Genomic DNA, 72,089 nt, shown 5'->3' with positions numbered 1-72,089 from the left:
AATTGGATTTTATTTAATTCTTCAGGGATCTGTGGGATTGCCATCCCATGCTTTTACGGCTAGAAGTGCAGCATGAGGCCGAGGTGAAACCTAATATTTGCTTTCATGTCTCTTTGAAGCGGTAGAGCACACGGCCTGGGCAGGTGTGCTGGGTGTCCCTCTTGCAGGGGGTGCCCGCTGGACTTGGTGAGAGACTGAAATGTTATTTTCTTTCAGCATGCAGACAGTTATTGCAGCATAAAGGAAATGAGGCCAAACCCCCCAAAGTTCTTTGCCTTACTCTAAGTGATTTCAAGGGCATTCAGGCATTCAGCATATTTCCAGGGCTTGAGGCCAGTGTGATTTTGTGTGGTGCCACAGGCTGTGCCACAGGCAGAGCCAGGATTTCTAGGTTCCAGGCTATTGGCTTAACTGCTGGACCAGACTGCCTTTCCTAATCTTTTGTTCAGATCTGTGCCTTTAACCTGTCTGTTCCCATGAGGAAAACCACTGTGGTTTTTATGCTGAAGCTGTGCCTTTGAGCTGAAAAGTCTACGTGTTTCTTGGTGTGGGAGGTCTGTGGTGTTGGACTTGTGCACTGTGGGACTAAAAAGCCCAAGTTACAGTGTTGGGTGAGCACCAATATCTGGCACCCTCTCAGCTCAGACCTCTTCACTGATTAAATCCTGCGCTGTGAGATCATAGCAAAGTAATAGCACGAATCACCAGAAAATCAGGAGAAAATCAGAATCACCAGAAAACACAAGCTTAGCTTGTGTTTAGCAGGAAGAGCTCCAGGACAGAGTCCACACAGTAAACAAAGAGTGAAGTGGAAAGAAGAGTGTTTTTATAAACTCTTTGATCATGAGTACGTGTATTACATCTTTGTGTGCGTAAAAACAGAGTTTAATAAAAGCACGGATGAATTCCAGGTAATTAGGACACTGAATTTTGCCGTGGTTAGAGAATTCTGCTGAAATGTACTTCTTTAAAAAAAAAAAAAATCTGCTTGATGTCATGCACCTGGCTTAAAAAGTAAGTAAAGCTACTCTTCACTTGCTTTGAGTTTGCACGTCAGAGCAGACAGCCAGTAGATACTGTTGATGGTGATTTAGGGAAGGGGAGGGGAATATCCAGCTGGGCACAGAGTATCTGTGTTCACTCCCTCTGCAAGGTCTATTGATGCAGTCTGCAGATTTGTGTTTGCTTTGCTGCTGGTAGTCAGAACTGGTGATCAAAGGGGAGTATAGCCGTAGCCATGAAGGGACATAATTGGTTGTGCTCTCTGAGTCCTCTGTAACAATGCTGGGTTTGTTGTGTTGGGCAGCGCTCCACCAAGTATAAAACATTGCATGATTGCTGGGGCAGTCGGTCAAATGTTTTTTTCTCGTCTCCATTCCTTTTATACAGGAAACCAATATAGCTCAGAGCTCAGGGATGAAAGCTTTAAACCTGGAGGGTGCCTGGTGTTTCCTGAGAATCTCATGGGGGAAACATTCAGTCTCAAAACAGCTTCGCTGACAGATATATTTTTACAGCTTATTATTTTTTTCTCCTCATTCTTTGCTTCATTTGAATATAATAGGCTCTTTATTTTTAAATGCTCATCTGTTCCTGCTGTTTATATCCTCACCCAAAAATCATAATTCTCTGGGTTATTTTCTTTTCTGACATCACATTTTGGTTACTGTTGAACATATGTGCTACAAGGCTTGTATAGGAGGGACATTGTTTGTTTTTGAGTAATAAATTTTCCATTTTCTTTTCTGTCTTTTGAAAAGAATCCCATATTCCAATTTGAAGCAAAAGGTTATAGACCTATTTATAGTTTTTGAATTTTGGCAGTGATGTAAGCATGTTGTGTGGTTTTGTGACTTCATGAGACAAAAAGCTGGAGTTGCAGATGAATGTGTAAAAGTGCTATTTTCTTATTCTTTTTTCTTTATTACATGAAGTGAAGTGGAAATACTTCTGATGCAACTCCACCTGTGTATAGCTCGTATATTTTGAGGACCACTTTTTGGCCCTAGCAGATAAGCTGTCCATGTCTTTAAGCTACTGAGGCAAGTTTCCCAGTGGACTCAAAAATGCTAAAACTCAATGAAACAAAATGTACAGAATGGCTTCACTGCCTGGCAATGTTTAAATGTGGAATATAAGCCACATGCTACTAATGGGGTTATTTTTCTCTTCCATGCTTTTCAAGATTGAGTTTTTTTAGTCATTGAAAAAGAATAAATACACAACTTACTGGTGAGATACTTTCTAATGCAGACAAAGAAGCAGCACAGGGTAGAAAAAAAGATTTTAGGAAGCATGACTTTGCTTACATCCCATCGGTTCTAGAAGTGGGCCTCCAAAAAAGCAGTATTACCAGGAGCTTAAAGGCTGCGGCACACAGAAGACCGTGTCCCACAAAAGTGACACAGCTACCTAGGTCATATTAGTAAGGACACTCACCAAGCAAAAGAGTTCAAAAGGGAATTGAAAACTGCCTAAGCGGCAGGCAGTGTGCCTTAATCTTGCATTCTGCATGTGAAATCTGTTTTAGTGTGGTGTCTGTGAGGAGCAGCCTCTGGCCCCATGCCCCCACAGCGCTGGGCGCAGAGCGCGGTGCTGGCCCCGCTGCCCTCGGTGCGCCAGGGACTGCACGGTGCCAGCCCGGGTGACACCAGCACGGCACCTCTGGCACCAGGCAGCAGCTCATCCTGAGCTCCTGCACCTTGAGAGCAAAGCAGGCTGGAGAGCCAGAGGCAGACTTTGCTCTCCATGCTGCCACTGGCTCTGAATGACTTTTGGACAGTCCTTAAATCTGCTTCCTAACTACCTGTCTACAACTAGCAGCTACAGCGTCTGCCCTTGAGAATAGAACTGGAGGGAAAAAAGACTTTTTTGCCCCAGAAAAAATCTAGAGGATAAAGTGTTATATATATTTGTGTATTTCTGTATATAATTATTTAATATAGAACACCACTTTATGCATCTATAAATAAATACACTTAATGTCCAGTTTAACAAGTACCCAGATGAACAATGAAAACCCAAGTAATGAAAATCTTCATTACAGAATATTTCCTCTTCTTCAGATTTGTTAAGGTTTAGTCATAATGCATCTTATTGAGACAGTTAAATACGTTGTTGGAATTTTGATATTCTGTGGAAAGAAATACTTTTGCTAAAGTGGGATTTGCTACTCCAAAGCTGTTTCAGGAATGCCTTCCTGTTGCTTAACCTAATGTAGCGCCTGGAAATTATTTTAAGCTCCTTGCAAAAGAACACCCAGAGGTCTCTTACATTATAATTAATAATTATGAGGTAATTAATAGCTACTACGATGATTACTTAACCCTTTGAAGTACTCATGTTCTTTTTATGTGCTTTCCTCCTTGCAGACTGATCATCTTAATTATTTCTGTTTGCATGCACTTAGCACCTATTAAAATGGAATTTAAAATACATTCTCAAGCAGATTAGAAATGATTTTGTATATTCGGAGGCCATGTCAGTGGGAATGAACTAGCTTTTTTCACCTTCCTGTGCTGTTGGGCTTGGACTTTGTGTTGTGTCTTTTTCCCAGACCTTTGACAAAAAACTGACTCTCTCTCTGCTTTGAGCATTTTGAGCCTTACTGATAATGGCCTAATGATTAACTCTTGGAGCAATGGGGAGCCAACTGTTTGCAGTCATCCCAATATAGTCAATTCTGCCAGCTCTTAAAAGAAAGAAACTTGTGGAAGTTTGTAGATTTGACACTTTTTAAACTGGATAATGAATGGCTTTTCATGTTTCAGTCAGTATTAGAGGTTACAGACTCTTTGTCACTGTTCACAAGCCCCTTGGCAATAAGGATATCTTAAAATCCTCAGTGGATGGAGGTCAAGTATGCAAGTCTGCCCAGGAACTGTCTGCAAGACTGAACAAGTTACAGATACAGTTTTAAAGAGACCTAGAAAGCCATATTTTCCACCTTCAAAACAAATAATGACATCAAAGAATTAACCCATCTGCATTGAGTGGCCTCAAAAGACATGAGGTTGGGCTTAAACTTGAACGTCACTGTGCTGAGGCTCTGGACTGTTTGTGAAGCCCTGCCTACACAGCTTTGTGTTTGTTTCTCTCCTGGCTGTGATGGGATCATTGCCTGCAGCTCCTGCTCTCACTCCCACAGAGGAATGGTGCAGCAGTGCTCTGTCTCTCACTGCCCCAGCTCTCTGAGCTGAGTCGGTGTGCCTGCAAAAGCAGCTCACACCTGCCCAGCTGCTGAATCATCCTGGATGTGCTGGGAAACCTGGGGCTCTAAAGTGTTCTGTAGCTCTTCCTTGTCTTCAGATAAGCCCTTGCTAACTGGGTTTATATGGTATCTCCTGGGCAGTTTTCCTGTTCTGCTTCATCTGTTTCCCTCAGCACAGCCTGTTATGGGTAGGTGTCAGAACTTTTCCTTTTGCTCTCAGATCCAGATCTCTACAACACTGCTGAAGTACTGCTGAGACTTTGGGATTCAGGAGAACTGAGTGTTATGGGTTTTTTAGGCTTAATTCTGAGATGGTCTTTCTTCCTGTCTGATTAAAGAGGAGTGATAAAATTTTCCTGCCTCATTGGTTCCTGTGAAGATGTCTGTGAATAGTTTGGAGAAAGTAGGAAAAACTGAAGTGCTACTGGTGGTGGTAGTGTAATGCTATAATCTTGTCTGAATCTTCCATGATTTAAACACAAGATTAAAAGTTTTCTGTACCTCAGCTTGGAATCTGTTATATCACCATCCCTGGAATCCAGGGCACTCTGTACACCAGTAACACACCAGGCCAAGGGACATGGCTTTATAAGCAATGGGTGAAGGCTTCTTTCATTGATTGGAGCTGATATTGACCAGACATTGCTCTTCTCCCTTCAGCTCGATAAGCTTTTTCAGTTTCTTCAGCCTGGTTGCTTTTTTGCTGCCATATTTATTGTTATATGGTTGTTGCCTTTTTTATTGCAGATGATAGCTAATTGAAACTTGAGGAACTTTATTTGTTTAACCTTGGATCTCTGGACAAGAAGCTGGTTACTTTGAACCTTTCAGCCTTCTGCTCTTGAATGCATTGAGAGAAGCACCTCGAATTTGGTGTTTTTATTGCAATTTTAAGGACACAAATAGATGCCTTCATTCTTACAAGCAACATCAAAAGGCCAGAGAGTCTGGAATGTATCAGTCATACACTGGTCATTCACCATTAATCAACCTACACATGCCTGTATCTCTATCAGGATCTCCTCTCCTTCCAATGTGTTCACTCTGCCACACTGCTGGAGAAATACAGTCAGGAGGAAACCCAATAGGGCCCAGTTGTCATGTGCTGTAAGTAATCCTGACATACTTTGGTATGAGTGCAGTGTTTGTCACATGAGTGGGTCTATGCTTATTTATATGCAATGCCATTACTGATCAGCCATGGAGTTTGGATTTTCTGTTTGCTCTTCACATGAAGATTGGTTAAAATAACAGATCCTAACTGTTGCAGACTGATTACTTTGTTTTATAACTGATAAAACCAATAAAGTAATAAACATCAAAGTGCTTGGGTGCAAAGTCCAAAAAATATAAATTTAAGAACAAACATGGGAATGCTTGATGGTTATTCCCAGTGTCCAGGTACAAGTGTATTTGTGTGTTATGGCCCTCCCCTTTTTTGGGTTGTGCAGTCTGTGCGTCATCATTGCTTAACTCTGCTCTCCACCTTGTGCAATTTGTTTGGGCTTGCATCTCTCTAGTCAATATATTGGCTTTTGTTAGTGCTCTGCTTCCATCAACTGAATTATCTCTTTGGATGGGAAATACAGTAAAGGAACAGATTGTGTTGCTTTAGAAGGACAGTGTTCCTGTTTGTGTGCATAGGTATTACTTAACAGAGGTTGTATATACTAGACTGCATGCTTTTTGGGGTTAGCTAAAATTATACTGGATTGCATGTGTAATACATGGAATAAAATGTTAAAAGATCATTTCTACCTAAAGCAATGGAGTTAAAACCTACTTCCTTATTCTTTCCCTTCTGATGTTTCCTCTCAACCCTGTTATTATTACTTTTATGCACCAAAGATAAGCTCACTTGCCTTTAAATCAAGTGACAGGAAGACTCTGCCCTGGAAAGTTTATATTAACACACAAGAGCTCATATGGTTGCTAGACAAGAAAATCATGCAGAAAAAAGTTCTTGAATCACATGCAATCTGAAGTGCTGTAGGAAGTGTGTAAGAAATACAGAATTTAGCTCAAATGTCCCAAATTCTAGTCAGTACATCAATGAAAGAGCTCCTGTCTGCTGTTGATTCCTTCTCTCTTGGTCATCCACTTCTCAGGTACCTGCTTTGTGGTGGTAGTCCTGATAAACACAACATGAAGACAATGAATGGAATATCTGGTGGGGAAATATAAACCCCTTGTTGGTTTGTTGGGGTTGTTTTTTGGTTTTGGTTTTTTTCTTCAGCTGTGAAGGTGTGTTGTGCACAGAGGGCAGAAGCTGCTGGGTGCCATGGCTCAGGATTACAGCTGAGCTGACCTGCTGGCTCACCTTAGAGAAAAGGAGCCCATCTCTCCCTTTCCCTGCTGCTCTGGTGGATGTAGGACAGCAGGCTACACTCATTCCATCCCCTGGTATGGCACAAGATGGATCCTGGGAGTTTTGGTGGATTGCTGAACCACCACGTTAAGTAAGGGGTCTACAAGTGCCAAGACCAGTTCAAGAAATACCTACAGAATTTCCCTTCTGTTAACATCTCCAGTTTTCTGATTTGCTACCTAAATTTCTGTCTGCAAGCAATAAGGAACTCTTTGAGAGAAATTATTCCATGGTGATAAATATGGCACAACTGTTCTGTAATTTTATTTTTATTCACTAGAAACAGATCAATGTTTTTCTTTTCTCTTAAAGTCTGCTTTATGTTATGGGATTGTCTAAGGACAAGCTTTTCAAAGGAGAGAAACAATATTCTTATATACATGGTAGCCATCACTGTTTCCCCTGTTGCTCCTTTGGCTTGATGCTGTATTACAAGAAGTAATTGTGGGAAGTGAGTGCTCCTCTTCCTAAACATAAACTAGGCTGAACTGCACTCTTCCTGTCTGCTATTGTTAGATTGTTAGCCAGAGCATTAGAAAATTGCTGTGTACCCAGTCAGTCATGGAGAAGAAAAAGCAGGATAATTAGCATTTTTTTTCACAGCTTAATGCAATGCCCACTTTTTCACCTGCCCTACATAGGATTGTTTGCAGTGGGAAATGTCAAATAGTCTTGATGAAAGGGATGATTTCATTCCCTTCAATGAAATTATATGGGCAAATAAAGCAAACAGATTCCCTTTTCTTTCTCTCAGCAATACTGTTCTCTTTCAGACAAATGTTAGCACGTGAAGGGAGCAGATGTGTGTTTGTTCAGCAAGCATGGTGAGAGCTTTTTCAAATTCATATAGTCTCTTTAAGTAAGATCATTATGAAATAATTCATCCTTAACTTCCTCTGTGTATCCACAAGAGAAGTCTGTGAAATTCTGTCAAACATAGAACCAGATAAGCAACTAGTTTCTATATGCCTTAGCACTTTTCTACTTCAGATTTAGATTGTTAGGTGAAAAAAATTAAAAATCAAAGTTTGCATTTCTGGATTTATTCATTTGCAGCAAAAAAGAAGTATAAAATGAGCTGTGAACATGACACAGCTTCACACTACTAAGGAGGATCTTGCTATCAATTTGTACTTTTAAAACCTAGAGAGATGGAATTAAATTCTTTCTGCTGCTAAAATGTTCTCTATCTATATGTCCTGGTGATTTTATTATTCACAGTCTCCTTTCAAGGAATGTTCCCTGAGGTGAGAAAAGAACCGTGGCTTACAGCAAGTGTGAAATATCATATGGAAATTTCTAGTACAGAGGAACAAATTTAGGTCTGTGCTTGGAATTGGGTTCTAGCTTTTGTTTCTGTTGTTAAAAGATACTGCAACTTTCTGAGCAACACATCTAGATGCCAGCTGTTTTAAAGACCATGATTTTCAAAACATTTGAGACATAATGGTATATTTTCAACTTTTGAATATGGCTGATTTGGGCCTGAGAAATAAGTCAACTTGATCTAATTTAACATTTTTATTTCTTTTGTTCCTGTTTTTTATAAATAAGTAGATTTACAAGGCATCCGTATAAGATGGTGGCATATGTAATTTAATAACATGATTCAGAGAATAATTTCATCCCTTTGGTTGGGGTGAGAAAATTTTCTTTTTTAAAATCACAAACACAGTGAATTATGAAAAGCATGCTCAAAGGATTTTTAAGATAATAAGACACAAATAAGTATTGTCTTTCCACAAAGAGATGAATAAAGTGATTGTATTTACTATGGCTGAACAATGTATTTAAGGATATCTAGTACTGCTATTTAGAAATGCTCTTCTAATAACCTTTTGGTGCAGATAACTGTAGGCCCATGTGAATGTCACAGTCAAAAGTAAGGAGTCTTTTTCTGCATTGACTCGCCCAGTTTAAGAGCTGAATTTGAAATTGCAAGTTCTTCTCCAATAGAAATGGAAAGACAAGGATGCTTTTGCCAGAAAAAGTGAAAATTGTAGGCTTTGAAATATGAAATGAGACCTAGTATCTTGTGCTGCTATGAATTTTACTGACCTGCACTATCAGTTGAGAAAGCTGCCTGGATTTTGGGATAGCCAGCTGTCTTAAATATATATGTTTGCATATTTTGTGTTGCACGGGCTGAACATGGCTTAAAAAGTTGAAACCTGTTACAATTTTCTGTCCAAAGTAAATCTTGGCAGGATTCAGTCTAGGGAAATCAAGGCCTTGTTCAAACTGAAACATTTAAATTTATTTAGATTTGTTGAAGCAGAGTCTATGTAAAGCCTCATACATGACAGCCAGAAACAAGGAATAATTGACTATAATTGTGCTTGAGAGTGTGCTTTTCAAGGAATTATTTGAAATAGTCTAGTAGCAAAACAATGCTATCTCCCTTATCACTTGTGCTCTGGGACATCATTGGTCTTTGCATTTTAGGGACTAAAATGAATATTCAGCAGTTCTCTAGGGGTGAGGAAGAAATCCCGACCCAACTGAAGTCAGTGGTTTCATGCTGAGGTCATGGATATTGGTTTTGTGTCACAAGGTGTTACATTCCTTCCCAGGTTTGGTTAAATTGTGCTGAGCTGGAGGAGCATTTCTTGGCATAGGATGAGTGATTTTGAAGATGTTTGTCCCATCTGGACTTCCTGGCCAAAGAAGGGACCTGGTAGGGCAGAGAGAGGGTTGAGGAATGCCACCAGCCACCATAGCCTGCTGTAGACATCCCCTGTGCTTCCTGTAGGGATCAGGTACTGCCACTTCTACAGCTATGGGACCCACGGGATGACTGATGAAATCTTCCTGACACTGGGAGAGAAGAGTTCACCATTCTGTGCATGAGAGATTTGCATGAGAGCATGGCTTATGCATAGGGCCTGTTGTTTTAAAGAGGGGTGTAATGACTTCCCCATTGTCTGCCGGAGCACTCCTTTTTAATGGTAAACATCCATGGAACTGGAGTGGAAGCAGCCTCAGTTGGCCACATTTCTGAGAAAAGTGCATCACAATAGCACATTAGTCATCCTCACTTGATAAAAACAAGAAAGATGAATGAAAAGCTGTAGCACAATGTAGAGTTGCAAGAGCAGCTTATCCTGAAAGAGCTGGGGTTTTTCCTTGTTGTTTTTAAAGTGTGAAGACACCAATGCTCCTTGAAAGCCACTCTGTTTTAGGTTTGAAAAACTGCAGACTCGGGATTTCAGGACTTGTACCAATGGTTGATTCAGGTTGATTTTGTCCTTTGGAAGAAGAGAAACAAAATTCTGGCTTCTGCCGTGGCATGAGGCCCTCTGATGTGTCCCTGGAAACAGCCAAGTAGAAAAGGTTTGCCTGCTCTGCGAAAACATTCCAGAGCACACAGCATTTCCTGGGAGAGCTGGCTTTCTCTCCTGAGTCACTGCATTCCTTCTCCACAGCTGAGCAGTTAGCTGCTGCCTTCCAGCATGTGCACAGAGCAGTGAACAGGGCTTGGGGCACATGAGTACTCTTTAAGTGAGTTATAGTGACCAATGGCACGAAACTGAAAGAGCACTGTTAGTCTTCCTCTGTTTCAGTGTGCAGCAATGAGCAGTTTTCTAGGATTGAGTAAATGGTGCAGAGCCAGATGTGAGGATCTGTTGAGCTGTATGTCGATCACAGAGAGAAAAAAGCATTGAATGACTTCTGCTTGTAAAAGAGAAACATAGAAGTGGTCTCTTAGTTGCTGGCAGAAAATAATAGATGGAACTTTGGATGCAAAAACATGATTTGAGCTGTGGGTATGTTAGCTGGGCAATCAGGATGAGAATGATTTCTCTTTCTCCTTGTAAAATAATATATCAGTCAGATGTTAGTCACCATTGCAGGAAAGTGGCAAAAGCACAGCAGTAAAGAGACCCCAATATACCTAGCAGATGATGCTCAGACTGCTGATGGCACCCAGCTCACATCTGTAAGTTCAAAGACTTAACACTTGGTCCTTCATTCCCACGTTTGTTCATCCAGCTGCTTTGGTTCTGTGGGCAAAATTTCATCGTGGGAGTCACTTGAAACTGGCTCATGAGTTCACTGGCAAATGAGGAGTACTTTAAAAATATGAAGCATTTTTACATGCAGTGTGATTTATAAGTTTGCTTTTTTTCTGTATGACTGATTTCATTGTAATTTCAAGCTGTGATGTTACACAACAGAGAGAATCACCCTCTGCTGTTATATTCCCTTTTATTCTTTGCCTCTTATTTGGTTTGCCATTGAAATATTGGGACAAATGCCTCAAGAAATGGTGCAAGAGTCTCTCTGAGGCTTTGGAGGCCTGGACAAAGCAATGGAAGGAACATGCAATGTGCAAGTTATGCACTAGGGAATCGTGAAGACATTCAGTTATTGTTTTTTGTGTTCTGAGTAAAATGACTTTAGTAATTTAATTAAAATGCAGAACCCAGGCTGGCTTGCAAGGTGTTCAGCACTCTCTGCTCCTTGTGCAGCCAGTTTGTCTGAAGAGTGACAGATGTTTTTTTTTTTCTCTCCCATTCTGTGCCTATGTACCACAGTGACATTTGCTCCAATTCTGACATTTAGGTTAAACATTTGGCACTGAAGTCCCTAACTTTGCTTAAAAAACTAACTCCAAAGCAGAGACTAAGACTATGAGGATAAGCTCCTACTTCAAATGAGTGGAAATATTATTTTAAATGTGTTTAAATATGTTTGTGTCATAGGAATTCAGGACTAGATTTGGGGCTTTTTTAAACTTCCTTTTATTAATGTTGGGTTATTACTGGACATAGCATGTGTTTGTGTTTAAGCTAAAATATAATTGACTATAAAACAGTCTTGGCATGTCATGATTTTTAGGAGGTCACTACTCCTATTTGCTTTAAAAAGTTACAAGTGATGTATCCTAAAATATAAATTTCCAAATATGGATTAGATCTTACAATATAAAATAATGCTGCTCATGCCCAAGCAAATAATAAGGTCACTTGTCTGGTATTAGGTCTTAAAGTATGACTAGCTAAAGATTTCTTAAAAAATAAAAAGAGGGAAATGAAGACAACTTCAAAAGGACAAAGCTTTCTGCTTTGTGCATGCTCTCTGTTCATGTGGCTTTGGACAGAATGTCAGTGCAAGATCAGATTTTGAGAATGTCCAGGGGGAAACACCAAAATTCCATTTACTAAAGTCTGAGAAGATGTGAAGCTTAGCTGCACGTCTTCAGTATGCCAGAGTTAAACGCAGTTACCTCTGGAATGAAGCCGACAACAAAGAGTGATTAGGCAGTGTCTGTGACCGATTATTTATGCATCTCACCTCAAAACTCTACAAGGACCAAGACTGGCCTCACCAAGAGTCTGGGCTAAGGCATCCACCTAGGAGAAATGCCATCAAGGTAATTTCTGCTTCGAGGAGTGGAAGGTGTGACTAAGCCTGAACTTAACTGTAAGGGAACTCAGTAGGTTCCATAGACACATCCTGCGCTGCTCCCAGTGCCTCTGGTCAGATCCTGTTGCTGCTTTTTATTCCTCTGTCACTGAAAGTGAAAAAGGAGAAAGTGGAGCAGGAAAGAAAAAAAAAAAAAAAAGGTTTGTCTTCACTGTTCTCACTGCTCTTAGTGTGGTCTTACCTTTCAATCCTGATGCCCAAGGAGTTGCAGAATGACAATATTTCTCAAAACTGACACAGTTTTGGAGGAAACGACTACAACAATTATTTCTTCTGCTAAAAATTAGTGAACTTCAGTTAATTGAGGGTGCAGGCAAAACTACAGAAATACTTAATGGAATGCATCTGAGTTTCCACATCCTGTGCTGAAATGAGAAACCAAGAAAAAAATGTAGATGTAAAGCTATAGTGATTTGAATGCTGGAAATTAATTTCAGAGGATGACTGGTGTTTTTGGTGAGAAAAGACTTTCTTTGGTTTTTATTGTTAATCTGAGTCAAAATATAAACTCACAAAGCGAGCTTAAATGCCATGAAATGTGGAATCAAGTTATGGTAGTCAGCAATGAAAGTGAAAATTACTTCCAAATTATTTCTGTTAAAAAAACTTGAGGCTGTTGGATGAATCTTCTCCTGTTTGAAAAGATAAGGTCTTATATGTCTCTGCAAAATGCACAGAATTCGGCTTCTAGAATTTCAGTACTTTGACAAAGCTTTAAAAAGAGCTGAAAATGAGGGAGTCCTTGCTGGAAACGTCAGCAGCTTGGCAAGGCTTTGGGCAGTTGGCATTAACATCAATGCTGGTATTCAGCTGACACCCTTGTTCAATGTATCTTTCTTACTGCAACTGGCAAGGGACAAGGGCTATTGTGACTGCAACTTTGAAAGCAATATTTAATTAAGTAAATTGATGTGTTCATTGGGAAAGTGCAAATCATTTTTATGTGGCCTTTTTTTCCCCCCCTTTATTAAAGGCTCTTGAAGGGGTGCTCTTTGCATTCAATAAAGTTTCATCTTTACAGTGGGTGCTTAGTGGTTTGCATGCTTCAGCTTGCTACTCAGTGGGCATCAAGGGCAGACTTTTTCCTTTAAATATCTTCATTCTCTACCTACACTTTCAGGAAGAACTAAATTTGATGGTGTTTGACTTGTGCTGAACATGCAAACCATCCTTTTTATTAAAGGATGTTGTTCAGTTCTGCTAAAGGAGCAAAAAGGGAAAAAAAATAGTATTTCAGTGAGTTGCTTCCCCCTGCTCCCAAGAATAATTTCACATACACTGTGCCCATGGAAGTAAAAAGGAAACATTTGCTAATGTTTTGGAGGGGAAAGCAGCTTGTGAAGGGCAATGTAATCATTATCCTCTGCTTCGGCCTCCCAGAGAGGAGGGGGAAACCAAGATGTGAACACTAAAGGGTTAAGCACGACACTGAGAGCAATTTGTCTATTGTTTCTCTACTAATATCTTTCACCAGCTCACCACTCATCACCTTTTCCAAGTAGTCTCCATATAGCAACAAATGGCGCCACAGACAAACCAGATGCAATCTCACATTTTCTTTTCATAAGCATTTTGTAAATTTGTTAAAAGGAAAAGTAAGGGAAATGGGAGAAAAATGCTTATTTTGTAGAAGCTATACCAAGGAGCATTGAGAACAGGGGACTCTTTTTGCTGCAACCCCCTGTGCTACCTGATGGACCTCTACAGTTCTGCATGTAATTTTGTTTTCTTAAAGGAGTTGTTCTGTGCCATTGAAATGAACATATTCTGTTCTCTTCACAGTACTCCTGAGGATCCTGAGCTTGTATTCTGAATATTTAGAGCATGTTGACAGAAGCCTAGGTGCAAAACTGGGCTCCTGTGTTCCACCTTTAGTTTGCTGATAATTTTCATCTCTCTGTTTAATGTCATAACACAGTTTTCCTCAATGACATATCTGCATATAATTGCTATGTGTATGTTTTTCTGTCTTCAGCACAATGGCATGAATGCACAGAATGTTGTTTTTTTTTTCCCAGAAATGTTGCTCAAAGTCCTTAAATTTAAATCTTTCCTTTACTAGGTGATTTCATTACTTTTCCTTAAAAAGAAATCTATTGCTTTTCTCTTTTTTTTTTTTTTTTGACTCTAAGTTTCTTTCAGCTGACTTTAAAAGATGGAAAGCATTTATCTTTCTTTACATAGAAATCAACCATGTGCTTTGTTTGAACATATATTATTTCTGTTAAAAAAAAAAACCAAAAAAAAAAACCAACAATCAAATACCAAGTAAAAAAAAAAAAGCCATCCCAACCCCCAAACTTACAAAAACAAAAAGTCTCTGCAAGAGTAGATAGTTTGTATCTCTTTCTTGCTGTTGAATGTACGATAAACATCAAATGCCAACTGTCCTTATTGTAATAGAAGATTTCTAGGTTTTTACAGGCCTGAAGCATTGTTGTAAGAGTTACTTATTTTCCCTTGATGAGTTTTGTAACTTGTGAAATTTTCACTGAGATGCACAGGGTAGGCTTTCACATTATGGCTGAGCGCTTGTCAGCAGTCCAGGCAGAACTTCTGGAGGCTGGTCAAAGGAAAAGGTCATCCACCACCATTCAACCTTCCCAGCTGTAGCAAAGGCTGGCCAAAATGCATTTAAAACAGCTGCTCTTTTGTAGCAGCAATTACTGTAGTTGTTACAAGGAAGTTAGATGGTCACAAATGGGAGGAAGATCACTTTAAGGGTTGTAAATCCTTGCTGCCACTCATTTCTGAGCACAGGAGCCTTGAATGAACGGAATTAAGTTTTGTTTCTCTAGAAAATACAATTGATGGCATGTTTTACCACCAAGATGCAGAAGATCTTGTTAGTAAAAAAGAAAATCAACATAAATTCCTTCCTGTCAATTGCACACCAGTTATATTCCAAGTTTTTCCCATCTCGCTTGATGGTTTGCATATAAGTGCTGTGCATAAAGGCTGGCTGGCCAATTTAAATGGTAATGGCAAGATCTGGGAAGTTTATTGCCTTACATATAAGATTTTTCGAGAAATTCTGTCACCTCTTTGGCCAGTAGTGAGCTTTGCCATCTGATGTTAGCGGACCAAGAAAAGTCAGCATGACTTTCTGGCTGAAGTTGGTTTGAGGTATCTGTGGCCCTTGGTCGAACAGGAGAATAAAAGCTTATGCTCAGACAGAATTCCCTGAGACTTCTGAAGAGCATCTTGCCTCCTTATCTCTTGCAAACCGTGCTGTAAACACTTCTGTAAGTGCTTCCAGAGCTCATTTCCCCAGGCGTAGCGTTTGGCCGGCAGCGCGGAGGGAAGGAAGGGGTCCCGCGGCGCTCCGAGCGCTCCGGGCTCTATCGCGGCGCACCCGCGGCTCGCAGGGTGCCACGGCTAACGCTGCCCAGATGCTCTATCTGGGGAAGCCCGGGAGCCAGGGCCGATGTTTTCCAAGCCCTTATCCTCATCCTTATCCTTATCCCGGCGCGTTGGTGCGAGCGGGGTCACGGCGCGGCCCCCGCAGCAGATAGCGCTGCCCAAGATGTTGAAGTTTGTGCTGTTTAGGGCACTTACGGCTTTTCAGCGAACTTCTGAGACAAAGTGATGGGATTCCTCTGGCAGCTTGTGGACCTAAGAGTGGTTTTTAACATAAGACTTCGCTAGGAATTCTGCCTGTAATTGCAGGATCATTTTATGTAGGTGCTAATAAAGCCTATGGACTTTGCAGGAGCTGCATGGTTTCAGGCTGTGTTTTGCTCTGATCATTACTTTTTATGTTTAGGTGTAGATCTTTTCCAATTTTTCCATTCCCGACATGTGTTGATGATTACTGAAGTCGGTCATATCATCTTTTATGCGATCAGCTTTCTTAGGACAGCTTGCTCTTCATGGAACACACAAAATAAGATTTTTATGTTTGTTTTTGTGGCAGATTTTAGGTTGTGCCTATCACATGCATATGTCAAGTAATCCTAGGAACTGAAGAAGTAAAACTATTTTCAGCCATGCTGAGGGGATACTTGAAGCAAAATATACAATCTAACTACATAGTGTCATTATAGAATAAGGCAATAATATATTCTGAAAAGAGTCAATATTTTTCATAAAATAAACACTTCAGAAACTGTCACATTCCTCCATGTGCATATCTGGAATGTAAGAAAATACGAATCATTTGTAGCAACTTTTTTGTCTTCCACTAACTGTATGCAAGGCACAGAAATCTCTGGCCTATGCAACCATTTAAAATTAAGTACCTCTTATTATGGGTCTAAAAAAGTATTTAAATTTCATAACGTGTCTTTTGAAACTTTTTTTTTAAATGGGTTATTTGGTGTTGCATATTTCTATTTAAGAATTTTTTGTGTGTTTTTTTGTTTGATTTCTGAGGAACTAATTTTTTTTTCCTGAATATTTTTACCTTCTTATACAAGGAGCTTTTGCATACAGCACACGAATGACCCTGTTACCTGAGGTTCTACTACGATTTTCAAGTGTGTGACTAAAGGTTTTTTTTTCCTTTAAGAGCTGGAGGTAGGGTTCTTTAACTGCTTCATATCCACATTCCAAAACCTATTTAAAAACCTGAGTCTAAAGTCCAGCTGACAATGAACTCTATTTTCAGCCAAAACTCCCTCCTCCCCCACTTCGCCACACACTGTTTCTGCTGCTGGTCCACTTGTGATAAAGAGCAAAACTGTTGTTTGGCTGACATGCAGAAGGAGTTGTTTATCAAAAGGAGGCTATTCTAGGAGGATATGCTCTTTAAACAGAACAATGGGGATTTTGAAGATAACCAAATCAGTACTACATAGGTGTTAGATCTGTTTTAAATTGTTTCTGTGTTGGAAAGTAGGAGGGGGCCCTGGTATTTGGCTTTGAATCCCTGGCTTGCAAGTGTGAAATGGCTAAATCCAAATTAGCTGCCAACTGTGCTTTGTACTGCAGTTCAGGCTTGTCTGTAGGGCCCGGGTACAGAGCCTGAGGAGCACAGGCTGGGGGTGCAGGGAAAGAGGCCCCAGAAAATCCAATTTCATTTTGTGGTCCGGGTGTACCTTGCACTTCACCCAGGCTGGTCTGTTTTGGGTTTTTTTGGCCCACTCTTGGTGCTGCCTAGTTGAAGCAGCAGTACCTGAAAGCAAACCTACAGGCAGACTCATCTTTGGCTAGTTAGGTCAGGTTACAGACATCCCCATCCTGCTGACATAAATTAATTGGTTTCTGGACATGAGAGGGTTATCAATAGCTGATAAGTGGGAAGAGAAACAAGGGAACTTCATGGGAAACTCAGTTTGGGACAGAAGCTCAGCAGACACATGTGAAGTGTTTTTGTCTGCTCACGCCTTCTGCAGAGAGAGAATCTCATCAAGAATAAAGGTGACCTTCAAAGGCAAGGGAGAGGAACATTGCATGTTCTGTCAAGCTCGTGGATGACTGTTTCTATTCTTTCTGAGTTATGACAATCCCTAATTTTCTCTAATGAAAGCTTTTCTTCGAGTATTTTCTCATATATTTTTGTTATTTTGGAATGTCACCAGGTACAACTGAAAATCCCCCTCTCTCCCTCACTTACTTGTGGTGATACTTTTGTGGTACATTTAAAAATCTCTTCCCAAAATTAAAAAAGTGAAGATTCCCTGTAAATAACGCGATGTGAACTCCGTTCCCTGCCCCCCTGCAATGCCTCCATAAATGAAAAGAAAAGGAGCAGAAAACTTTCTTCTCTAGTGCTGACCATGTGCAAGTGATTTATTTAAGGTCACACAGTGAATTGTTTGCAAGAGAGGGATGATTTTCTCTGCTGGCCATCTGATTAAAGCTCAGCCTAAATATGTTTGGAAATTTGCAAGTGGCTCAGGAGAACATCTGGGAGTGCCTGCTCTTCCTGAAATATCTATTTTGATTGATTACAGAAGGGGAGAGGTCTTTTTTATTCACCTGCTAGGCATCTCTTGCCCTCAAAAGTCAGAATTAAACTCTTTTTTTTCAGCCGTAAGGTTTTCTACCCTCTTCCTTCAATACAAATGCAAGCTTAAATTCTTTTAAGTGTGAAAAGGGCACCTCGGTGACCCCTGCCTAACATCACTGACACTGTTTGGCATTCTCACCTGAAGCCTGGATTTATTTTCTTAAAGATTCCCACTAGGCAAACCCCATGGAAAAACTAACCCTTGACAGCTCTTGCTGTTTTAACTGTCACCTTTTAGAGGCAAGTGTGATGCTGTGGAGATGAGGAGGAGCAGTTTGTTTATGCCAGAGCCAGCCTTGCTGTTTGTTTTCTATTCTGTCCCGAAGTGATGCATTTTCAGAAGCTTTATCACACAGCCAGGAAGAAGAGGTGACTCCGTGGTTATTCAGGCAGAGTAGGGATGTGCTTTGTGCAGCAAGGTGAGGGGTGAAGCCTGATTATGGCACTAAGTTTGGACAGTCGTGACACTGTCCAGAGTGGCAAATAATGAGCCCTTTCCTGAGCTTGCTCAAGGTAATTGCATTGCAGGGGGACACAAGGATATCTCGGCCAACAGTGACAACCCTGGAGTTTCCTGTGTTCAGTCCTCTTGGAAGTACGTGCTGTGCCCTGCTGTTAAGTTTGCAGACTGCTTCATAGGTATGTTGCCTGAGACTTAAAATGATCCTCTTGAACCGAGATGGATTCCTAAAGAGGGTTGGGGTTTAAATTAGAGTATCCCAGTACAGACTTAGAAGCCTATTGTTTGCTTTTATGTTTGAAAATGCTGCCCTTGACTTTTTATTTTTTTTAAATCTTATCTAAGCCAAGAAGCCGTGCTTCCATTTGGCAGCGTGTTTTTTTGGTTTTGTTCTAATAACTCTTGACCTGCCCATGTAGATTTAACTGACTGGGAATCAGGGTTGCTCCTGGTTATCACAGTAGCTCATACACAATGACAGAAGTCTTGGAAACCAGGTTTTATGACAACATAAAGGGTAGAACTTTCCAGCTTAAGAGGAAATACACTCCTATAATTGAAACACAAAAAAAAAAATTAGTGGAGGAAACTAAACTTGCAGTTTAAAACTAACTAAAACTCAAACTAAACTACAACTTGCAGTGCTGCTGCAGTCCAGTGAACAATTCTGTTTCGTGTGTACTCACATCTGAAATTTTCTCAGTGTTGAGCTCCAAGCATCAACTGCTGCTGCTTGAACTCTGATCTTGCTTTAATGATGGGTTCTTTGCTCTCACCGCTGTGCTGGACGGAGTCTTTGGAGATTATCACAATGTAAATAAATACAATCAGTTTGTTTCTAGCCTGTTAAAAAAAGAGTGAGATGTATGTGTCAAAGAAGGGAAAAACTCTTAAGGATTCATTTGCATGCCTTTGAGATGCAGGAGGTACAGGAAGCAATGGGTTTAGGGGAGGGCTAGCAAAGTCATTCCATAGGGGTATAACAATAGGGAAACATGTAGAGTGGTTAGATGCTGTTAGATTAGATTAGTGCAGATTTATTTGGCAAGTGGTGTTTATTTTTCTATTAATCATATAGAGGTACTTAAAGCTTGCAGAAAAGGTCTTCCACAAATCATTATGGAGAATGGTTCATGGTTCATTTCATGTGTGGGTGGTGTTTTTTCTTTTTCTTTTGTTTTAATCATTCATAGGAAAAAATTCCTTTTTTTTTTTTTTTAAAATTAGAAATGCTAGACTAGAACTAGAAAATGGAAATGGCATTAAAGTAGTGCAGTAGTTCAGGTACACTGAATTTCTCTGCTGCCATGATTGTCCCTAGGCTGGATTTTTCTTCATCTGCTACATTTGTAATATTTTCTTCCAGCCTTTGCCCGTGTTATTATAATCTTAAATGTGGTGAAATGTGCTGACTCATACAAAATTTTATGTTTCAGCAAAGGAGAGCAAATAGAGCAAATGAATTCACAATTGGTTAGAGCTAATTTTGTGTAGTTACTAGCTTACATCACAGGTTTCTCTGTCAGTTAGATGTTTGAAAGTAAAATAGGAGGTGTAGCATGGGCTGAAAGAAAGGTTGGAGTTTCAGAGGGACAGCCTCCTCACACCATTGCCAAATCACCTCTCTCTTTACTTTGCATTTGCAATTATAAACTAGGACACTGGTCTGATGGCTGCTGACAACCCTCCTCAAGATTTGTGCTTTCCCTCCAAAGGTTTGGTTGGCTGTAAACATTTTCTCGGTGGAATTTGCAGTGAGGGAGAAAGCTGGTGTAAGACGTGGCCGTGGAGCACCACGGAGCTGGAGCAAGCAGCCTGTGGCAAGGCTCCCCAGCTCTGCAGTGCCCCTCCTGCTGCGGCCAGGGCTCCCAGGAGAGCCTGGCTCTCAGCAGCCCCCCTGGCTGTAGGAAGCAATGCTTGTAGCCACTGAGAGCCTTAGGCACTTGCCTGGACTGGGCAATGGCTGCTCTGCACCCTTGGCCCCCTTCCCCTGCTTCCTTCTGGTACCACACTCTTACTCCTCTTTTCTCCTGGTTTAGCTGCTTTTTTCTCTCTGAAGACTATGCAAATGCATAATTCCCTGTTGTTTACAATCTCTCTTAATCCTTCCATGAGGGAGAGCTTCTTCCAGTGCTTTTCTCCCTTGTCATGCAGCTAGAGCCACCATTAACCTTACCTAAGAGCTGATGGTTGGTCACTGGAGCTTCTCCTGAGCTCCAGCCCCCTCCTCCCCTATACTGTCTGTCAGGTACCATTCTTTACCATGCAGTGGATAAACAGAAACAGCTCTCTGCTCAAAATGGGTGAAAGAGGACTTGTAGGATCTGTGGCAAATACATCTGTTTGCCACTACATAGTTTTGTTAGCACAGCCTTTTCCTGAGTCCCAAATGCTGGCCTGTTTGCCCATGCTGGGTGACTGTTCTACTTTCTATCAATTTCCAGGGCAAATTTGAGCTATCTACTAAGTGCTGCAATGACTGTGTGTAGACTAGTACTTTCTGTACTTTCTGACTTGGGTTAAACTGTAGGATGGATTTGTGTCTTTCAGTATTTCCTTTGACCCACTTTTCTGAATTAGTTTCCACTGTCCCTGAAAAATACTGTCCTGCCTCCCTTCTGGTTTTGCTATTTCCTTTTGTTTGCTGAAATATTTAATGAAAACTTGCAGCAAATACAAACTGTGTAAGTGGAGGAAATTTCATTGGCTGCACAATACAGAGATTTGGTGACCTTGGGTTTTCAGATGTATTTTCCTTAATTCTTAACTGAATGCAGTTGTCAAAATTTATTTTTCTTTCCTTGATGGAACTATTTGCTTCAGGCTAGCTGAATCTAAGTCCTTTTCTCGTTCAGTTTTCACTTTCTTGATGCTTCTGATGCTGTCATTCACAGAGTGTTCTGTGGTAGAATCAAAACTAGTGGACTCTCTCTCTCTGAATTATTTTTTGAGGGCAGAAATGGTACGCTCTAAATTATTTTAGAGAAAGAAGAAAGGAAAATGAGATGAATACTCTCCCTGTCCCTCCATAATTATCTCTTAAACATGTGGTACAGTGTTGGAAACAGTGAGTAATCCTCACCTTCACAGCTCTGCCAGCCAGAGTGTTTCATGTGAGAGATGGTGTTTTGCTGACGCAGGGCTCTGCTTACTCCAGTGGGTTTCTCTTTGTGCTTATTCAGATGCCAGAAAATCTACTGCATAGGTCATGCAGAGGGAAATTCATTTGGTGCCATCTTGTTTCAGCTCCTGCTTATCCTTATCATGTGCCTGTGCCCTCCTCCAGAGGCTGGCAGGGCTCTGCAGAGTGGCCACCCTGGGAGGGTGGCTTCAGGAGTGGCCTGTGACACAAATAGCCAGCAGAGTGGCTTCCAGCATGCTGTGAGCAGGGCTGCCTCCCCTGCCCTGAGGGAGCTGGCTGGCTCCATGCCTGCCCTTGCCAGCGTGCCAGCCTTGTTCTACTCCCTCTTCTCTCATGCTCTCGGCGCTCATTTAAATAAGATAGTCTTGAAAATGCATCATGGAAGGTTTGGAGGATGACTTTAGGGGGGATTTACATGACAGACACCAGATCCTGCTTGTCTCTGTACAGATACACCTGTACAGAGTTTCCCTTAGCTGCAGGGAAGTGCCCAGAATTACAAATGTGACCGAGAGGAGCAGGGCTTGCCTGTGGTGTTTAGAAGGGTGCACAGGATGGTTGTGTCAGGTTTGATGTCTCGGGGCTACCTGGAGCTGTGTCAGTGCAAACCATACGTAGGAGGCTGGGACAAGTGTGGTGAAAGCCACAAGAGAAGATCTTCCCTTCTCAGTGAGATGCACCTACACCAGGACTTTGTGGTATTGCAGCAGCTACAGTGCAGTAAATGTGGTTCAAGCATTGTAAAACAAAACCCCTCCAGATATCACAAATCATTCTTCTTTTGAAAGATCTTCCTTGCTCTAGTCTTCCCACACCTCCCAACCTCAAATGCCTTACCTAATGCTCTAGAAAAAGCCTAATAAGTCTTGCCCTCATTTTTAAATCTGCTGTTGCATACACTCCCTGCACTATGGAGACCATGGCATTCCTTATGTATTATTTTCCTGCTTTCAAGGTATATCTACTGTTTAGCACTCTCTTCATTCACACCACTGCTCAAAACTGACATCTTTCTCTGTTTTGTGTGAATCTGACTGTGTGAAATCTGCACCAGGAACTCAACTGTAACCACCTGCTCTTTTCTCTATAATTACCAGTAAGCAAGTCCACTGTAAGTATGTGTGTCTCCACTTTGGATGCCAAAAAGACATTGATAGCTTCTGAGTCAATCATCTGTTGGTCTGATGTGAAAAAAATACCTCTCACTTGAGTCAGAACCTCGTCCTTCTCTCGTCTCTTTACTGTTTGAGATGATTTCTTGTGGTAGCAATGATAGCTCGGATCTAGCAACACTCTTGGGGGCCATATGGAGATACCCAAACTTGTCCTAGTCCTAGGGTTGAAAATAGCTTAATTTCATAGAGCTAGCTAGCTTTGAAAATGTTCAAAGCCTACACATGCCTGGATAAACTTTAGAGGACCTCTCTTAGCTCTTATATTAGCTGTGTAGTTCAATGGTTATGTCAGTGACCTTTGTCAGTACAAGAATTCATGTTAATTCATGGCAACCTAGAGCATTATTATAAACTTGACTGTTCTGTTTTTTGGGGCTTTGAAATGTAATCAAAGGTGGATTTTTCTGATACTAAGAGATGAAACAGTTACCAGGCTTAGGTTTCTTCCCTTATTTTTGTAGGAGGTTACTGCCAGAGTAAACTGAAATTGGAGGTGGTTTATGATCATGCTGGAGCCTGTACACTACACTTGCTCAGGAGTTTATCCAGGAGGATCAGCTGATCCTGCTACAGGATGGTGACCTCTGGCAGAGACACAGGACAGAGACAGCTGCTTCTGCTCTCCCAGCTAAACCTGCTTAAGGCGGTGGGTGGGAGTTGTTAATGCCATTATTTGTTTAATTGTAGGGCTAATAGGTTTGTGTGTGTGTGTGTGCACTTTATTACAATAGAATACATTAAATAGAAGCAGAGGAAAGATTGAGTGTGCCACTTTGGGAGCTGGTTTCCAATTGTTATTCCTCTTTATTAAAGAGACACTAAGAGGAAAAGTAACCAGAAGCAAACTCTGCTTTAAACTCTCCACTAAAAACACAGCTCACCCTGAAGTGTCTGGTGCCATGGGGCTGTGCAGTGCTTTTAGGAATACAGGGCAAAGGTGAATTTTTAATTAGCCTGGTCTTCTTATTTTCCTCCAAGTATAGATAGGCTTAGCTTTCTCAGCCTCAGTACTTGAAAATAGTCAGTCAAGAGTGCTCTGGGAATTACTTGCTCTGGAAGTCTGTTAGAAAAATGGAAATCCAAAAGTTTTTTCTATTTTAATAAAGAGAGGATAAAGTTTTTAATGATGATAGCCTTATTGAAGTGCAGCTTTTCCCCTTTCCCACCCCCCTCCATAATACCCTTTATAAGCAAAATAGGTAAAGAACAGATACTTCACAAGCCACTGCAGGGACCACAGTGGTATTTTGTGAGGTGCTGTGGGAACTATCTTCTATGCTCAAGCCCACTGTGACTCTGCAAGTGATGGTCCTCTCAGGAAAGAAGCTGAGGGCACTTGGCAGTGGAAAGTATCTTGTCCATAGTGGAGATGGTGAGAGAATTGGCAATGAGGAGGTGGCTGGTCATTCTGCAAGGCCTGGTCTGGGGCCAGTTTTCATTTTCATCTTGTTCTCTTTCTGTTTTTCTTTCTCTCTCGCTTTTGTTATTTATACCAATGAGCAAATGTTGCTTATTTTTAGCAGCCTTTCCATTTTGCTCAGGCACTGATCCTAAGTAATGGAATGCCTATGGCCCTCCCTCAGGCACCATTCCACCTCTAATAAGAGCAAACAAATGCAAGCTTTGGTGTAGGGAGTTATTGATTTGCTTCCAGGCAAGTAGGTGTTTGTGATATATATAAAAGGTGCCCATGCATACCATGTGTTAGCACTCCAACATCTTTTGGAATGGCCTGGCATAATGTCTGGCATTGGGCTCTTAGTGAGAAATTGAGTTGTGCATCTCCATAAAGAAGCCTTGCAACTTGCTTATTTTAGAGGATATAAACCTCCCCCTAAGACCACAAACACCCCCAAATATGCACACCCATTTCCACTACCAGAGCAAAAGCAAGGCCCTCCCTCGAGTGCAGACAGTTCCAGGTCTGGGAAGCAGATGCATCAATTCATAGAACCAGAGATAAGAGTTGCATAGACGGGGTAGATGCTGTAAGCCCCATTTTTTTCCTTTTCTAATTTGGATCTTATATCAGATCTTAATTTTATTGCAGAGATGCTAACACTGGGGATAATGGAATCCTGAGAGAAAGAGTTATGGGAGAGCTTCCACTGAGGTGTGGATGTCCAGGGAGCCCCTGCCATACAGATTAGCAGCTGGCAAGCCCCATCTTCCATTGAGTCTCCTAGGAGGGTGTATCCAATCTGAGACAACAAAGCTGATCCTTTCCTAGCCCTACTCAAAGCATATCCAAAAGAACTTCAGAATGAAAGAGAAGCATCTACATATTTACACTGCAAGGCAGGAGATGCAGAGTTTTAGGTCTTGCCCATCCATGCTAGTCCTGCATTCCCCTCAGGTAAAAGGGATGTGCTGGGAGAACAAGAGCCCTTGGTCATCGCTGTTGCCTACTTTGCATCCACAGCGCTCGTCTCTCCTAGACACGTTTGTGTTGCTGTCTCTGGAGTGATTTCTAGCTCGTGCCCATTTCAGTTCCAGTTGGAAGGAAAGCAGGTGGGGAGATTGTCCCACACCCTCCGTGTTCCTGAGATCCCACCCAGCCTATAGGTATAGCTGCATAATGCTTGGTTCTCTCAGTGGGGTCTGGCTTAATTTAAACACTTCCTCGAGGTTTTTGTCTTCCCAGTTTTCAGCCCTGACTCCTTTTCATAGGGTTAGGAGCCTACTTATGTACATGCTTACGCTGGCAGAGGAGACTAATTTTCTACTGATAGAAGAGGAGTGACTGTGGAAACATTACTCAGGCACAGCTAGAGCAACCAGTGGACCTGTGCTTAATTTGCTAATTCCATCTCTGTGCAAGTATTGTTGTTTTTGTCACTGCTTGGGAGTTACCATTGACTGCAATTGAAATATATTGGAGATGGGGAGAAGAAGGAATCTTGTTTAGGTAACAAAGTGATGCTGCCTTTGAGAGGGACCTAAATACCTTTTTTACCATAGATCTTTGTAGTATTTCCACCCTTTCCACTGTTCCAGTTGCTGATGGTTTTATCTGTACTCTGGCACATCTCTCAGCTGAAGCAAGTTCTCTCTGTGCCAAGTCCCTGTTTTGGTACTGTCATTCAAGACCCAGCTCTTATTAACTATCCTGAACCTGGTGGAAGGGGGGAAGGTGTCTACTCTGAAGCTACTCTTTTAAATTTAGCTGTATTTGTGTGCTATGATCTGCATGCCTCTGCCCCCAAATTACTAAAACTGCAGCACAGTTGTCCAGGGCTTTTTTTCATTAAGTGACTCTTATAACTGGTATTCCCATTAATGACTATCTTAGTCTGAAATGCAGCAAGACATTTAACATGAGGTGGATATGATACCCACCTCAAATAAATACAGTGCTGCATCAGTAGATGTTTTCATATTTTCAGGTAAGCAGGCTGGTGTTGGGGAAAAAGGTTAGTCTATTAACACCTCTGCTCAAAGCAAGCCAACTTCCTTTCTACATGAAATAATTATTTTTTCACATAAGCCCTTAGTGCCTCTGCTATGTTTGCACTTGTAAGTCTCAAACATTGCAATACAGATAGCCCTTTATGAGAGGAATCTGAGGTCATGTGTCTGCATTTCAAATTTAAAAGTGCTCTGCACGGGCTACCATGTACTGGCTTGTGAATGCTGTAGGTATAAAGGCTGTGGACCCATATTTCAGGTGTGAAGAGAGTAGGGCCTTTTTTAGCACTTAAAGCACCCATGTGTGCAACTCTCAGTTATGAGTGCCTTTGGCAAAACTTTGCAGATTCTGTTGATTCATAGCTGGCATCTCACCATCTGTATGGTCAGGATTACAGATAAATATGTATCTGCCCTCCACGTAACAGAACCATTTAGAGCATCCCTACAGCATAAAGAGGAAGCGAACTTGGGCACAAAATTCACTCCACCTTTGTGAAGCACTTGCTGGGGAGAATACTGAAGGGCCTTTTGTTTGTCACAGTCCAGGGCTCACCGGAGATTTTAGGTGGCTGGCAATCCATGTTTCTGTTTATACAATTCCAGCAAAGATTAAGGGTCTTTAACCGATCACAGTTCAGACATAGGTGGTGGTGGGAGCAGAGATTGTAACCAGCATGCCAAGGAAGTAGAGAGACAGAAGGCTTCTATCCTGGATCTTGGATCCTGGGGCTTTCACGGATAAAATGTTGCAGCTGGAGTTGTAGAGGGTGTAATGACACACAAATTTTTGGTTTAATCATCTTCTAAAGTCATGCCCAGGGCTGGTTTAGAGAAGATGAAAAAGCTAATGAACCCTGAGGAGGACTGATCTGCAGCTGTCTTCAATAGCTTCCTTGAAGGAGGTCTTTTTTCATTGCATATATAACCTTTTTCATTGCACGTTGCTGTTTTGAGCAGCTGTGTCTTTGCTGCTCTGATATGCTCATGGCTGGAACTATCTCTTAAAACTCTGGCCAGCACCTGAAAAAATATTATTATTTAAGGTGACATTAACATCCAGGTTCCAGCCACAATTTTGAGCTGGGTACACCACAGTTGAAATAGGAGAGGCTGTCTGTGCCCTAGAAAGCTTATTTTTCTATCTGCAGACACTTAACTTTGAAAGAGGAAATGGGTGAAGGCAAGGTAGCTTTTTTTAATCCAATGTGAGCTGGCTAGACAAGTCAGGGAGATCCTTAACAGGTGTGAGATTGCAGTAAGATTGGAACAATCTGGCAGAACCACAAAAAAATCTGATTTAAAATTCCCAGACTTTTGTCATTCCACACTCAGTAGCAGAGCTAGGAAAAGTAGTTTGGGAATGGAGCATAAAACTGAATTTCAGCTTCTGTTGGTGCTGTTGCCACAAATTCTTGAGTACTTGTGTGTACTGCATACTATATTTCACTGCTGTGGTTGACACAGGATTTGTCCATTGTGCTGCTGCATTCTGGAAACTGTTGGTCTTGCACCAATAGCACGATTTGCAAGGGACATGCCCAAGTGATCTAGAGTGATTGTAACTGTGCTGGTGCAAGAATTTGAATTCAGACATTGGAGGGGCACATTCACAAAGCAAAAATTGCATTGCCAACATTTGTTAACCAAAATATGATGACTAGCTTGGGGTAAGTGCTTAAGGCTGTCCTCTGTGCTAACAGGCCCATGCAGAGAAACTGGGTGAGCCCTGGGGGTGAAAATTGCAAGCTGCTGAATGCAAGGTTCAATACTATGGCTATGTTTTTAAACTACTCCAAGTAAGGAGTCCTTTCGTCCTACCAAGTATGAGGTATTGAGATGTTTTGCAAATATTACATATTTGTTTCTGTTAATATATTATTGGCTAGTTGGTATTTTGAATAAAAATAATAATTGTGAGACGCTTTAAAAAAGAACCCTTTCCAACTGATCATTTAATAACAATTAAGGCAGTGAAGGAAACTTGAAGCATTCAGAAGTTTGAGCAGTGAAGCCGAGGAGGATATCTTCTGAAATTCTCTAATCTTTGTATTGCAAAAACTGAGGCAGGGAATTTATCTCAAGCAATTGCTTTTGGAAAATCATTTTTACTAGTAATTTCTTTTTTATTCACAGAATATCCAAAAGAAGGGGAAAGTTTGTGAAGAAAAAGAAAAGAATATTGCAACTCACTGCTAGAGGCGTTAATACGACGCTAACGAACCGTAGCCTTTCCAGAGCATAGCTGGCACCATTAGCACCCATCTGTGCCGAGTGGGATGTGCAAGCAGAAGTCAGGGCTGAGCAGCCTCCACCTGTTTGCAGAGAGTAAGTGAGCACCCTCTGAAGTTACTCAGCGTATTCGCTCTGTCTTGGGCAGGCTGGGCGATGTTGTTACTCCTGCTTTTCTGCTGTCTCATATCTCCTACTGCCATGTGCCAGCTGATAGGGGAACTGTGACACACCACACCCCCGCGGCCAGGAAGGGGGTCACATGGACTGGTCTCATCCAGAGCACTTTAAAGAAACCGATAAGCTCTATCTCATTTAACTTGGCCTTTGGAAGACGCTTGTGGAAATTTCTGCAAAGGAGGTGACATCAGTTGTTGTCACAGCTGCTGTGTAAGTCTGCAAGGCAGCGTCTGTTCAGTATCTGCCCGGGGTGTGTATGCGTGTGCAAGTAGATATTGTTCATAGATTGCATTTAAATCAAAACCAGTCCATGTGAAGCTGGCAAGAACGTTCACTTGCTCAGAAGAGGTGCATTACCATCGAGACTTGAGGCAAGGATGGAGGACGTAAACTTAATAAAGCACAAAGACAACCAGCTTTGGAGGGCTGGCGTGTACATTTGAAACAAACCTTCTCCCTGGGGAATTCCAAGTGTTAGCATGTGGGACATACTCCAGCTGCTAGCTGCTCAGACTTAAAATAAACCAGGCAAAATCCCATATTCAGGTTCTACCAACTGAGGCAAGCTGCTATTGCAAATGTTTCGTCTCCCTTTTTCTTCCAGTTGGGTCAGGATGGCAACAAATATTTTTGAAAGGACATTTAAACCCTTAGTATTTCACACAGCTTTCCTTGTGCTTCTCTGTAGTGACGTGTTTCTCAACACAGCCGTAAATTTAGCAAAGAATCTGGTTTGTACAGGTTGAAACACTGTCCCAGGAAGGCTGGAATCAAAAAAACAGGGTGAGAAGGAGTATTTCTAGCTTGTGTGACAATGACATTGCTACCAATACTGCTTTCCTAATCCTAGGTGCTTTAAAAATCTCAGCATGACTTCATTTACAGAGAACTATTTGCCTTGTTGAACTGTGGAGACCGTTTTTCTTAAAGAGAAACACATGTGACTTAAGGATGGTTGTTTCTTGCTTCTTTCTTAACATATTGAAGAGGAAATAATTTAATGTGTCTGTGGAAGACTCCATAACAGGATTTCAGGGAAAAAAAAAGATGTCTGGGAGTCGTATGATTGTTTGACAACTAGAATATGAATAACTTTGAGGAGGTCTGAAAATAGACTAGAGTACTCTTTGCTTTGTCTTGTGGTTTGAAATTTACTTCAGGACTTTAAAAAAAAATTATTTTAATAACTCTCTGACTATAATCTATTTCCAAGGTATGAGGTACTTGGGAGGGGTGGGAAACAATCAACTTAATGCAATCTATGCAAATAATGTCTAATTTTTTTTTCAACAGTAACCTATGTGAAACTTCATTCATCAAGACTACTCAGTTTTTCTGTGATAAAACCTGTTGTGCAACATAATACACAACATTTAGGAATTCAATGCTCTTATTACTGTCAAAGCCTAGATAATAAACTCTACCAGTCAGCTTGAAAAATTTACACAAGTGACTGACATGACCAACTTTCCTGCTTCTTCTCTTCTTCCTTTAGACACAGACACACAAATGCTTGTTCAAATCAACAGGCTTATCCAGGATATATTTATAAGGGTGAACTCTGCCAGGCTTTGGTTAGTCATATATAGTGCTGGGAATATCTTTTGAAGGTATCCCGAACGCTGTGACAGAAGTATTTGTCACTCAAACTATTTATAATTCTAGGAGTTTGGAGGGCAGATAGATGTTTATGCTTTTTCAGATGAAATGGCACTCATGCCTTTTGCACAAAAGGCAGTGGCCATGCCTATATGGACACGTCAGGCAGATCTGGACCACGCTGTTTTTGCGGAATGCCATGTTTACACCCCGGACACACTTCTGGCTACTTGATCGACTTTTCTGTCTCACAGATGACTTTGTAGCTCTGTGAATGTCAGCTTGTTGCCAGCTGGACCTCTAGTTTCTGTGGATGATTGGAAGAGGTCAGCACAGGGTACCTCAAAACGTGGAACAGTTATCCATGTAGCACCTTCATTAGCAGATCTTTAAGGGCTCTCAAGCTGAATAAACTGATAAGCTCTAGTATTAATCTAATTCCTTTTTTTTTTTTTTTGGTGAGGTGTAAAACTATACTAAGGCCAGTCAGCCTTTGAGAAATAAGACTGATAAGCATCACAGGCTTTTTTCTTTATTTTCATAACCACCTCAAGCAATTAGTTTTGAGGGCTTCTTGGCAATGTTTACGTGCAGGTTATCTTTCCCTCCTAGTCCTTCTTAGGTCTCTTGAATTATTCTTGACTCTGTGTTTCTGGGAATCGTGGGCAATGTATAGACACAACGCCTACAGCAGGCACGCAAGGAATGTTATGAGGGGAGCAGGCTTCTGGTTTCCCTGGTCACTCAGAAGATTTATGTGCCAGTATAATGAGAATGAATGATTAGCTGTTGTTCATTGACAGAGACCTTGTGAGTCTGTCTATGCACAAGAGGTTTTGGGAGTTGATAACCTTTGCGCTTCAGGTTTTGTTTTGAATAGATAGAAGTGGAGAAAATGGTTGTTGGTAGATGTAAAACTGAACAAAGTGAAGGGTATCAGCCAAGTTCTGGCAGTAAAGCTGAAAATCTGAGTTATTTATACAGCTGGAAACAAAGTTGGGATATTTTCATTATTTTGGGACACAGCATTGACTTTTATAGAGTTATGGGATGCTCCTGCCTAGGATTTCAGTCTGTTCTATTTTTTAGGTCTCTGTGAGACACTGTGATGCATTACAGCTTTGGTCTAAGCATGGGCCAAGTAAAAAAGGAGGGGCCAATTTTGAACTCTGAAACTGAGAAGTGTCTAGGTCGCTCTAAAGTTGCCCAGAGACAAGGCAAGTTAAAGTATCTTTTTTGCCATTCAAAACCAAGATAAATTGTTCATAGACAGAACCACTATTACTACTATATAAGTTATTCACTTCAACACGTTTCTCATATCATATCAAGGTAATGACCATTTTGTGTGTCTGGTATACATCCAGAACCCCTGTTCTAAAGTCAAGGTTACGTGAGATAACCCAGTTTGCATTAGTAAATGCTGTAGAACACTATGTTATTTTGACAATTATCATAAAGCTACATAAACCATACTTTTCAGAATTTTTTTCTAAAGGATAAGAAGTAAAGATTAAATACTGAACTCTGATTTTCAGATATATTACATACACCTCCCCCACCTTCATATCATAATAGCAAATTATTGGGAGCCTGAAAGATAAGAGCCATATTTTTTTTTGCTTTTATGTACCTAAAAGGTAGCAGTCTTTAGAAGAAACCTAAGTATTCTCTCTACTGCAACCACACGAATTCCAGAAGGATCCTCTGCCTGCTCTGGTGGCAACCAGAGAAGCAACCTGTTTTCCTAATATCCACTTAAAAGTTTTGACTTTCTCAATGGTACCTGCAGCTTCACATTATTAAGTTTTGAAGCTGATTTAAAATTTCACCATGCATTTTTACATTTTGATCAAGAACTCAAACTGGGACTTAAGGGCTTATGTCCTATTCAGAAGTTACCCATGTGCAAAAACATTCTTCTGAAACATATGGGAAAGAAATGGGTGCCTTTATGCACATGCCTGGAAGGTAATTGGAATTCACTGTGCTCCATTTTTCAAGAATAAGAACCATAAGCCCCCCTCCTGGAATGGCACAAAGCACGCACGCTTTCTCTCTGAAAGGCATAAACTCAGCGTTCCTAGGCGTGCCTATGAGATGGTGGTTGGAAAGGCATTTGGAAGCATTCCCTTAACAATAGTCACATCACCATCCTCCTATCTGTGCTGGCTGCAGTGGAGACAGGGCACTGTTTACCCCTGTGCTGTTGTATAGCAACCCTGGGCGCTGGAGGCACAGCTGTGTGCAGTTCTTGGTGCTGGCACCAGCCTCGTGTGCGCTGCGCATAGTATGGACTGTGACCCTTGCTGAGCTGGGCTCTGCTGCAGGCAGGACAACCAGCCACAACAGCCCTGTCCTCCTAACTCATGGTGCACCAGGGGAGAAGGAAAGGGCACAAAACTCCTCGTCCTTCCTAGGTGTGTACCTGTGCCTCAATGATTTCATTCAGCCCTGAACTAGTAATGGAAAATCTTGCATGGCTACAACTCAATTTATCATAGTCTGTGACTGAGTTGGCTTGAGTTAACAGTACCTTTAGAGATACACTGCTTGCAAAACATGCACCACTAGCCAAAGTATGCCTTTTATCAAGATGTGTTAGGAATATGCAGTGCTTCCCTACAGGCATGTCACTACCTGTAGCTGAATTTAATAACACTAGATTATTGTAGTGTGGTTTTCACTGGCTTTTTTTCTTCATTCTTTTGAATCTATTTACTTAATTTTCCTACCATCAAGAGAAAAACACAGCTATGAATTCTTGCAAAAGCAGGGTCAGATGGTGAGACTGGATTGAAAGAAGGTATTTAGATTCTTCAGATGGTGCTCAAGAGAGCTGTGGGCTCAGCTATGCTACACAGCCAAGTACACTATAGAGATCCCTGAGCTAATGCCATGATCGGAAGCTCTGTTAGTGTTGTTCTGTTCTCCCTGGGCTAATTAACAGAGGTGCCTCTCAGCATACCTAATTAGCTCCGTTCCTGCAGCATCCTCAGGGGCAGGGCTAATTAGTGTGGGTGCTTTGCTATACAGACAGGCTATACTGCCTCTGGGACCTGAGTAGCATCCGTGCACGGCATTGCAATGTGCCCCGTGGACAAGCCAGTTTCCTCCAAGCTGCCCCAGGATCTCTTACAGCCCTTTGCTGTGTAGACTTGCCTGGTGCATTAATGAGACCCCAGAAGCTTGTGCAGGGAGAAGGATAGCAACTTGGGATGTGGGCTAGAGGGTAACATTTTAGGACACAGATGTTGCAGGATAAGACCCAGACTCATTTGCTTTTACTTTACATCTGCTTCTTACCTTCACCTCTACTTCTTACCTTTTTGTTAAAAACAGTGTAAAAAGTAATCACCAACTGAGCTAGAGGCAAACAAGTAGGCCTATATTGAGATGAATGAAGTCTGAACCTGCTACCCTGCAGCTTGCTTGTTTTTGCTTTTAGCAGCTAAAAGATAGTCATGAACTAACGAACTGAAGCATTTTTAAAGAGTATTTCCCTATTGCTCTGGTGAAATAATAACGATAACAAAGTATTCTTTATGGTTTTACAGACGCTGCTCTCTCTAATCTTTAAATGCTTTGCAAGCATGAGTAAGCACAGCTTCATATGAGCCCGTGATAAGGCAATACAATGATTCCCATAGTATGAGCAGTAAATCTGAGATGTGAAGACCAGCCAAAAGTAACTTGCATGTATTAGAAAGAACGTGTCCTCCCTGGTTCAGCTTATTCTTGCACCGTGCATCTCAGAATTTCCTTGTGCAGACATTTTTCTTACCAGGACTGTTTTACCCCACTGATATCAATTGATTGCAGGTTCAGTTTAGCTGAGCTGACTTGAAAATGTTGCATTGCACCATATGAGAGTTGCAAAAAGGTGGCTTAATATTCACAAAGGGGCTGTACACTGTAGAGGGCTGATAAACAAAAGATCCACTGTTTCTGTCTTCTGCTTACAGTATCAGTAGCAACAGGCTGCACTGATACTTTCCCTGATAGTTGTCTTGCACAGAAAAACTGTGCCATTTGTGGCTACAAATTTTGGCTTCTTCATGGGGTCCTCAGGGGCTCAGAACCTCCCAGAAGCTCAGTGGGAGAATCTTCCTAATAAATAGAAAAAAGCTGTCAGAGATAGCCTAATGCACCTCTTAATCTTGTTTCACTTTATTCTCCTCATTCTAAAAACCTCAGAGACACACAACATACAGCTATCCAATTTTCTCTCCTTCCCACAAGGAAAGCCTGTGGCTACACCTCCATCATATCTGAAGTGATCTTGGGAGTGGTCTGCAGTGCTCACTGTGTCTTTGCTGTGCAGTGTTCAGGCTGCCTCCTCTGGCAAATGAAGGTGATGCCCATTTGTGACACACTCTCTCTTTACTGGGAGAACAGAGTGGGGTGCATGGAAGTGGCCTGGCCAGGCAAAGGGAAGTGGCTGCAGGAGTTCCTTTGCAGCCATGTGTGCTTGACATGCACAGATCAGCCAAGAATGCACACCAGCAGGTAAGAAAAAATCAAGACAATCCCTAGCCATGTCTTTAAATGCAGCCCCAAGGATGGCCTCTGCCTCTCTCCCTTCCAATAGGGAGAAGTGCTGTGAGACACTGAGCCTTTGCAGCATCTCTCTAGAAATGCAGGAAGGAGAGGGGTCTCTTGCAGCTGAATCACCCTGTGACCAGTTCCACAGCCCCCTGCCAAACCCTGCTCTGGTGCAAAAGGGGCCCCTCCTCCTGACCTTCCTGCTTGGATCAGTTGTAGTTAGGTACAATGTCTGGGTTTTCAAAAAAGAGATGAGCAAGGCCTCCTAGTTAGAGCTCTGTACAACATCCTTTTCAAAGACTGACTTCTGGCTTTAATGGATGGTGGGATGCCATTAGTGAACAGCATTATTTACATGTATGGATCCTCCTTCTCAGAAATCCCAGAAACATTCCTGCTTTTGAGCTGTGTGCAAAATAAATCTGGGATTAAAAAAAAAAGCCTTCCGAGCAGAGAGGAACAAGAGACAAAGAGATGTGTGTCTCAGCAAGACTTCCACAGAGAAGCCTCAACATGTGTGCAAGGTGAAAAAGAATAACAGGGTGACGTCAGCGTCGGCTGGGGATGGGCAAGGGAGGGCCCTTTTCATCACAGTCTGGCACAGAAACACAAGGCTTCAGCAGAGGCAGGAAGTACAGATCCTTACTTCAGAAATATAAATCCTTTTCTAATAAGTGACTGAAATGGTAGGAGCTCCTAAAGAAAGACAGCTTTCCTGCTCCTTGTATCTTTAACTCTTTCCCTGCATGCTGGAATGTTGCTATTGCTTTCACTTTCCTGCTTTACTCTCCCGTGCGTTTTGGGGAAAGCGAGCGAGCTGTGTTACCTAACACAAAGAGGGCTCCAAAAGGTCAAAGATCAATGCCAAGACCTGCACCAGAACTACTGGGAGCCAGGGCAGTTGCAGAATGCCCAGTGGGTGTGTGCTCCCATGGGATCCACAGAGTAGGGCTTTTAAAGGAAAAGACACCCGTGTTCTTATTGACGGTAATTTTTTCTTTCTTTTTTTTTCTTTTCTTTTCCCTGAGGCTGAGGTTCCAGTAACAGATTCATCTTGCCTGTTTTCAGAAAAGCATTTAGTCACCTAAGCCCTTTCTCTAGTCAATGAGGCTAAATAGGCATGTCTAGAGGACAATTCATGCCATGTGTGTTACTGTGGAGAGGTGGGGGCGGCGATGATGAAAATAAGTGCCTCTGGGAAGGGTCTGCCTGCTCCAGCTGACCACACAGGAAGGCCAGGGAACTTTCTGGGGCTGTTTTTTGTCTGGCAAAAATTTGAGTATTGAAGTGCTGCCTATGGTTTTGATTTGGCTGAAGCAAGGAAGTGCTGGAAAACACAAGAAAGAGGTTGAAGCCCTGAACATTAACCAGGCTTCACAAAGGTGTAAGCCAGCGTCCACACCTCTGAATAAAGGATGCAGATAAGGTAAACACACATAAATCTAATATAACTGTACTTGAGCAATTGCTAGCGAGACCTGAACATGAGATAGGAAATCAGTATTTGCATACTGGTTTTGGTCTATTACTGTTGAAATTGTGATCAGGTTTAGAAGCTATAACAATTTACAGAGAATATGAAAATTACTTTGTAGCACAGATAAAGCATAATGAATCACCTAGTGCCATAGTGCAAAATTTTCCACTCCCATCCTTATGTTTTGTTTGATATCTGCAATTCACCACTTTAAACAAAACAAATACTTTTTTTATTTACTTTGTGCCACAAAAGTCAAGGCTAGTTTTCATAAGAATATTTAATTTTAATGTTGAGATAAGAGTGACCAACCCAGATTCTGACACAATTTTATCAGCACAGTCTAATGTATAAATCTTGTTTCAACGACACTTGCCCCGAATGAAAAGCAGGTATGCTAGCACAGACAGAGATTTCCCAGTCTAATGCATCCCAGATGATTCCAGTCTGGGCATATCTGTGCAATCTGAGACTGGCAACTGTGCCTTGCTCTCTGCTGCTTTTGTTGGAGCCAGTGGCCAGGCGAGGTGCTCAGCACCAGGCAAGGCTGAGTCTGCTGGGCTCTGAGATGGTGCAGAATTCTGCTGAAAAGAGAAAGACTCGTGAGAACAACTCGATTCTGTGCTTTTTCCACCAGTGGCTAATTTTAGCAAAACTGTCCTTAGCACTTGTGTGTGGGAGGGCAGACATTTCCTTCTTTACATGACCTTTGCAGAAAACTAAATCCAGAGCAGTGATTTTTCTCTCCCTCCCTTATTTTCAAATTTCTGGAGACTCAGTGGTGGGAAAAAGAAAAAAAAAAAAAAAATGGAAAACTGTGGTTTGTGCAAAGGAGCAAATTTAAATAGGAAGCAATTTAGCAGAAAGTTTCTTGCTGCAACTTGAAACTATACGAAAACATTTGGTATAATGTCCCAGAGCTGTTTTCCTGCTGTTCTGCTCACGACTTGATTTATGAGTTTATGTGTGCCTAACAGGTAGAACTCTGGGTTGGAACATATATTTTTGTTCAGGCTACAATTCCTTCCTGTGCCCTCTCTCTGCTTCTCCAGCTTCCCATGGCAGCAGAAAAATTAGGGCATGTGTGTAAAGGTGCTGTTTTCTTCCTCGGCCCATTGTGCTGGCTGAATGACTCATAAACCAAACATTGATAAAATCAACTGACAGTTATTTAAACCTGAGGTTTCAGGTTAAGGAGTAGCCATGCAAACAGAGCTGGTGAGGGCTCTTTGCAGAGCACAGGCTTGTGTGTTACATCCTGAGAATTTCCAAGGGTTGTTACACCAAGTTCCATAAAGCAAAACTATGAGATGGAGTCCATGTTAAGGTGTCTGTCTTTGTGATGCTGTTGAGGTGTACCTGCTTCTTAGGTGCCCCCCAAAAACCTGCAGCTCATCCCTCAGCTCAGCAGAGTGAACACCTCTAGTTTTCCTTGCAAGCACCTTTTGTCAATAACAGGATTGCTGGTCACTTGTGGCTGCCTCCTGAAAAAGGAAGATTTAGAATGATAGTTTAAAAAGACATTACTGTTGTGTAAGTACCTGCAATGGATTAAGCTGTGTCTGGGAATGTTCCCATTCGGGCCATGGTCTTCTCTGCCCCAACTCTTTAGAGCAATCTGGTAATTTTGGAAATGTTGGTCATTGCAGAGGCCACTCCAACAGGCAGACTGCACACAGGCACCCACTTCCAGCAGCTGAAGGAGACAGCTAACACAGGCATGGGCCATTTGCAGGAGAGTTCTCAGATATGGCCACAGGCAGATTCCATAGTCTCATTCTTTCAACACAGCTATATGAACTATGATGCTGTCAGAAGTGCTTAAATTTAGAAAATCTGGCTTGAGGGTGGGTACTTTTGTTTGGTTTTTTGTTAGTTTGTTTTAATTTTGTTGGTTTTGGTTTTTTTTTTTGGAATCTGATTCTATTCCACAACTTCTTTCCTCTAGAGAGAAGAGTTGCCTTTCTGCTGCTGAGTTATCTCTTTCTGGTCACACTGCTAATAACTGATACAGATACCTGGGTGAGAAAACTCTTGTTGAGACCAAGACTGAAGCAGTGAAACACCAGGGAGTATACAAAGCCAGCCAGCAGCAGACAGGAACATTTCTTAGTTCTTGTTCTTTCCTGTAGTGGCAACAGGAAATGGAAGAGCATTTGGGATACATCCTCACTTTTTCCTCTTCTTAGCTTTATGTCAGTGTATCTTTTTCCAGCAGTTGTTCACCCTTCCTTGCCCCCAGAAATTTAAATATGCATATTTTTTCTAGGAAAACCTGAGAGATTGTAATTGATATTATATTGTATTTTATTTTTTTAGTATAGGCAGCAAGATGGCTTAGTTGAAATGTTGAAATAGGTTTTTTTACATTTTCTTTCTGGTTTGTGGAGGTTTTTTCCCCTAGAAAATCCATCCAAAATCTTTACATTAAAAGTACCACTCTGGACAAGAAAAAAAGTGAGGTTCTACTTAGACAGTCTGTGGGTTTTAATGATAGATGGATTACTGCTTTCATGTCATCCTCCTGTAGTGATTTTGACTAATTTTTCTTGTTTTGGGTGAAAGGTGGATTGGAGATTTTTTTTTTTTGAAATTCTGGTCAGAAGTGTGGGATGACATTGAGAGGAATGGCTGGGTCTTCTTCCTATAGACCTTCTCCCAGGCTGTGATCTGTTTGCCTATATCAAGTGGCAGCAGCGATTTCATTGTGTCAGCTACATTGCACTGAATTGTATATTCATTTAGGAACAGAGGGACTTTGATCACACTGACATGTGTGACCTCTAGATTTAGTCTTTACTGGGGTTATTAAGTTAAACTGCTTAAAACCCTGGAAACATTTGCAAACAAGGTATATGAACACGTAGAAATGTCCTAGAACAATTTAGAAATAGCATAATTAGTGTTTGGAGTAGCATACTCTCAGTACATTTACAATTCATTGTTTGAAACCAAGCTAATTAAGTTCAAAACTGGATACAAGAATTAATTTCAATCAATCACCTAAATCTCCCATTACGGGTTCACAGTTCATCAGAGGACTCATGAAAAATTCATAATTTCCAGGAATAGGAAATTCTTAGAAAAAGCTGCAGTTGAACATTGGAAACTGCAAGACAAAACTTAATCAGGTTTTGTTTGTACTAGTCCTGCTCGGTCAGTGCAATTACAAAATGTTCATTCCTGTTGTGTGAGCATGACCTAACTGAGATATGAAACTGGAGTTATTTTCTGAAACTCCATCCCAGTGTACTTCACAGCTGTGTCTTTTTATCTTCTAGTGCTGTTTTGGACAGCAATATAATAGAAACCATACAGACCTCCATCTCTGGCTGCTAGCTGTAGCACAGAAATGTCTGTAAAGCAAAGCACAATCCTGAGTGCAGCTCAGTCTCCTGACTTCCTCCCTGTTACTTCCCTGATGTTTTGCACTGAATCTGAGCCAGCAGTGCCCTGGCAGCCAGGAGGGCCAACCCTGTCCTGGGGGGCATCAAGCACAGCATGGCCAGCTGGGCAAGGGAGGGGATTGTCCTGCTCTGCTCTGCACTGGGGCAGCCTCACCTCCAGTGCTGGGGGCAGTTCTGGTCACTGCAGTATGGAAAAGACATTAAACTATCAGAGAGTGTCCAAAGAAGCGACAAGAGAATGGTGAAAGTCCTTGAGGGGATGCCAAATGAGGAATGTCTGTGGTCACTTGGTCTGTTCAGCCTGGAGAAGACTGAGGGGGGACCTCCTTGCTGCTACAACTTCCTCATGAGGGAAGAGGAGGGGCAGACACTGATCTCTTCTCTGTGGTAAGCAGTGACAGGACTCAAGGAAATGGCACAAAGTTGTGTCAGGGGAGGTTTAGGTTGTCTATCAGGAAAAACTTTCACCCAGAGAGTGGCCGGGCACTGGAACAGGCTCCCCAGAGAAGTGGTCTCAGCACCAAGCCTGACAGAGCTCCGGAAGAGTTTGGACAATGCTCTCAGGCACATGGTGGGATTCTTGGGGTGTCCTGTGCAGGGCCAGGAGCTGATGATCCTGATGGGTTCCTTCGAACTCAGTTATTCTATTATTCTCTGATTCTATTCACAATATTTTCAGGTGTTTTCCCAGAAACTGATCTTGCTTGTATTACCTTGCAGAAATTAAAAAGCCACAACTCTGGAAAGTAGAAAAAAATCTTCATGAAAGTTCACTGCACCTTCCTTGAATGATGAATACTTTTGTTTTTCTTAAAGCTTATTAGGAAAATCCCTTCCCAAGGACTTAATAAAACTTTGTAATCTTCAGCCTGTATACTGACAGATAGAAAGCAAAACCACTTTAATGACCAGGAGGTCATCAAAGTTACTTATCCAAATAAAGATCAGTGTGATGAGCTCTGTTACATGGGATAAGTGAAAAGAATAAGGTGCTCAGTCCAAGTGCTTTGAACAAGTTAAGTTATGCCGTCTTCCCCCTGCAGCATCACATAGTGGCTTCCTCTTCCAAAGTGTTTTGTTCTGGTTTTGTGCAGTATGAATTTCATGGGCCATTCTCTCTCAGTGGTAGGAAGGGGATTTTTTGTGAAACTTATGTTTGCTTCATAGGAGTCAAAGTTGTGCACAAAATTTCTGTCTGCTTAGTGAGGCAGAGGAAACAGGTTCAAGTGAAAGTAGTACATTTATAATGGATTGTAGTGAGGCTGAGTAAATGAGCCCAGAGAAAAGGATTTCCCCAATGTGGGACATATTTCTGGGACTCCCAAGAATTGTAAAAACATAGTAATAATTTTCTATTTGTGTACAACCTAGCACTGAAATACGGGAAAAGGGCAGAAGGAGACAAGGTGGAGTGAGAGAGTTTGGTGGTTATGCCTGGTTTGACAGATAGCACATGTTCTCAAAAGCCTAGTTTCTAAACCAAAGGCAACTTTGGATAAACAACAGATGATATCTAAATTTTCATTAATCTTGCTCATTAGTCTCTATTCCTGTGCCTCTCTTGCAACTAACTTTGCAGGCTCCTCTAAAATATGTCTATTGTCTCCTTTTCAACATCTCTTTCTGACAGAAATGCCTTGAAGAAGTGAGTCAGTAAAATACTTACCCAAACTTCCCTAAATATCATCTATCCCATGGTGGGTAAATACTGATGTAAATCACTGTGACTTACGATAACTTGATTTATTTCATTATTTTAAACTTTTTCTCAACATTTTATTACAGGTCATTTGGAAACAGATTACAAAACCTTTCTAACAAGCTTGTCATGTGAATTTCCAGTGCAATCAATAATTAGTGATGGTGATATCTGAAGCAAAGCTTTCAAATTTTTTACTATTTTCTAATCATATTTAGTAAATTTTTGGTTGGTGTTTCCTGCAAGTGAGATGCTGCTATTTCTTGCATTTATTACTACATGTTGCAAATCACACAAAGCTTGGATCTGTTCACTAGCAAATAATATTGTCGCCAGGATTGTTCTTTTTCATTATTCCAGTTTTTGGAAAGAATGGGTCTTCCTGTGTGGCTTTGAACCTCTTCAGTCAGTTTTTTTGTTATTTTTGTTGAAGACTGCTCCTGGAAAGCTTTCTGTTTGTTCTTCTGCCCTGGGTAATGGGGATGTTAAAACTGGGGTGCAGCTGTTCATATGTATAAGTGGGAAAAAATATTTCATTTTGAACACAGCTAAATCCCTTCAAAGCCTGCTACTTCTCTGCTGAGCCACTGTGATACGTGAGCAGCAGGCTTTCCCCAGAAATGGGTAGGGCTTCCAAGTTGGTGCTAAGGAGATTGTGGTAGTGAGGGGCCACACCTGGAGCATACTCTGGGCAGGCTCTGGCCATGTCCAGTGTGAGCTCCTTGTCTTGCTCTGGAAGGTGGGGTGGTTCAGGAGAAGAAGGGAAGAGCACGCCATCAAGGAGAAAACAGGAGGAGCTGAGTAGCACATGACAGAACTGAGCTTGGCACTGTGACAGAAATGTGAACCAGAAGAATCTCCTGAAGACTCTGCCAGTGTTGGCTATGTGGGTGGGAGCTCAGGTGCAGGGGCATTGTCCATTCTCCACCAGGGACTCACATACAATTGCCCCTTAGAGTTACCACAGAAGGGGAAGTGTAACTTGCCCAGTGAAGTGCTGAAAGGACTCTGCAAGTGAGGAGTCAGGTGGGCAAAGATGACCAGGATGAAAAATTGATTAGGGTCATATTGGGGTGCTAGTAAAGCAGAATGTTACATAGAAAATGAATGCCATGAAAAACACTTGAAAGAGTACACTTTTAATGACAGAGTACAACTGCATTATGTTTAGCAGATGCCTGCTAGAGTATTTACTCTCCCACCTCCAAGATTTGCCCCCAGCATAAAATCTGAGAAGAGATGAAAAGATGCTGCCAGTAAATGTTCTTTTTAGCAAAATAAAACTAATACTGATTTATTTATCTCTAATGTAGCCTCCAAAATGTATTTGGTGTGTGAAAGACCTGAGACAAGATAATTAATCCTGCTGTGGAGCCTGAGAGATTAAAATCTTGGTGCTTCTGACCTTTTCTCCCTCCTCAGAGTGCATTTAACACAGGCTTTGACCGAATCTTATTCACGTTGCTGCGATGATTTCTGTTGCCTTCAGTCAGGTTTCTCTAGGAATTCACCTTATCATATTCTCTCATAACATTTAATGTCAGGTTTTAAGGTCAGCTCTAGTAGCATGGCTTGAAAAGCGACAGGAATCAAGTCCTTATGCACCAATTTTTAAATATTGAATTTTGACCATTGTTTCTAGTCTCTCATATCACCTACAGGAGTGCCAAGTAACTCTGTGCTACAACTGCAAATGCTGTAGTTGGCTTCTAATGGTTCTTCAAGGCTGTGAAATGATTTATTAAGACAGAGTCTGTATCAAAGCGATTACAGATCAGAAATACTCTGATTAGAATATTTGGCAGTCCATGTTTGTTTCAAGATATGTTGAGAGACCAAAAGAATGATCTAGAAAAAAAGAAATTACTGTAATGAGTAAGATATTTTTCTTCTTAAGTGTGTCTAAGAACTTTTACTAAATTATACATTTCACCTCTTCAAAGAATTAAGGAATTACATAAACAACTGCATATTTTCCCTTGCAGAAAATTCTACAGTTCTGCCAAATGAATTCCAGATAAATCCTTCCTGTTTTTCTGTCTCATTGTGTATCAAGGTGATAGCTAGCATGCTATCCAGATAATTGCTTCAACCAAGTAGTTTATCTTCTGGGTAGATAACACCTTAGAGACACGTCATGAAATCAAAACATTAGCAAAAACTTATACCCTAGATGTAAACTACTGGCCTTTGAAAAATTATTGAAGTTGCCCCTAACCTAGTATGTATCATTTTTTCAGGTCTCACAGACCCACCTATATTTAGTTGTCATGAAGGCCACCTAAATTTGTAAAGGGCTCTGAGTTATCTCAAGGTATTTACACAAGTGTACCTAAACACATGTTGCCTAGATTCAATACAACAAACTTTGGAGCATGTGGTCACACTTCAAAAGACTTCTGCAGTTCATCAAGAAGCCAAAGCTTTGACCATGTGTCCTCAGGTGACTGCTTAGGTAATGTTTGTACACCTCTACAGAAAAACAATGGGTTTGTATAGAGAATTGTGTAAATATTAGGTGTTATGGTTATTATTTGTCTTTTTGCAACTGACATAACCTGTTCAATTGTTGAACGTATTTATTGGTCACTAAATCTGTACCTCCACAGTCCCCCCCTCTGTTTTCTGCAGACCTTCCTTTTCCTGTGAAGGAGGAACTCTGTGCTGTCCCCATGGAATGGGAAGGACTTGGATGCTTCACTAGGGCTTTTCTCTTCACCCCTCATGAGCAGGTGTGCTGACCTTTGCTATAGAGGGCTGTGTTTTGGCCGGCAGGAAGGCTCCTGCAGCCATCCCATACCATGCAGGCTCCCCATGCTGTGTCCCTGTGGTACAGACTGCACGTGGGTGCATGGGGGCACTTGGGTTTCTAAGGGGAACCTCCTGGGAGGAAGCTCTGGCCCATCCATCTTCTCTCTAAGTGCTCCATACAGCGAACCCAGAACTAATCTGGGATCCACCACGCCTGGGGAAGAGTCTGCCATGTCATGCAAGACACAAAACTGGGTTTTCTTCAGGCTTGCAGCAAGGCTGGGACAGTGCAGGGCTTTGCAGGCTGTCTGCCCCTGGTGGCTGAGGGCTGGGGGTGTTTGCTGGCCACCATCCCTCCAGCCCAGCTGCCGGTGGCTCCAGGGAGGGACACTCCTGCCAGTGCCCCCACACCCTCATGCTGCCCTGGGCTGGCTTCCTCCAGAAGGCCACTGGGCCTGCCTTCCAAAATGAGGCATTTCTTGTCCATCTCAGCAGATCTTGGTTTAATTTGGGTGGCGAGTGTTTACAGATTAAACCCTCTACTTAATAACGCTTCTGTGACAGCTGTTTTATCCAGCTTTCATCATGATGTAAATGTTTTTAACCAAGGAGCCTTGGATACCTACTAACATGGTACACTTTCTCATGTGCTTGCCAATTTGCTTTTTATTTCTCTAGGAAACTAGCTGAATTGATAATGTATAGTTTTTGCCCAAGAAACTAGCTGAATTCACAATATATATGTTTTTTTTCTCTCTAGTTCTGTTTCAGGGTAAGGTTTAATCCACTATCTGAAGCAGGTTTTTCATTCTCTTCTCTGTAATAAATTACTAAACTGAAAGAAATGGAACTAAGATCCTGTAGCTTAAATTCGCCGAGCTTTTGTTTTGAGGTTGAACAGTGAATCTTAGAAAGCTTGTTTTTCATTTGTCCTGAAACCTTGCCCCTCCTGCCTCCTTCTTTTCATGCCAATAAAAGGTAACCAGAGACAGCTGGGGGCTCTCTTTCTGCCTCGCTTGCATGGGAGTGTCTCCTGAAAGCCTCTTTCATGTACCTGCACAAACCCTGCTCTGCCAGATCGCTGTGGCCGCGGCTCTCAGAGGCTGGATGGGCTTTCATTGCCTGCATTTCTGGCCTGAAGCAGACTGAGAGAAATCAGTGTTAAGTAAACGCAGTGGCAGCCCTGCCAGCGTCAGCATTCCAGCCTGCAGTGCTGCTCCTGGCCAGGACACTGCCAGCACAGACTTCCACCCATCCAGCAGTCAGGGGCTTGTTTTACTTGCCACCAGTTGTAAGGAAGAGGGATGCAGGGCAGAGCAAAGACTGGCAAATCCAGTTTTTATGAGGCTGTTTATTTTTTCTTTAACAAGTGTGTGGTGCCTTATGGATGTTGAATGGGGATTTAATACGGTGATAAAGTAAAATTGTAAACTTACCAGGTCTGTTTTCAGCTGCCTTTGTTCTGCACCTCTAAGCATCTGCAGAAAACATGTTCAACAGCACTCAGACACTTCTGTGAATTTATATAGGATCACATTCAGCACCTTCTGCAGAGCACCAATCACCTCACTGCAGCTGATTGAAGTTAATAGAAAATGAAGGTGTCTGTCCTTCCATAGTAGGCCTTTGAGTGTGAAGTCAGTGCACACAGGCTTTTAAGTGGAAGCAGAGGTTTATTTTCAGCTTTATGTCAATTTACAAATCCTATGTTGCAGTTTAGAGATCAAGATTTAGGAAACACTGACATTTGACAACAGAGGGGTGTGTATCTGCTGATTTTAGCAGTTAGGGCAAATTTCAAACAGCCTAATGTCCAGTTAAGAGTGGAATTTACACATGGAAGGATTGTGCATTCATAACTTTCTAATAACAATGTCAGGGTATTGTCTGCTGTAGCAGGCAAAAGAACCTGCACTGGATGAATTAGGCCTTTGTTTGCACAAACACCTAGGCATTGTGTAGGCAGGAAAATTTTCCCCCTTCTACCAAAACAACCTTATTCCTTTACCACACGTATAGGCACCCATATCAATTCAAGACCTTCCCAAGTAAAGACAGTTTTATTCAGGAGTGAGAATGTGTGTTCATGTTCATTTATTCTGTCAATAAATGTAGCATGGCTTATGCAGATTCTTCCACTTTACTTTCTTCCAGTTGCTGCCTCATAACCTAGAGAGGTTGCTCCTGTCCCAGCTGCTTGTTCAAGGTCTTTTGTTGGGTGATGCTATTCCCATTGCTCTGTCATGTAGCTGAGGTACTGCCCTTCTGTTTCCCTTCCCCTGAGCCAGTGGCTGTAGCTGCAATGGAGGCATCTTGAGGCATGTCAGGATCACCTGGTTAGGGTACCTAGCATGGATGTACTAATGATGACCAGAGTAGTGCAGTGGTGATGTTAGTGTTGACTTCTCAGCCTAATATCTGTTCGATTAGGAAGAAAATGACAGGTGGAAAGGATTGTCAGTGTGGATGTAACTGCAGAAGTATTAATGCAGTGCATTATTGCTCTGCAGCCGTCCTGTGTCACCCATGACCTGTGCCAGACACAATGGGCAGGCACACAGGGTTGAGCAGAGACAGGAGGTGTGTGGCAAACAGCCCCACCAAACCCAGCCAGGCACCTCCATCATGCCCTGCAGCACTGTGACTCCTCATGTCAGCATGATTCTGGATGCTCAGAAACATAAGGTAGAGTAGAGTGTCTTGCCCTTATAATTTTCAGCATGAGTTCTCAGAGCATCTGAGGAAATATTTGCAAAAATGTGTGTGTAGGGATACTAATCTTCAATGCTGATCCCAGAGGAAAATTCACAACTGGACATCAGAGTGACCAGAGATGACAAATGCAACAGCTTATTGGAAATGGAATGTGAAATATCTTTAGAGGGACAGCTTCTCTGGGTACTCAAACTAGGGCTAATACACCTTGGATTTAAGGTAATAGCAACTATAACTTTCTGAAAATGAAGACCCTTTTCCTCTTTCCCCTTTTTTATTCTTGCAAGTATTTGCTACCCCATCATTAGGATGCCTTTTTTGTTCTTTTACTCCTGATCGATGGTGCAGAGTTATTTGTTTAGTCATTATTTTTAGTTTTGTATGTGGCTGTTTGTCTGTTTATTGAAATGAACTGCCATCCGGGCACCCTGATCAAAGCAAAAAGCATGAAATCCCACGTGTTGCCCTTTTGAGAGCAACAACAATGAAGCTAACCTTTCACCCTTGACTTTCTTTTAACCCTAATTTTGAAAGACAGTAGCAAACAATTCAGCTAACTTCTTAAGTAAAAGAATATTCAAACTAGCTCGATTGTAATGCAGTGCTCCTTTCAAGTGAATGGAAGGTCTGGGAGTAATGCATACAAACACAGAGGCTGGGTAAGTTCATTACTTTGGAGTTCCTGGTGTAGTAATAGCAGTGAAATGGTTAAAAGGCTGACTTTAAAGTGGTCACAATTAGGCTTCAAAGTTAACACCCCACCCCACTGAGATGAATGGGAGCAGTTGACATTTCTTAGTGCTATTGTTTCAGTCTGGCTTGCTATGGCTTCTAAAATAAGACAACAGTACATCTGTTTACATTCTGCTTCCGCAAACCCAGATGGGCTAGAAACTTCATTGTTTGTTGAGTGGAAGCTTGGATTCTGGAGAATACAGCAATATCCACAGGGTATCTGTAGGAAGAAGAGCCGAAAGCCGCCTTAATCACAGACATCTCCCCCTTCTCTATAAACTTCCATTGTCCCAGGACAAATCTGTAAACCACAGGGGGAAAAATAAAGTAATATATATTTGAAGTACTTTTTACTTACAACATGACATGCCCACAATAACTTCTCATCAGGTCCCTAGCGTGCAAATTTTCGTAAGTGGATGTGGTGTTTTGAACTTTTTTCTCTTTTAGTAGTTTGTAGAAGGTAAAGGTCCTGCATTTTACTGAATGTGGTAGCTTCTCTTAAGCCTCTCCTAACAGAAAATTCTTCTGTCTCTAGGGAAGCCAGGGTTCCACCCAGGAGGGTTTGAGACCAGGTGTCACTTTGTGTTCATATGGGTAGAATCCTTTAATTTACTTCTGAGGCTGTTAACAGAAGTAAGATTTTTGAGAGGAAGGTTTTGTGTTTTTCTGATACTTTCATAGGGGCAGCCACATTAACTGGGGTAAGATTCTAGGAGCTGGAATGGATTAATAAAGGTGCAAGTGGGGCCAGAATTTGGAGCAGATGGTCTCTATTACCCCATGCCTCAGTTCATGTAGGGAGTGCACAGCGTCCTCTCAGACTTTTGCTGAGGGGTCTGCACAGTGGCAAAGTGCCCTCAGCAGCAGCCAGAGCCCTATGAGAGCTCCTCTGATAAAAGAGACCCATTAGATATGCTCAGGCTGTAGATTGAAACCAGCTGGGAATCTGTCGGGAAGATTCTCCTCATTGTGCTTTCATGGGGTGGAAAGCTTGCAGCTTGTTTTGCATATATGTGTATTTTGGGCTTCCTTGCTCTGACTTGGTGAGTCCCAGAGCCTGCCAGTGATAAGAGCTCTCGTGCATACAGGCTCCTTTGTACCCTGGCACCCAGAGATCCTGCCTTCCTTTTGCCCATGGACAGCACAGCTTGTGCTTTGGAAGTGCTGTTGTGGGCTCTCCCAAATGGTGTCTCCCAGGTTTCAACCCTGGGTGAGTTGGATGGTGAAGGCAGGCATGCAATCTGGGGTTTGGGCTCCTGACACTTGTTTCCTGCCCAACTGCAAGCTGCATTCTGTCCTGACTATAAAATGCAGTGGCCCTGAGCCTTGACAGGCCTCCAGGTTGTCTGAGACAGCTGTGGGCATTTGGAGAGTGTAAACTGTTTCCTCTCTTGTTGCTCTCCTCAGGTCCTGTGTTATGTGGAGGCGTGCAGCAGTCTGGTCTGGATGAAGAAAATACCTCAGAAAACCCAAGAGGAATATTTGCTTTGAAAGTTTCTCTCATGAGATTGTTTTATCTTTCTAATGAAAAAAAATTGCTTTAAAAATAAAATAATGATAAATCATGCTGGGAAACCCAATTCCAATGTGATAAAACTCCTACAGTGTGAAGCAAGAACCACTCAATTCAACTGCAAGGAGAAGGGCATGTTATTTAATCCAACAGGGTTAGAGAACAGCATCAAATATGCATTTTTTATGTTTGTTTCCATTTTTTTCTAGTCCATTTCTGACTGGATTTCTTTGGTATTACACAGATTTGAGTTGCATCTTGTGCATCTTGTGGAAGAAAATAGGTGTCCTAACAGAGCCTTTGAATATAGTTAAAATGACTTCAGCAAGGCTACAGTAGGTCAGTGGCAGAGCTTGAAAAAGAAGTTAGGTGATGTTTTGCCCAGTTCTGTATATTTTAATTAGCAAACTGGCCTGCCTCCCTGAATTACAATGGCATTGTGATACCTAAATGTTCAGAATCTTAAGCTTCATATACTAACCCTAACACAGAGAATTTCTTGAATAGACTTTGAGAAAATATTGCTATAGCTTCTTTACCACTTGTGCCCCAACCTGCTTTTTACGTAGTATTTAAGGATGATCTTGACAACAGAATTATCTTTTAGGGAATATAAAATACCAGAGATTAAAAGGGACAGATCTGGATAGGGAATTTGTCAGCAGGAGTATGTTCTAAAACAACTTTTGAAAAATTAACATGTTATGAAAATAAATTATTTTTTTAACACTGTGCTCTTTTCTTTTAGAAAAGAAAATGAATCCTTCTGCTCTAGGACTATTTTGTTTTGAGTAAATTGTGTGTTTCCCTTTTGTGGTGTATTTCTCTAGTCAATTTATTTTTTGCATGCCTATTGCTCCCAGTCTCTGCTGGTCTGAGCTTGCTTGCCAACTGGTATTTGCCACCAAGACTCAGAATCATAGTTTTCCTTGAGGAGCTTGGTACATTGTGGCAATTGTTGTCCCATAGAAGAGGATGAAGGATGCAGACGGTCACTCCTGTGGGGTCTCATAAAAAATGCAATAGGGAAAGAGCCCAGCAAATTGAAACAATATTTTTCAATTAATGAATACTAAAAATTTGAATGTCTTCCCAAAATAACCCGGAAGTTTTATTTCTAATTGAAAATTCTTTTAAAAAATTCCAACAAAACAAAACAGCTGATATTTACTTAATCATCCCAAGTTAGGAAAAAATGTTGAATAAAAATGTTGAATAAAAATGTTTTATATAGAATTAAATTTCCATATTTTTTGGCTGTAATTATGATAAGGTTCTACAAGGATTAATTTTATTCTTTCTTTGTCTCATCCTTTTTCCATCCTAGACAATGAAAATAGTTTAATCTAGCAGTTTTTACATTGTGGTCTGTGCACCAGAGCTGGCTTGTAAAACTTTTTCTTTCAGTGGTTTTATTGTTCAAGAACTGATGCTTCCTGTTACTTCTCACCATGCATTTTGGTTTTTTGAATGAGTATGCTTAGATAAAAGAATAATACTAATCAAGTACATACCTTTTGTACAGCTTTATGTTATCATTAAATAAAAATGATACCAGAACTGCAGAGGTAACAGCTCTCTGAAAGGCTGAGTCAACAAGAAAAAGAACAGTCAGCAGTGAATAAGAGAAATCTGGGATGCTTTCACTTCAGATATTTAGTAAGGAAGAGGAAACAGCACAGGTAAAACATAACATGGAGTGTTGCTCTTTCTGCACATAGTTTAAACTTAATGTTATAAGAGCTGTGCTTTGGGCTGCTTTTCAAGGAAGGGAAAACTAATGGAGTTTTGGTTCATGGCAGGGACTAGCAAACCAAGAAGGACCAATTACAATTTGAATAGATAAGTGAAAGCTGCATGATCTTAGTTGCTGTGTCATACTGGGTTTTGTTTCCATGATGCCTTTTACAGTTTTATTGTTCTAGTGCTTCATACTTGTGTAGTTTGAAGGTTGCTGTGTACGTGATTAGATTCACTCCCTACTGGGATATTGGCCAAGATATTCAAGGTGATTGTTTATTTTGAGCACCTCCATTTCTTAAGGGTCCAAACCAGAGAAGTTTTGGAGTCGGGAAACTGAGTTGTCTGTGTAGTTTGTCAACATGACATGGAAAGACAAAAGAAGAAAAAATGGGTGTGAACAAAATCCTTGTTCATTTTTCGTTGTGTCAGTGTCTGATCTTTGGTTTTCTGAATCAAGGCGACAAGATTTGGGTACTGCTGTCCTGGAAACTGGAATATGTACCTGGCCATGATCCAGGCTGAAGGAAGTAAAGCTGAGTGGTGATCCTACCCTGTCTCTCCATTTCTCTTCCCTAACCTTGATGCCTTAAGTTTTAGTTTTTATATTTCTCAGATTCTGTGCTGTCTAGATGTGTAGCTCTGAGCTTCACTTTAGGTGTCAGTAAGCTCTCTTCACAGGGTAGTTAGACAAAACAATCCTTTTCCAGCTTGAGAACCAAGAACAACCATTACGAGCTTCGGGTCCAAAAGTATAAACAATGAAGAACTGAGGGGAGCAAACAAGGAGGATGGGACTCCATAACCTGAAGCTGTAATTGGACAATTAACCCCGATATGCAAATGGACCAAAACTGATAAAAGTGTGAAACCTCAAGACCAGATGTCCATTTTGTGACCCCTTTTGTGTCCACCTTGGGTGTAGCCCTGGCCAGGCTCTTGTGCTGCCCAAGGTGTATTCTTTTAAGACCTTTTAATAGATACCTACTTTATTCTCTTACCTCTGTCTAGTCTCTGCTCCAGGTTAAGCCTCTTAAGGCATCAACCTCCCAACTGCCCTAGAGCTTTACTGAAGATTTAGATGAAGTCTTCTGGTAGGACAGTGGTGAGATCAGTGCTGACTGTACCATATGTGGAATAGGCATAACAGCTACACTGGATATCTGTAATAAAGCACAAATAACCAATGTATTCCATGTCTCTGTCCGTTGTGTGGGTGAATCTACCCAATGCAGGGGTAGCAAGAGGACATGCCTTCTTAAAGGACAGCATGAGTATTGGTGCTGTCAGGATACTTGGCTTAGAATTAACTTTCCCCTCAAATTCCTTCCTGCTGATAGAGAGAAGTACAATTTGTGTTACTGAAGTAACTGCATTTATGAGAAATACTTGAGTTGAACTGAAAAAAAAAAACCAAAACCAAAAGGTCCTGGAAGTATTTCATTAGGTTCTAGCTTTTTGATTGCCTGTTTTTAAGACAAGATGTTGGCTGATAGAGCTCCTTTAAAAAAGCACTTTGCATTAAGGGAGGGGAAAAAGCAGCATAAGCTGTGAAGTCTTAATTGTTAGAAGTGCAACAATAGCTTAAAACAGACTGTAAAGCCTGGTTTGACAGCTGGAGGAAGGGATACTTTATTAATAGTTGTAAGGAATGGGTGGATAGGGCCTGAAAAAGGCAACAGGGGATATAAAAAGAAGCCTTGTAATATGAAACCATTGCCCAAATCCCTGACGGAACAATTTATGAAAGCGCCTGCGTCGCATAAGCGCCGAGTTAATACTTGGTGAAGGGGATGAGCAGCCTCTGGGTGGTGTGCCTCACTGGAAGGGAAGGTGCACAGTGCTGCAGCCCAGCTCTGCTGGGGCACAACCTGTAATGGGCTGGAGATGGGCACACCAGACTCACTGGCCAACAGCCTCTGCTTTGTGACTCCAAGTTTCTGTCTGGCAAGCCACAGATGACTGGCCACTATGCTTGCTGTATAGTCATCACACTTCAGTATTTTACAATCTGATAAGTCCCCTAAATATCCTTGCAACTGATAGCCAACTTGCTCTGCTAATATGACCTGAGACATGTAACTCCAAACACTCATTTCCTGTGGGAGGTGGCAGGGAAGATCCCCTTCTATGGAGATTTCATGTAGCTAAAATCTCTCCAGATTAAATCCCCAGTTAAAGCACAACTGCATGTTTTCTGTGGCCAGGAGCTGACTGCATAGGAGATAATGGGAATGCAAAATCCCTCTCGTTGGTCTAGCCTCAGCTGCAGGGCTTCTTTAAAATTCCAGACTGCCTGGGTATCCAGAGCAATGTCCAATATTAGACTATGATTGTCTGTTTATGACAGATCCAGAACACTTAAATTTTCTACTTATTTAAAAAATAAGTCCTTAGGTAAATGTCAATAACATCCAGAATTCGTGAAAGCCTTGGAAGCAGAAGAAGCAGAAGAACTGCAGTTGTGGGGAAGTTTTGATCTCATTTGAAATCATATATCCATAAAATCTCTTTAGTGCAGACTTCCTGTGTCATGCCGTGCTGACTCTGTGTGAGATCTGACATTGTTCTTCACTCTTTAATAACAAGAGCTCAGGAGGGTGGGGAGAGGGGAAACATAAACAAAAATGTCAGCCTGATTTTTAGCATTGTACAAATTTAACCCAAGTTGCCTGTGCCAATCCTAATCCCACCTTTCAGGTTTGTCCTTTCCATGTGGTTCAGTGGCAACTCAATTCCTGATACATCAAATCCAGAAACTTGCTGAGACTGTCAGTATCTCTGGCAGCATCACATGGTGCAGAGGACACTTATTATGTCTGTGGTACATGGCAAATTTTTTCTCAGGATCAGAATTTTCTGTGGAAGTGGGATCAGTGGCTTCCCTTCTCTGCTGTTCCCCTCAGTTGCAAGTGTGTTGCACTGATAGGAAGCATTATTTCTCTTCACTTTACCTTTAACCCTGTTGTTAGGTTTCTTTGCTTTTCCCGGAAGATTGGTTTTTTTTCCACCAGTGATCTTAGCCAGGTCAGTGTTGATGGGAATTTCTACTCCTCCTACTCTGTAGCACATGTCCTTTCAATAGTGTTCCTTTTCTTTCTGTGTATTGTACAAAGCAGGTTTCACTTTTGATAGCTTTTTTTTTGTTTGCAAGGGGAACTGGCAAGCCAGGTATTTTGTTAGAGCTTTTCCTGCACAACCTTCTTCTTCACTTCTTGCCTTCTCTGTGTGGCACCAGTACTGGGAACAGCAGAGCTGCCAGATGAATTGGCAGATGAGCTTTTGTGCTGTGTTTCAGCTTTACTTTGGGTGGCATTTAGAAGACCAGCCCTGCATTCATGAGATATTTCTGAGGTTATAGGGGAAGTAAAAATGCAAAGGTAGATATTGCTTGTGGCACTGATGAGGAGAATTGGTGTTGCTAAGATGGGAGAGGAATTGCACTTCCATGAGATGTTTGGGATTTTTTTCTGCTGGATTCTTCCCTTTTCCGTACAAAAGAAATGTTTAAGGGCCTACCCATTCAAATGCTGTATAGGAATTTTTCCAGCCTACTTGCAAAAAGAGGGTGATTGCATCGGCACTCATTGATAATTTCCAGGGTGAGAATCCATTGTGGTAGACTTTGTAGAATGTGATCAGGAGGAAAGGCAGAGACAAATTATCTTTGGTGTAACCATGGGTAAGATATATACTCACAGTTTTCTTATCAAAGTCATGCTGGTGTGTGACAGAAGGAGGGAGAACACCCCTCCTCATCCTGTGTTGAGGGGCATATACTTATTATTTCTGTTGGCACAGCCTGAAGTCTGACTGGATTGGCTCCCCCTTTTTGCTCAGGTATGCTTTTGGTGATCACACATCCTACCCATGAATGCTAAATCATGGTTTGATTCCACGTGTCACCTGCTCCATACTGAAATATGTTGATCAGAATTTCCAGTTTGGCCCCAGGGAGGCCTTCCTTACAGTTTTCTAAATGATGAAAAGTTGGTGTTAGAAGTGTTTCTAACCATGCTTCTGATCCACAGAAAATATCAGTTACACTAAAGGAAAAAATTCAACCTTATTTGTTCTTTTTACTCAGGTTAGGTTTGAAGGGTGCTGAGTGTTCTAGTGATAAAAGAACATGTTATTGTTTTTGTACATTATTGCTGCTATAATCCAGGAGAAACACATCAGGACCCACTCATTATTTAGCAGACTAGTAAAATTTAAAATATAAGACATCACATGAGGCTGAAACTGCAGTCCATCTCTAGGGAGACTTTTGCTGCTGTGGGAGAGGCAAGGTGATGCTGTGCTTTGGGAAACCAAAGCAAGACCATTACTTCCAGTGTCTGAGGCACAGTCCCAAAACACAGGGGCCCACACCCTAATTTTTTGGAGGTAGGCAACTCTTAAAGTTATCTCCTTGTATTTCCTTTGTTGGCCTTCTTACTACTTTTAGGCATCAGTTGCCTTTGTAAGTCTTCTTTATGTTTATATTTGCTAAAAAATGCAGCTGGTTTGGATTCCGTACCTAAATAACTTGACTGAGAACCTACAATTCTTGCTGTTCTCCCTCTTCTTCAAAGCTAGATTACAATTAATGAAAACTTGCAAGTGGTTTCTTTAATACACTATTTTTTTTTTGAGATTTTTTTCTCTTCTCCCTCTCATCATTGCAGCTTCCTTGTACTTCCTTGTCTTTCTTTAAACATTATGCAGAATAAAATATAATTTTTCTCCTTAGACATTAATCCTTTGAAATGAAATCAAGTGAGTTTGCCTGTTGGTTGGAATCTTAGCAGCTTCTACTGTTCTGCTGTGTAGGGAGTGCCATAGCTGATTAAAATAGATTTGATCTTTTGTCTCTAGATCAGCAGGCGATTTTTAATCTACAGCAGTATCACAAAGTTGTAAGGTAGCACTGCACACTTCCGTAGGGAAAAAAAGTAATCATGCCTGATTTAGTTTTGTAAATCCTAGTGAATAATGCAGAACACATCTGACATGAGTCTGAGAGCGCAGCTAGGCTATTGACTTTCCTCAATTCTGCATGATCAGAGAAGATAGAAAAATACAAAGTACTGACAAGCTCATCCTCATCTTTAAACCCAGGACTAAATATCATAAATGTATATATAAATATATAAGTATAGATGCAATTCTTTACATGTGCTCCACCAGTTCTTACCTCATAAGTTATTAATATGAATTTGAACTATACTACTTATATATACACATGATAAACATATGATAAAAATTAGACACAGGCAAAAATGTCTTGCAGAAGTTGTGGTCTCAATGACAAGATTTAGCCCATATGAATGCCTACAGTGTGGTAACTTAAGCTCATTCCACATCAGATAGTTTAAGTTCATTCATGTCCTAATAAGTGGTAGCTGCTCTAGGAAGCCCTCTAAGCTTTCTATAACCAGATGTGCCACTAGTAATCTTTCCAGAATGTGATGTCAGTGGAGCTGTAGCTGGTTAAAGGGCTATGCAGGGCAAAAAGTGGCATTAGTGGCTAATAAAGGCTAATTCTTTTGCAAGCAAAATTAGCTGGCTTCACTAGCTTGTTATGACTTGAAGTGTCTGGCCGTTGAACTATGCAGCTGGCTCATTTGTTGCTCTCAAAGAGATCCCACCCTGACTGACAGCTGTACTGGACTGGAAAAAAGTGGCCCAAATGAGTGAAAACAAGAGGACTTCAGTTTGTGGGACCGGGGACAGTAGCAATCCACACAAACAACCTCCATAAGAAAAAGAGATGAACCCCACAAGGAATGTGAGTGATATGGGTCCTGGCTCTGGGCACTAAGTGTCCTTAACTGAGCAGTTACCACTGCAGAACTTTGTGCTCACAGATGCTGTAATCAGTTCCCATTATGTGCAACTACCTAAAAGACACAGATGTCCAGCAACTGGTTGCAGCAACCCTAAATAATCACAAGAAACTTAACTTCCAGTGAATTCCAGATATTGTGATGCTCTAAAGTGATTAAACCAGCACCAGAATAGCCTAAGCTCTGTGGATGTGTATTTATTTTTACTCACTGGTGTTTTGGGTTAAATGCCACATCAGAGTGTTTTTATTACAAAGTTCCTGTTCCTGCTCAATGCAGCTGTACCTATTCTAAACTCCTTCATCAAAGGCAACCATTTCCTTTTTCTCTTAATCTCACATCAGTGTACCAAGAGCAGTTGTCCCTGGCTTCCTTAAGCTTGCCCTGCAGAAAAGCTTTCTTAAAATCTTCCCTACGTCCATTCTTTCCTTTGCACATGCTTAGAAATGTGTGTGCAGGTGTATAAACATGGACACATGCATGTGCCTATGAATATTTTAATCAGTTTCTGCTTCAGTCCTAGAGCCTTGTGCATGGTCAGACTGGGAAAGGACTCCTGGAGAAGGTTGCTACCAAAGAGCAGTGAAATGCTTGCTTCCTCCTGTACTTCCAAATGATTTTAATGCCTTCTTTATTTATGAGATGCTTCAAATTTCTGAGCTCTGTGATAACATTATGCAGACAAATGTGCACTGAGGTCAAGACTGATTATTTTTTCACTGTGGTATTGTTCTCGAAGGTGATTTGACACTCAGTGTAAAGACAGGTCAACAAGAGTGACAGGTTGGTGATGTTGCCTTTTGTGCAATTAAGCCCTTGAATGTTGATCCTGGATTGAGAGTTTATAGAAACCACATGGAAATATTGGTTTATGCTGCTAAGTAAATTTTGGGACCCTAACTTTTATTCATTATGAAACAGTATTTGTGTTAAAAGGAGACCTTGGACTAATGAATGAGTTTGGCTTCTGTAACATGCCTATGACATTGCTTCCTTTGCACCAGAGACTTCTGTGACGTGCTGGCTCTCTGTTTGGGTGACACTGGAAAGGGAAGTCTCTCAAGAGAAGACCCATAAGTCCAACTTATGGCAAAAATATCAAAGCATAAGTTGTATAGAAATTGAGGCTTCAGATTGGACTTTTCCATCTGTATTATTTTTGTTCCCTGTGAAATTTTTTTTGATTAGCCATAGTTGGGTACAGCTTGGATGCCCAGTCTTGTGAGAGGGTGAGAGATGGTGAGAGACAGTAATAGAAATGATATTTGCTTACCAAGGATCTCAAGAAATCATGCAAGGGGAAACTCCCAGTATTTTCTTTTCACACCAAAAGGGATTTTTCTCACACATTAAAAAAAAAAAAAAAAAATATTAAAGGCTGTTTGATCCAGACATAAAGAGATACTTAAGATTTTTGTAGAGCATAGTCTAATTTTTGTTGTTGAATTATGACTTTTCCCATTGGAAATATAATGAAAAATTATATAAAAGAGATCTTGTAACAACAGGGATGATTGACAGGAGAACTGGAGCTAACATTGGACTCAGAACAAATCTGCCCAGTCAGGGATGCATTTGAGGAGGTAAGTTGCTTGCCACGGTGCATGAGAGATTGGTGCTGGTGTCCCCCTCTGCTTAGATGCCATCACAATTAGAATATGGCAGGACTGTGTTAATGCTGCAGACCATGCTCAGGCTTCAGGAGACAATCACTCCTTTAAATCTTAAGTATGGAAGTATTAGTACCACATATTAGCAGCAACAATCTGTAGAAAAATTTCTACAGATACCTTGACTGAAAAGTCAGAATAGTCTGTTTCTTGCTGAATCAGACAGTTTATCTGCAAGGAAACAAACAAGAGCTGTAATAATGCAGGATGTGACATCTTCCTGCCATTAGCAGTGTTCTTTCTGTCAGTTTGGATCCCCTAGCAGAATAAATCTTAAGTCCATTAAGGGGAGTGGTAGGTTGGGATGCTTTTCACCCTTTACCCATTATGGTCACTGTGGCCAGAGTTGTTACTTGTCCTTCTCCTTTGCCTGCTGAGGAAACTCAGCCCTATATGAATATTCTTGATTGTGTTCTGCTGGTACCGCCAACTCCACAGTTTCATCTCTTCTTGGTACCCCTGTTATCAAAAGTAAAAATGCTGCTCAAAATTTGGTTTTTCTTCTTTAGTCTCCCTCATTTCTTCTGCTGTAATGCCACATCTGTACTTTTTGTTTATGCTTTTCTGTCTTTAAGTCTGTGAAGCTGGCTTTGTGCAGAAACACCATGCCACAGCAACAGCCAGCAGTGATGCACTTGCCCCAGTGCTAAGCTGATAACACAGAGAGAGCTGAAGCATTTCTACTTTTGTGCTTTGAACTCGTTCTCAGAGCTGGTTTCCTGATTTGTCTCATTAGCACTGATTTGCTTTGTACTCTGAGTGCAATTGTTTATTTGGTAAGAGAGCAACTACATCTCCATTTTTCCCCAGCTTAAGCAAAACAGCAGTGATGGCCACCTCTCCCTGTTTTTTTCTTGGCAAACTTCCCAGAAAGATGTGTACTTAATTGTAATTTGCTCTCTGTGGTCAGCAGCAATATCTCATCTTTTAAAATCTCAACAGCAGCACTGCATTTAACTCTGTGTGTGCCTGAGGCCTCACCTCATCTCATACAGAGTAACCCCCTACTTCAATTAGGCTGACTGTATGCAGCAGAGATGTTCACATTTATTGTTAATACAATTAATTCCTCTGTCATTTGCTGCTTCAGCTGCTTTTCATGACTTACAACAAACAAGCAAAAAATAACTCACCACTTTCTTTTGGAAAAATATCATAATTTTCTGGGGAAGGGTTTGTCTGTGCATCTAGTGTATCTTACTAAAGCTGGTTTTGAATTTTAGGTAGATAAGAAATTTTCTGCCAAAACTCTTCAAAAAAAAAAAAAAAAAAAACCAACCCATGAGATGTCCAGATCATAAATCCAGGAGTGGCACAAAAGTGGGAATATGAGACCTGCAATATGTAATATGAGTCTTTTACTCCAACTTCCCCTATTTCTACCCTGATGCTAAATATACTGCTGACACCCTTGCAAGAAAAGAAACACACTGGGCTTGGACATCAGTGTTTTTGGGCAGAGCAACAGGAGGCCTTAGTTTAGGCTTAGTTTAGTTACTGTAAATTTCCTTCATAATGCATGAAAAAGAAATGTCAAGTTATTGTATTTGTCACTTTGGTGCTGAAGTTTGGCAAATATCAGATCATCTTAATAAAACATTGAATTTTAAACACTTCAATTAAAAAATATCTTTCATATAAATAAAACTGACAACTTTCATTCCAGGTACATTTAATGCTCTTCAGGAACTCCTGCCCTGCTTAAGAAAAATGAAACTTTTATCTGAAGTGCATTAACAACTGTTGTAAAGTAAGAAGGTATTTCCAAAATTTCTAAGTTGCCTGCAACATTTGCATCAGCTAAGTCAGCAATACTTTGCTAGCCACTGTTGGATTGTATTTTATTGCAAATAACCAACCCTGTGTGTCCTGGAATGAGCCTTTCCCTACTATTGGTCATGTGTAGTTTGTTTTTTTCATTTCTCATACCTCAGGGAATGTAAGGAAAAGTGATACTGTTGAAAAAAGCCAAAGGAACAAATTCAGGTTGAAAGTCAACTAAAACTCAATTTGGGATTTTTTGTGTGTGTAAAACCAGGATGTTGATATTGAAATATTATTATCCATCTTTTCCAGATTTCATGTCTTTCACCTACCCCCATCTTTCCCATCCACTTTTATAATCGTGCTTGGTCATCCCCAAACTGAATTTTTGGGAAGCATGTGATTTGCCACTTTCAACAGAAAATCCCTCCAGTTTTGTACACAGCACCTCATAAGGACTTTGTGGCAGCTTCTGAAATATATTCCTGTGTTAATGACAATAACTTCATTATTAACTGTGTTAATATGTAACTGCTTTGTTTGGTAATACTTAACTAGGGACGATTCCTGATAAAAACATTGATTTAGCTTTACAGCAAGCTTTTCAAGATCTCTCTTAGAATCTCTTTCTGTTGCCTTTCAGTGAATAGTTCAAGTCTCTTTTAAAGGCTTTTGTCTCAATGTTCTAGTTAATTCATTTAAAACTCATCTTTAATGAGTTTAAAAAAAAATTAATATTTTAACACTCATAAGTTGCTTAGGAAATAAGCAACACTCTATACACTCTATAAGTTGCTTATGAAATCACGTAGATTTGGTTAATATGATTTTTTCCCACGTGTTTAGTATAAAGAGTGTCATTAAATAATGATGAATGTATCACAGAGGAGTAATGCATTTTATACTTTTTTTTGGTAAGACTTAACATGCTGCCCCAATACATGTGGGCTCCTAGCATCTGCATCTGATGCACATCCTGAGGGCAAGGACCAGCATGTGCCACGTGTCAGACATGGTGGGTCATGGCTCTGGTGTGGGTGTGCCCACAGTGTCTGATTGAGCTCTGCTCTGCCCCTTCTTCTCCAATGGCAGAGCCTCAGGTGGGAGGACCATAGCACCAGCTTTCCAGGGGAGCATCCTTCTCCGTGGCCTCTGTGGGGGACACTTGTCCCCATTCAGGACCCCCATGAGGCTGTCACCTCCCAGGGGATTGCACAGCCAGGCTGTGTCTGCCAGGCTGAGAGCCCAACTCCAGGGTGAGGAGGTGATGCTGCCCTGGAGATGCCTGTGGGCAGCTGATGAGGTCTCTGGTGTGGAGATGACCCCGAGGTGTTAGAAAGTCTGTTTTCCCAGCCCTGAGACCGAAGAAGAAGTCCGGATTCTTCGGCTTTGGTTTTCAAGGTTGTTTATTTTCTCTTATCTAATACATTGTCTTTTTCTGACCCGCTGAGGTCTGTCCAGCAGCTCGGGTTGGGGCACACTGACCACCCTCAGGGTGCTGTTATCTTTTTATACTGAAAACTACGTGTACTTTATTTACAGTAATTTTCCAATCCCTATCACCTATGTTAGACAGTCTGTCTCTATCCTAAACCAATCCAAAAGTGCCACCATCACAGTAGAAGATGGAGGACAAGAAGAAGGAGAAAGACAGAACACTCCCAGATTCCTCCATCTTGCCTCTTGATCTCCCATTCTAAAAACCCAAAAATTCTACATTTTCACCCTGTGATAAATTCACTATCATTCTATTCAAACCCTTGTGGCTTGTAACTCCTCACACAAACTTGGTAATTGTTTCTATGGGTTAAAATCAAAGGCACAGGTGTCTTTGACTCTCTGAGCCTCTGCCAGAGTCTCGAGTCTTCCAGGGCAGTCAGAGGAATGTTCTGGGTTCCGACAGGCAGCATCACTGTGGGGCCAATCATGGCAACGTGATGAGAATTATAAATCTCTGTTTTAGACCAGGTAGGATTTATAAAGTTTGTGAAGTTCTGCTTTTGTTTTTTTCATTCTAGGCCCTGCAGTGACCTTACTGTTGGCTGATTCCAGGGAGCCACCTCATTATTCTGACTTGAAACTTCTCCATCTCCAAAATCAGAGGTAAGGATCAAAGTATCTTGAGACAGCGGGATGAAATGTTTATTATGATTATAGTGCTCGCTGTAAATATCAGAAAAGGAGATAATCTGCTCTTATATTCACAAAGAATTAAATGCCATGAAACTGCTGGAATTGTAACAATAGCATGAGGAATGCTGCTAAAATACCAGCATGACATGGCTTGAGTTAGAAGTATTATATTTTTGCCACATGTTAGGAACCACTAACTCTGGTGGCTACTGTAACTTATTAAGAATTGTATGGGAATCTGTTTTCAATATCTGTGATTTAAAAATATCTTGGAATGTAACACTGAAAAAGAAGAAGAAAATATATTTCCTGAAATCTGCCTCAATGCCATTTTTTCTCTAATTTCTGCTGTTCTGCTTTTTTGGCTTTTTTTTTCTTCTTTGTTTGTTCTTTTTTCTTTTTCCTTTCTTTCTTTTTTTTTTTAATTATGATTTTATACACAGTTTCATAATTTTTCCAAAGAACTGACATTTATCAGAGGTCACATGCTGAAAATCACCTGTGTAGTTATACATGCTTTGTTTTATTTTCAAAGAAACTATTAAGCATTTCAAGGAGAAGAATTAATCTTTCTTATTTCTGTAGAACAAAATAGTAAGGAAACTTGAAATGTTTTCCCTGTGCTTCTGTCATGTCTATAGATTTTTTTTGGTCAGTATTTCAACATTATAATTGAAAAGTGTGGATTAAACATGCCAGGGTTTTTATAGTTCCTATGGCCTCTACTTAAAGTGCATTAAACACTTAAATCTCAGCCTAACTAAACTGGAATGGATGCTTTAAAATAAGGATTATCTTCCATTTTGTAATAAGGAAAACTGTAGAGCTACAAATGTCATCGTGGCCACTTTTCTTCATAAAGAAGGGAAACCACTTTAATTCATGGACAGTATTGCTTCTGCCCTGTGGTCTTGAAAGCTCAGTGAGAAGAACAGGATATCACCACTGACTCCAATTTTTAGCTTGGATACAGATTTCTCCTGTGGCTTAGAACAACTCATTTCTTCCTCATATGTTTTGGCTTACCAGCTATATAAAACCTTTGAGGTGCATGTGCTTGCAAAAATGCTTTAAAGAGGTGAGGTGAAAGTTTAGAAGTTCTTTAAAAGAAGCTTCTGTGAGGTCTCAGCCTGCTTCCATATTTGTCAGTGGAAGTTTTACCATAGACCTAAGTGGCCAGAACTGGTTTAGAATAAATTTCATTTACATTAGTGACTTTATGTAGGTATTTGTATTAACAAGGCTTTTAGTCTCCCTGACACATCATTCAAACTAGAACTTGATTCTCCTGAGCTGCACTAAGAAGCATTCAGGAAATTAATTAATTGGCCTGATTTTTCTCCTTTCACCCACCTAAGAACATATGCTCTGTCATCCTCAAATAATATATAAGAAAGCTTCTCATATCTGAAATGTCATCACATTTAACTGGTTTTGTCTAAAGGTGGCAAGATCTATAGTTTCTGAACCTCAAAAAAGAATGCTTTCAGACATTATTCCCTCTTTTAAATAAGGGATTCTGGCCTCAAAATCATCACTGCCCTTAGACGTGATATGGAAATGGGAGTGAATCTGTTTATAGGCTATGGATGCTTCAGTAGGACTTGAAGGTTAGTTATTCCATCCTGAGAGCACTTTAGGCCTTCCAGCAAGGTCTTCTGGTCAGGAGGTGAGGAACAGCACCCGTGGCTGCTTCTGAAACTGATACTGCCAGATTGTCCCTGACAGCTTCAGCATCTACATGGGTTTGTGTACTGCTGGTGAGCTGATTAACTTCTCTGCTGACTGATCCTGGGGGTCCCACACACCTGCTGGCTCTCTCAGGTGTGTGGTGGGGTACATTGTTGCTTTGCAAGGCTCAGGTGGGTAGCTTGTGTGGCCAGAGGTTTGGCCATACACAGATTGTCCTTAGTTGCTTCCTCAAGGTCACTGTGCTCAACTTCTCATTGAGCTTACTATGGCCTGTGCTTCAATCTCCTGGAGCTGGCTGAAGCAGACAGGACCTGAATGATAACAGCAGCAGCCCAGGAGCACGAGGTTTCCTGCTGTCCTAAAGACCATGCAAATATTTCATGCAGGAGTGACTTCAGAGTGGCTTTTCTCTGGACTGCACATCAGTGCAGCTGTACCTGAGAGAACAGTTCCATCAGAGAGCAGGCTTGTCTGTCCACTTCTATCAAAGCCTGCAGTGACATGTTCCAGGCACACATTTAGGTATGTGGCATCCTACAACATCCTCCAGTTATAAACACAGTGGGACAGACAAATCTAAATGCAAAACCAGGCATCCCAGCAAGTGCAAACTTTTCTCCGAGTCAGCTGGTGTCTAGTGGCTCTTCAACACGGGAGCAATATTGCCAGGGGTTTGTGTATACAAACATGCTTAGCAGCCAATTATCAAGTAGACAGATGGAGATTCTCCTAGATGCACTTGATAGCATAAAAGCACTGTAATTTTAGTAATGTTGTTCTGGACATCAGAACTTCAAAACCTAAAATGATGTGAGGTGTTGGAAGAAATGTGTATGCAGAGTTTGGTCTTCGTGGCTTCACAGAATTACTCACACTTCCTTTATTTAAGAAAACAACCACATTTCTCACATCTGAAAAGTGACAGTCCTACAGTGAAAAGAAGAACCAAGAGTTCCTTGAACACCCCGTTCCCAATGCACGTGCAGGGGTTACATGGTTCACAGCTCAGAGGAAATGGCATAGTGCCTAAAAGCTACCTAGGGAGGGTCAGCTCTGAAGTAATTGTGAGTTTTATAATCAGTGGTCATAACACTCCTTCTCTGGAACAACTTATTTAATTGTCACTACAAGGGATGAATGGCCAGATTCAGCAGCTCTTTTAGAATTGGGATTGGCTGAGTTACTTTTCATGGGTGGAACTGAACTAGAGAAATGGTCAGAAACATTTGAATGGTCTTGGCCCATTTGGTACTGTGTAACTACTGACAAAATGTAAACAATCACATGGGAACTAGAAAGATGCATGCCAGGTTAGTAGTGTGAGAATGCCTTGGCAAATTAGACTAAAGACTGCATGGGACACATTCTGGTACAGCTCCCACTAGTCATCTGAGCATGTTTGATGGGAATGTGATGTGTCTGGAAGCTTGAACAAACACAGTCTGACCCAAGTGCTCATCCTGTTAGTAGAAAAGACTCCCAGAGTCATACTATCCTGATCCAGTTTTCTGTGTGTTCCTGCATCCTGTTTTCTGAGCCATGAAGCTGCAATGACCAGTCCCTTGCAGTCAGTTGTTCAAAGACAGGATAAACATGTGTTTAGAGGAATTTGCAGAAGCTATCAGGTGCTCAATACTTTTGATTTAATTAGCATTTTGTGAAAATGCAACCCAGGGCTAAGTCTACCAGAGAATTTATCCAGAAAAGATGTACTATACTGTGCCAAGGACCATGACTGGGTACCTTGGGAGGGAAGGTACAAAACTCTGCACGTACCAAGGAAGAACCTGTTAGTGGGTAGGAATTGTTTGGAGGAAAGGAAGACTTAGCTCTCTTTACCATTTTCTGCATTCAGGTTGCAGTTCAGCCTCCTTATCTTGGGGTCCCCAGCCATGAACTGAGTGACACAGCTTGGTGCTGCATGGCTAGCAGTCTGCTGAAGGTATCCAATGTAGAAACAGCTTCCCAAAGCATTTTAGCCAGTTTTAGATCCCCCATCAGCTCCTAAATGTACTTTTAAAAAATGGCAATTCACAGCCTACTGTCCTTTTCTCCAAGTTGTCTTTATTCCCTTTGAAACAAATCTCTCCTTCCTTGTCTTTACTTAAGTGTCTCAGAGTGGTTACAAAGACACCAGCCTCCCAGCTCAGGGACATCACTGATTCTGATGTATTCTGCAATTTCTTTGCTCTGTAAAGTCAGTCTCTCCAACTGTTGCCTCAACAATCAGTGTCGTTCTTTTTTGCAGCACTGATATTTTTCAGCTCTGCAAACTCCTACATTTTCTAGAATGATGAAAGGTCCACATAATCTGCTACCATAACAATTTATACAACATGATCCATGAGAATATACATTATGAGAAAGGAAAACTTTAGTCTTGTTTATGGTCTTTTATGGTTATATGCTGAAGTACTGTAACTGGTTTTAGATACTTGTGTTAAAAAGCAGTCTAAATCTTGAGCTATGTAAGAAAATTTATGGTAGGCTTGCAAAATAAGGCCCATGGTATGCTGTTGAGATTAATTCAATCATGTTAATTCCAGGAAGTTTAAAGTGACCTCTTATTGTCTGAAATAAAGAGTCAATGAAAATGAGATGATATTTGATTATTCTCATTAGTTATGCAAGCAAGCAAGAAGTGGCTCAAAGCATTGTGAGGAAAAAAAATTAGAATTATATATCAGGGAAAAGTTTATGAACATAAGAACTCCCAGCCAAGGAAACCAGCTGACAAATGAACCTTTGGAATCAGCACTGCTAAAGATATTCAGGGCTTAGCTAGACATCCATCTATCTAAAAAGGATAAAGAAGTCAGTCAAGCCACAATGTAGGGATAATACAAGAGAGTTTCCTGCCAAATTTCTACCCCAAATAATGTATGATTTTGTTGGAATGGAAAAGGAAAGCACTTTGGCTTGCTAGATCTTTCACTAATAAAATTATTGTAACTGAAGTGTGTAGGTTTTGCTCTAGTTTCAGACACACAGACTCTAGCTTAGAATGTTTTTATTTGTTTTAATTTAAAAAATTGATATCTTTAGAATTAAAAAAATCTCTTAGAATGAAAAATTGCTTCACAACATCTTTTTTCACAGCAATTTTCCAGATGTAGTCAGATTACTCATACCAAGCCTGAGGAAAAACTGACAGTAAGGTATTTATTTTTTGCAGGCTTAATTAGAGGTATGAAGGCTGGTAAGAGTGGAAGGTTAGGATAACAAGGTTCTAAAAGCATGGTTAGCTTTTTACCTCTATGTCAAAACTTCAAATAGAGGCCAAGAGGGATATTTCCCATTCATTACTCTGAGTTACTGCTCAGATGGGTGAAATGACCAGTGGGTAGGCAGGCAACACTCATACAGTGGAGAGTTCAAGACTAAACTGAGCTGGCAGACTGAGACTACTGCTCATCAGAAGCTGGGGTTCAGATTTTTAAGCATGTCTTGACATTCAAGCAGCTGCTTCTTGCATTTTTGAGGAGTTTGAAAGCAGTCACCTTGAGCTGAAGTAAGCACAGTTAAGACACCTAAGCTCTCTGCAGAAAGCTAAGTATACATTTATCTGGAACACTGAACACCTTCAAAATTGTAACCTAGCACCCTCACCAAGTTTTCCATGAAAGTCTGAGTCACCACTTCTCCATGCAGCCTCAGTGAGTGTCTGATTGCCCCATTGTTTATCCCAGCTCATGCCGTAAAGGAGAAGATGGATGGCGGCGCGCTGGCTTTCAAGTGCTCTGCTGCAAGCGCAGTCTCCTTTCAGGGCAATGTCTTCCAAAGCATCAGTCATATCAGAGAGACCAGCCTGGCACAGAGATGAAGCAGATCCAGTTTTAAAGAGGCTGTTTCAGAAATAGAATTAGATTTAAATAACAAATGAAGCTCGAGGCTGAGTACTGAGTTTCTACAGAATTCAATATTTTCAAGCCATAAATACTTGCCTTCCCTAATTTATACCGTAAAAATTAGTGCTAATTTCTAAGATATGCTGTAGAGCTGATCAAAAGCAAGTCTGCCATGTTATCACTGCATAATGAAAATGTCACATGATGTAGGGAAGGGAAGTATGAATATCTGCTATCTGATGTGTACGACTGAAAAGGGAAATCACAGAGTGCAATCATCAAGCCACATTAGCCAAAGAGAACAGATAAGTAAGGGTATAACACTGGAACTGTAAACAACCAAGCAGAGATTACACTTGTGTGGAATTGTGCATGTTCTTTAGAAGTGACCTAAAATGTTGGGAGTAGAAAATGAAAAAAAATATAGCACTGCTTATCAAAGAAAATTTTCAAAATGCTGTATGGATAGGATAATAATCATTAATGTGTATTAAAAGAATGCTATTTTTGGGTGTCACTTGAAACTTCTCTACAAATGACACAACTTAGAAGCAAGGAAATTAATTATCCTGGGCTCTGATTTGGCTCAGGTACATGTGTGCATTTTCTGGCCTTCCACCCAGCTTCTTGCCACAGCTGTGCTGGCATCCCCAGCTGTGTCCCACAGCTCTCACTGCTGCCCTGCCAGCCTGGCCTGGCACCTAGCACACCCTTCTCAACCAATACAGCCATGTGCTGATCATCTCCTCTCTCTTCCCTTTCGAATGTTTCTGTGAAACCACATGTGCTCGAGTTTGTAAATATGGACACCAGGTAAAACTCCTGAAACATTCACCATCAGAAAACTTGCCTTTAAATGTGTCAGAGTCTTTATTTGCTGTGCTCCTTCCCCCTCCACCATTGGGAAACCACGACGACAGGAAGAGTGAACCATTTCCTCCAAAGAGACTCATTGCTGCTCTCGCTATCTCACATTAACCTAAATCTGCTCCTTCAGTGTGCACGCACTTTCAGCTGCACAAAATGTGGGACTGACCTGTACATTGTCATTGATTGCACAGAGCTAGAGGTGACTGCTGGGGATATTTCTCCTCAGAGACACCTTTAGCTCACAGGCAGTTGCAGCCAGGCTCTCGGAATGAGCCCATGCGAAGCAGAAACTCAGTTTACCTCTAGTGGAAAAGGTTCAGGCGATGGTGAAGAGAAAGAGAGCGGGTTCTGCTGGAGAGTTAAATCCAGAGTTTATTCCAAGGTGACACAGTTCTGAATCTCAGTACAGCTCCAACAGACCCTGACCGCATGGTTCCAGCACCTTTGAAACTCACCGGGAGGTGGGAGGGAGAGGATAGGTGAGCCACCAACCAGGTGGGAGGGGGAGGGTCTCAGGGGACAATGACACCTGGACAGGCCAATGACTCCAGGTCTGAAAAGCATCTTTTGAACTTCTGCCAATCACACGATGCCCTAGCTGGAATGTGGAACTTGACAGACAGCAATTAGGAAGAGGGCGGGTGGGGGGGCAAGGAGGAAGCAGAGCTTCCCACCACAACACATTGTAAGTCAATGAAATAGGACATTTTGGTAGAGAAAATAACCCAATTTGACTATCACAAAACAAGAGCTTTTATAGTTGACTGTTCAGGCAGTGCTGCTGACTGCTGAGCTAGCTCTTAGTAAGAATGTGCGAGTTGTGCTATTTTTACTTGCTACTTGTCTAGTACTGGACTTGTTTGGAATAATTTCTTCTTGCATATGGAGCTATATATCTAGCAACAAGAATTTAGAGGAATTTTCTGTAGCTAACAGAATTATCACAAGAATTCATTGAGGAGGAAGAGAGAATACTGTGCTAAAGGAAGCTTTGAGTGGACTTTAGAAAAAAGGCCCAAATACATTTGACATTCCCCTCAAAATACTTACATTTTTGCCTATGAAAAGCACACTTTATTACCCTTGTCATGCCACTTCATAACTTCTTGTTAACTTGTTGTACTTTGCCCACTCATCTAGTTCAGTGGTTTTTATTCCCCGGTTTTCAGCCACTGCCCTTTCCCCCCTTTCAGTCTTTGCAGTTTGCACTCAGACACCATCTGGCTTCACCCCCAGGGTTTCCTAGACAAGGACAATCTAGTTAGCCTTGTGAAATCCAAACCTCAGGCAAAACAAAAACTGTAGAAAACTTCCACAAGACAGGCTTTGTCACTACTCTGTGAGGGGCAGCTTCATTACCCAGAGAAGCTGTTAGGACCGAAATCACACCTTAAGCACCAAGTTTTCTTCTCATCCATCCTACTCTTTTGCCCAAACTTTTCCTTTCAATTTACTGCAATTACTGCCAGTCTTTTCTGGTCAAGAGAAAGTTTTACCACTGTGTGTGTAATTACAGTACTTCTGAGTAGAACATCATGTAAGAAACTCTCTGTAAAATGCTTGGAGTAAAGTAGATTAAGAACAGATTTACAAAAGAAATTAGGAAGTCATTCCAGTGTTTTTTTCTGTTCTAAATAACATAGTGAAAATAAATCTCTGAGGCAAGATTCTGGACAAAGTCATTCCTTTGAAAAGAGACCACAAGATTCCTGGTCTTCTTAATGGAGAAAACAGAAAGAATTGGTCTTGGTTTGGGACTCTCAAAATGCTGATCCTTTTGAACAATGTGGACAAGTACAGAATGTTGTCCAATGTATTCATCCTTGAACAGAAAGAAATCAAATTACTCTGTGCTCTGACTGTCTCACAGGAGCAGAAAAAGAAAAGAACCCCTCCCTTTCTTTTTATGCTTGCTATGCTCCAAAGTTTCTAAGCGAATTTGTTTGGGCAAGGCATTTTGATGCGTGCATCTGTTTTGCCCTGAGAAATCATGATTCAGTTGCACAGTTCAGTGGTTTTGAGCCAGATATTCTTTTATTTCATGTTTTGAAAATCTAAAGTCAGAAGGCAAATGTGTATCTCTATAGGTGCATTTCACTAGTGATGGCCGCAGAGTGAAAACTGAGGTAAGTTCTTCACAATAACACAGCCATCCCAACTTCTAACCTTCTTCTTGTAACCACCCAACTTCCAGCTTTCTGTTTTTCATTGTTTTTCAGTCTGTTATCTCTCCTGACTTGACAGTAATTCCTGTGTGTCTTCACAGGAAGAATGCACATCACAGTCCTGCTCTGACAACATAGGCCCAGGGAAATGAAGAAGAGCAATTTTTGCATTACTGTAAACTGCAAAAAGGTAAAAATACAATCATCCCCTTCTCTGTTTGGTACTCAGAGGATTGAAGGGGAGAGCATATGAAACAGTAGCTGGGCACCAGTGATTTAGATGTTAACTTCCAATCTTGTTGAATGTCCTGTGAAAAGCAGCTTATATTGCTGTCTGCCCTCAACAGGACTGAGGCTGCGTGATATTTAGATGATAAAAGACTCTCATGTAAAAAGTAGCATATTAAATATGCTTTTTTGCTTTGCAGTGTTCCCCAGTGAAAACCACAATTTCGCTTTGGTTTGATGAGTGTGCTGTGATGCCAGTGTGGTAGGTTTACCTTCTGAAATGATTGAAGAGTAGGAGTAGACTGTGTACTGTTAGCAGGAAGCAATGTCTGATACCAATTATTTCTAATTTTGCAGTCTAGAACTGGGTTTTTGTTATATTTTGAGGTTTCCTTTAAAATGGTGGCCTTTCCAGTCAGCAGATATAAGTCTTGCCAGTGTTCTTGTGTCAGTTAACAAACTCAGTTATTTATAAACAATCTTGGAAGGGAGACATTTAAAAGGATGTGAGATATAAATCAGCAATCTCTGTTTCTAATCACAGTGGATGCACAGGTTCCTTTTGAGCTGTAATGAAGAAGTTTGGAGCTGGAGACTTCAAATATTCAAAGTAATTTTGATGTTAATTTTTCAGATTTCCAAGGTATCTAAGATGTGGCTAATAATAATAGCAGGCGTTGTCTGCTTCTCCCAGCATGTGGCGTGAAAGTGGTGTGGTCACAGAGCTATGCATTATTTACATGGTGTCAACATGTCAGCAAGTGGTATGGCAGGGAGCCAGATTAAATCACTTCTGATTTTAAATCCAGGACACTGAATAATAACCTTGTGTCACACTTGAGGACACTGGAATCTGGCAAATCAGCAGCAGCTCAGTGTGTCAAGTTCATTTGGATGGCTTCTTCCCTTCCTGAATGATCAAAGAACCAAACTCGAGGTTCAAGGAAACTGTACAAAGTTGGCACTTTTTTATTTTCTTCCAAAGCAAAAGATTGTACCCAGGAAACAGACACTTTTTGTTTGCTTTCTATAAAGATGTGTCATGAGGTCCCTGCCCTCACGTAGCACCTGAGAATGGCAATGGTGCATGCATGGTGCATGTTTGCCATTAATCTTTGTTGTCTCTGGAAGGGGCAAGTCTGGTAT

At 41.2% G+C, this 72,089-nt stretch overlaps 1 long non-coding RNA gene across 1 annotated transcript; it reads left to right on the top strand.

The window, feature by feature from the left end:
* The first annotated feature begins 28,285 nt into the window (after positions 1–28,285).
* Positions 28,286–71,444, top strand: LOC132324725 (uncharacterized). Its single transcript, XR_009485716.1, has 4 exons — positions 28,286–28,474; positions 62,026–62,110; positions 70,817–70,905; positions 71,144–71,444. It is a non-coding gene; the product is annotated as an uncharacterized LOC132324725 (long non-coding RNA).
* Positions 71,445–72,089: the final 645 nt, after the last annotated feature.

Source organism: Haemorhous mexicanus, chromosome 3, assembly GCF_027477595.1.
Source record: "Haemorhous mexicanus isolate bHaeMex1 chromosome 3, bHaeMex1.pri, whole genome shotgun sequence".
Lineage (NCBI taxonomy): Eukaryota > Metazoa > Chordata > Aves > Passeriformes > Fringillidae > Haemorhous > Haemorhous mexicanus.
The sequence above is the reverse complement of the archived record's forward strand: the minus strand, read 5'-3'. Positions and strand labels throughout refer to the sequence as shown.